Source organism: Papaver somniferum, chromosome 3 (assembly GCF_003573695.1).
Source record: "Papaver somniferum cultivar HN1 chromosome 3, ASM357369v1, whole genome shotgun sequence".
NCBI lineage: Eukaryota > Viridiplantae > Streptophyta > Magnoliopsida > Ranunculales > Papaveraceae > Papaver > Papaver somniferum.
In genome coordinates, this window is record NC_039360.1 from 145,951,053 (window position 1) to 146,023,141 (window position 72,089).

Genomic DNA, 72,089 nt, shown 5'->3' on the forward strand with positions numbered 1-72,089 from the left:
TAAACCAAGTATGCGACATCAGACAAAATAACAAGTAATTAATAGAAATCATAAAACAATTAAATCTATGCAAAAAGTCAATAAAAGAATTAATTCATTTACCACAATCATGAAAAGTTTCTTCCTCCGTCGTCCCAGTGATGGGTTCTAGCTCTGCATGGTGAAAACACACTCAAATGAATTTTTCATTGCTCAAAAAGGTGTTTGCAAGGAGAAAAGGTATAAATAAGTGTGTTTGTAACAGTTATAATTGTTAGAGAACCCATTGTTACAGAGAAACACTAACAGACTGTTGCGATTTCGAAATAATTGTTACAGAAACTGCTACAAAGATATTGAATTTGAAACTATAGGCAACGGTTTCTGCGACTGTTCTTGATTGTTGTTCTGTGTTCTTTTTCTTTAATGGCAGCAGCAGAGACCAGCTCTGCAACTCCCGATTCTCACCTCTATTCCGTCCCCTAACTCTCCATTCTTAAATGTGCTCTCTAGCTCTCTATTTATACACACAAATACACAAATATATTCTTCCATAACTCCAAAATCTTCTTCTTTTTAATTAAAAATATCTTCAGGAATTTTTCCTTCTCTTTATTCTCCATATTTCTTTACTAAACTCATATCTTCTTTAATTCGCAAAATAAAATCCAAGATAAAATCTTCCAAGGATATCTCTCTTGTTTAATACAAGATAACTTCCTTTTTCTTCAAATTCTTCCTGTTTATAAGGAAAGGAGATATTCTTATCTTAAAGATAATAAATCCTTTACCGGTGGAACCAAATTTCCTGCAAATATTCTTTTTGAATGTTGAAGATGAAGGGTGCCTCTTATCCTTCTGTTGGGGTGCCGATAGTAATTTGGGTGCTGAGAACAAATTTGGGCTGCACATAACCGCGGGTTCCCCTTAGCCAAATCTGAGGTCCGCTTAGCAAATGTCCTCTGGGGGTGCCTTTAGCAGTTTTTCGAGCCGATTCTTCCAAAAACGTTTATTTTCCAAAAATACCTACAAACACACAAAATACCAAAATAAGTACAAAATCGAGTACCAACATAGAGAAAATTGAGGACAATTTAGACACAAAAATGTGTCTATCAAGCATTCAATCACTTGAAAATTGCTTATCAGCTAATGGTTTGTGTGAGACATCCATTGTCGTCTTCTAAGAATGTTTCAATGATTGGAATGGGAGTTTAGAACTAAAACCCTTGTCTGGGAAACATCATAGTATGCGTACTTAGTATACAAACTGTGTTGGTATGATTCAGGTTTGGAAACCAAGTTTGCATACCAGTATGCGAAAGGTTTTAACTGAGAAGTCCGGGAACCAAGTTCGCATACCATTATGCGAACGGTTCTACCTGAGTTAGGTCTGGGACGACAGTTTGGTACTCGTTTGCAAACTGTTGGACAAGACCAAAGTTTGATTATCTTTTGCTTCAATGGGATCATATAGATTTCTATGTGATTTTCAACAATTGAACAACTCAATGAAACACAATTAGATTCATTTAATTATCTTTTATGATTGATTGATCATCATAGTTTATCTAGATGTGTTAGATGAATGTGGTTAAGACAAAAGTGTTCATATGGCTAACTTTGGTTAACTATTATTGACCCAACTCAATATACACGTTTAGGTACGGTTACCTGTATCTAAATGAAAGTATATTTCATTTCTGTGTGACCATCTAACGGTGGAGATATATTGCTTTGGTGTCAGGCAAACTTAGCTTGTATCTTAAATTGGATTTTCATCTAATGGTGAATATAAAATGCTTTGTTTCTAAGCTAACTTAGCAAACCCTAATTTGAAAGGCTATAAAGGAGAACTCTAGCAACTGGGAAACCTAATAACCACACCTCATGTGTGATATTAGTTGCGACTAGAGTCGATTCTCCTTTAACCTAGGTTTTTCCTAAAACCATTATAGGTTAAAAACTTGAAGACTTCATTGGGATTCTGAAGCCAGATCCAACTATTTTCTCTATAATTTTGTATTCTGATCTTACTTGTTCTATCGTGTTGAGTACTATATTTTCTAAGATTTGCTCGAGATTTATCTCCGATAGGGAAGATATAAAAAGTAATCACAAAGCTCTTCGTCTCATTCTTTGTGATTCCACGATAACTTGTTTAACTACCATATAGTTAAGTTATTGTGAGGTGATTGATATTTTTAGGTTGTTCTTCGGGAATATAAGACTGGATTATGAATTGGTTCCTGTGCACCTTGATTTATCATAAGACGGAACAAAACTTCATAGGTATTTCTGTGGGAGACAGATTTATCTATCAGAATAGACATTTCTGTGGGAGACAGATTTGCTTATAAGTCTCCGACTTTGGGTCGTAGAAACTCTTAGTTGTGGGTGAGATCATCTAAGGGAATCAAGTGCGCAGAGTCATACTGGGATTCATAGGCATAAGGAACGCGACTGTACCTTGATCAGTGTGAGATTGGTTAGGGCTCAACTACATTCCAGTCTGAAGTTAATTTGTAGTAAGCTAGTGTCTGTAGCGGCTTAATACAGTGTGGTGTTCAAATATGGACTAGGTCCCATGGTTTTTCTGCATTTAAGGTTTCCTCATTAACAAAATTTCTGGTGTCTATGTTATTTCTTTTCCGCACTATATTTGTTTATATAATTGAAATATCACAGGTTGTGCGTAGTTCAATCAATTGGGAAATCTGACCTTGTTTGTTGGGTAGTAATTGATTGACACTTGAACATTGATTTTTGATACCGTTCAAGTTATTTCTCATAATCAATCGGACTCACAAATTCCTATTCGTTCAATTGCAGATTGTATTGAGAAATAGAGATACATCTCTTGGATATATTTCCTTGATTGAGTCTAACTGTCTGGTTGATTCTCACAGAATTATATTGGATTTAGTCCATACGGATTGCCGAACGAAATATTGGGTGTGGTTGTTAGACCCTCGCTTTTTCACTATCTCTTCTCTATCAGTATGTATATACCAAGGAATCCTTGAACCTAATTGTTAAGAAGAGTACTTGGAAGATCTCAAAAATCAACATCCAAGATCAATCTAGTCGTATCCAAATAATCAAATCGGAATTCTTCCAAGTAATAAACTTGTTATCTATCTTTCAAGATATGAATTCTACAAGAAACAAGCCTCGTAATCGATCACAATTATATGGATGTATCTCTAAGATTGAATATGTACTACTTGTGTAAATCCTATTATAAAGATAAACAATATTATGCGGAAAGAGAAAAACACAAGACACCATATTTTTGTTAACGAGGAAACCGCAACTGCAGAAAAACCATGGGACCTCGTCCAGATTTGAACACAAAAGTGTATTAAGCCGTTATAGATGGGGAAAAACGATTTGCTGGTTTTTAAGGAATTGAGGAGACGACCCTACGGAGGAGACTCCTCGAACTGAGCGAAATTTTAAACCTCACACAGATGCACCGCTGCAAAGAGGGTGCTTTAGATTCGAGAGATCAATCTGTGGTACTCTGGCCTAAATCAAGACAATGACCGTTCCAGAGTAAATTCGGTCACAAGAGAGGATGGGTTGATGTGTAGGAGGGAAGCTGAAAATGTGTGGAATCAATGGTAATCAAAGATTGTGGGTGTGTGAATTCCGAATACGATAAGCTCTGAGTGATTGAAATTGCTCAATTGAGAGTAGTTGCTCAATTGATGAGTTGATGATCTCGTGTTGTCGATGAGACGTGTGATTGATGATACTGATGATGCTGATAATTCAATCATGATTCAAATACTTATTTATATTGCTGGAATTTTAGACACCATGATCCCATGAAGTGTGACAGTTGATGGAATCAAGGAGTGGGGAAGTGGAGATCGTGTTTGAAACCAGTTGCTCAACGTGTGGAGACTTGGTCGATTTTCCACCCACTACCTCGTGAATTCCTTCAACTGACTGCACGACTTTCTCACATTCCATCGTGTGTTTGAACACACGTGCCGTAGACCGCCAGACCAAAACCCTAAGTGATATCCCCCCAAGTGACACGATTGACGTCTCGTGGTTTGTTAGTCAATTGATGACTTCGTGTTTTGATGGGACGATGAGTCCATGTAGTCGTTGAGTTGAACATGATTTTCTGAAACTCATGAATTGGACATGTCATGAGACAGAGGTATAGTTCTTACGATGAAGTGAGCAAGTATTGCTCATTCGATGGATCGTTGAATATCGATTGTTGAACCAATATTCCTTGGTTTGAGCAAATATTCCTCATCTGAGCAAATGCTGCTCATGAGATGAATTGTTGAATATTTGATCGTCTGAGCATGTGTTGCTCATTTGATGGATTATTGCCAGCGTACCAAAAATATTAATTAAAGTACTAGCATAATTAATAAGATTAATGACCATGAGGTCGTCGTAAAATTATTAAGGTTGGAATCTGGAATGATGATCCTTGGATTCAGAAACTCTAATTTGATCAATTCATGGTTCCTCAGAATTTTAAGCATGGGACGAAGGAGGGAGCGACTACGAAGAACTACTGAAGAGTTGACGATTTGTTGGTGGAAGAATGATTAAATGCTGGCTTAATCATTTATTCAAAAATGCTCGTCTGAGCCTTAGGTGAGAAAACCTAATTAATTATGACGAGGCGAGGGACCAACCATGGAGTCACGAAACCGGCCCTGGGTTGTCCCGTGACCGCCTGGCGATCACTTCATGAAAATCCAAAGTGTTTGGGAGAGTTTTGGACCTAATACGAGCAATTGTGCAAATTAGGTCAAAACTTGGGAAAATTGATGGGACCGGCTTCCATGAGCCAAAGAGACAATCTTGGTCGATCAAGATAGCGTAATCGTGTCCCCAAGGCGTCCGCGTCTCAATCCTGAGAATTTTGATATTTTCTGGCGTGCAATTGAGCATCCATTCGAGAAAATATGTCAAAATTAGGGTTTCGACGAAACTGAGGAAAACACCATGAGATGATGAAAAATAATTATAAAATAAGGAATGAGGAGGCGTGGGACCGTCGTGGTCAAGGCATGGTCAGCCGGTCGTGACCACGGTCCTGTGGTGCCTTTTCCTTAATTTTATAATATTTTGATGATTTTATGAAAAATTCATGAATTTTGAGAAGTTTAATGAATTTAGGGAGTTTCCATGAATTGAAGGAGTTTTCATGAGTTCAAGGAAGTAAAAAATATTAAAATAATAAAAACAAAGGCATGTAGGACCGTGGAAGGCATGGCCGGCCGGCTAAGGCCCGGTCCCACGAGTTTCCCTTTTTTTTTTAATATTTTTAAGTATTTTAATGATTTGAGGAAATTTTTCCTAATTTGAGAGAAATACCATGAAATCAAGGAATTTGATGAATTCAAGGAAAACTAATAATAATAAAATAATAAAACAAAGGGGCATGTGGGACCGGCTAGGGCGTGGCCGGCCGTCTAAGGCCCGGTCCCACAAGTTTTCATAAATTTTTTTATTATTAATTGATGATTTGCGCAAAAATACCATGAAATCAAGGAGTTTTTTCATGAAATTAGAGAAATAATAATAATAAAATAATAAGGAACCGTGGAGTGTGGGGCCGGTCAGGACCAAAGCATGGCCGTTTGGCCAATGGTCACGCCCCACACTCTTTTCCTTAATTTTATATTATTTTTTATGGATTTATGGAAGTACCATGAAACCGAGGAGTTTCCTTGAGACGAAGGAAATTTGATAAAATGAGAGAATTTTCATCAAATCATGAAAAATAATAAAAATGCATTAAAAATATAAAACTGGCGTGGGATTGACCATGACACGGTCGGTCGGTCGTGTGTCCGTGCTCCCAGCACCCTGTCAATATTTTTGATTACTTATTATTTTCTTCTCTATTTTGCATAGGTTCATCGTTTCGTTGTATTTTTGAAATACTCGTTCGTGCGGTGACTGTTAGTGTATCATCGTTGAATACACCTTCACCATTTGAATCGGGGCTTACTTTGAGGTAGCTCAGACGCCCGGTTGTTGATTATTTATTACTAATTATGGAATCCAGTGGAGAATAATTCACAAAACTGAGTAATAAAATGTTTATTATTAATTCATAGGATCAGTTGAGGATTCGACTACGAATTCAGAATAATAAAGTGAGCATTACCATTCCATGGGATCGTGGATTCGACCATAGAATCAGAGTAATTAAGATTTATCTATTACCATTTATGAGACCAGTTGTGGATTCGATCATGAAATCGGAGTAATGAGATAATATAATTATTGTCATTCCAGGGGACCAGTCGTGGATTCGACCATGGAATAAGAGCAAATGTAATTAGGAATAATTAACTTTGTGGATCTATACTAGCAGAGCAAGTTGTCTACGAGCATTAATTATCCCGATATGAGCTTGTCGGTAAGTCATATCCTTTATATAGTCAGGGCAAACTCGTTGTTTGTTCCTGAAGACGTTATCACTCTATACTAGCAGAGCAAGCTGTCTAGGAGCCGTCCATCACGTGATGCTATATAGAAATAATCACTGAAAGTATTTAGTATTCATGATATATGTCGTTGTCCAGTCGTGAGACTACATATCCACATGTACTCTGAGAGAAGGTACTCTCCGTTGAGAATTCGATGAGAGACCCGTGTCTCGATACTCTCGTCTGATTGCCGAATCAGAGCTTCGTATAATTACGAGTTTACGATTTTAGCCTTTGTAGAAAATCCACCATCTACATTAAGTCCCTGCTTACTGAGGAAAGATGTGTTCCTTAGTCAGCATTAAATGGTGATTTTCCGACCATAAATAATAATACCAGTAATTGAACTTAGTCTTAAGTTAGACGTTACCGGATTTAGAGAGCATGAGAAAACCACGATTTGATGAAGGCTTCAATGTCATGATTGGAGCATCGTTTGATGAGCATAAATTAGTGTTGAACCGCTGGTTTGGACGACGAGTCCGTGGTCGGTTTGGATTCGCGGGTCGGGCCCAATAAGGAAATCCTTAGAAAATTAGGTTTTGGAAATAAAAATTGATATAAAAGGGATTAATCCTTTTTTTATTCCTACCTCACACTACCATAACCTTGATCAACTCTTCATCTTCATCACGCCAGCAGCAGGAAGTCGCCGAGTTCCAGCGCCGCCGCCGTCGCCTGTCGCCGTTGCCGGCGACCAATTTCCGACCGAACTTTCCAGGTGCGTTTTTTTTTTTTTGATGTTTGCTGATTATGACCTCATGAGTTGTTCATGCTTTGATCATGATGAAGTTATATACATGTGTGTATATTAGTGTGAGTTTTATGAAAAAACCCTCGTTTTTGAAAACGTATGTTCGTTCGATCGTTAGTTTTGAAAACTAACTATAATCCCTGATTTAGGAGAGATTTTTTTTTTTATATGAACCTAGGTCAGTGATAAAACTTAGTGTATGAGCTTTCATGTACCAAGGTTTATCATAAAAGAAGTGAATTTTCATGAAATCGGAATAATCCTTCGTTTTAAAGACAAATAACGATGACACGAAGGAAAATATGTATGATGAACTTGTGTCCAGTGATAAAATTTTGCTTATGAGCTTTCATGTAAATAAAAAACTTTATCATATGTATGAGATGTGAGCTTTCACAATATTTTTTGAAATAAACCTTCGTTTTAAAGACAAATAATGACCATACGAAGGAAAAATAGTTTTTTTATGTATACATGCAGCCGTGACATATATTGTGTAAAATATGATGGTATATTTTATTTGCATTAATTAGATAAAATTCTTGAGAATTTATGTAAGCAATGTTGCATTAATTGCTGTTTTTTCGAAAAATCAGAAACGTGGGTTTTGAGGAACCTTCGAAGATAGACAATATATTTATGATGAAATATTTTATTGTTGTAAACTTCATAGGTCAGTTGTGTGAATGTTCACATTATGAAAATTGTGTCCGTGATTTCATGAAAAATCAGTTTCGGAAATTAAATAAAGTTTCGTTCGTTTTTGCAGTTTTCGAAGAGACGAACGATTTTGGGGTGTTAACTCTAGCATTACTATCACTATTGTTAGTGGAAGTATAAAAGGTAAGAGTTAAGAGTTACCATTTTTGCTTGTATTTCCTTGATTTATATCTGGACGGCATACTGAAGTAGAATGTAGTGTGAACCTTTTCAGCTACTTAGCAAAGATGTCCAATTCCCAAGCTGACGACGCCTCGAGGGAAGAGATGTGCGTTGATGATGGTATCTCCAGAGATGAGACATGCATGGATGAAACTTCCGTTGGGGGAGACGAAGACGAAATCCCTGGGATTAAGAATGTCCCGAACATAGATGATGCATTCTTTGAAAAAGATATTCCAGGAGCTGAGCAACATTTGAAATCCCCAGTGTATCGTCTTTTGATAAATCCCAGAACTGTTACTCAGAAGAAATTGGTGACTCCTAAGACAGTGATTCGATTTTGTCTTGAACGAGGGGTCTTCGCCTCATCAATCATAGAGTTTAAGCTTTCTCGACGACCTTTGGAGAAATTTGCCGGCTGGGCGAGGCATATGTTGGGTTTTCCTCATGTGAGGACTATGCTCGACCAGGCGCAGGTGACGAGAGCTATTCAAGCTTCTGGAGAGTTGTTCATTTATCATGACGCAAGTGGTATTGTGGCTCTGTTTGCTCGCTGGTGCATTCCCACTCACACTTTCATATGTAGATGGGGAGAGTTTACCATTACCTTGGAAGACGTGGCGGCTCTGATGCATCTCCCGATCACGGGCAATCTTCCTGGGGATCTTTCAGATGAGGAGACCGCCGTTTCTCATGTCTTGACAGCTGCAATGGAGAAAGCGAATAAGGCTGGTAGTAAAGGATGCTATGCTTCCTGGTTGACACACTGGTGGCCCAAAGACGAGGTTTCTGATAAACCCATCGACGGTATGTTACCCATTGCTGCTTTCTTATGTTTATGGTTGTCCAGAGACGTTTTTGAAGACAGTGGAAACTTGTTGAAGCCTTTTGTGATTCCCTTTGCTATTAAGATGGCTCAAGGTGAGCAACTTCCGATAGGTAGTTTATTCTTAGGCTCCTTGTATTACAACCTGGACTCCTTGATTATAGACTCCAGTGTGTCGAACGGCTCTATGAAGATTGAGTGTTATGCCAACACGATGTTTCTTCAAGCTTTGATGTGGGAGCATTTTAAGAATTATGCACCTACTCCACGTAATGTTCTGCAAGGACCGAATACTGATGCCGCCATACTTTCCCTGAGAAAGATAATGCTAGGATCATGCGTTGGTCCACCAAGCAGCCTCGTTCTAAAATACGTTTTATTGATGTGTTAGATGAAGAATCTGAGTTCAATTTTCGCCCGTGGGTGTCAGTCCCTGATTATGTTTCTCAGCCGATGACTTTCAATACTGGAGAAGGCACGAGTTTGACGTCTGGTGCGCATCTGAGTGATGGCGAAAGATCTTTCATGTTGAGTTGCACTCCTGGTCATTTGCTATCAGTCACGTTTGGAGAGCTTTCAGTGGAGGAGTATAACATTGATAGAGCAGCTCGACAAATGGGTATGGATCAGTGTGTTCCAACCATACGGAGAGGAAGCCATCAGTTGAGCAACTCAGGACTCATTTGGATCATACTCACGTGGAGGGAGTAGCTACTGGTTTCCTGGTTCTGATAGATTCGCCTATGTAACCCCAGGTTATGTAGAATTCTGGGATCACAACTTGGGCGTTTGCGTGGCTTTGTAAGATTTCCCAGACCTCCATTCAAGGATCTTCCTTCGGCTGAGATGATTTCCAGTCGACCAAGATTGAAGTATCTTTCTGGTGATAAACGAAAGTCGTCTCCAGGATGCTCTCAGGTATTTTTTCATATAATCTTCACGAAATTATAAGAACTGTATTCTGATTATATTACTGGATTTCACCACAGGACGGTCGTAATATACGACCTCGAATCGGTGTAGATTTCTCAGAGACTGAGGCGGTTATTCATGGCGGAGAAGGCAGGCATAAAGGTTATAAGCTGTTACCAATACCGTAAAGTCCCCAGTTGGTGCTTTGGTGAGTTCCCAATATTTCTCCCTGACTTTCATTGCTATTAACATTAGAATCATGAAGCCAATGTTGTTAATTTTGTTGCAGAATTTTACTCCATCAGTCTTGAAGGTCTTCAATTTTCTGCTACTGAACAAGCAATCGCTGATTTGAGTGACGAAGAAACTGTAAGTATTTCTTCACATGTTCAAATGTGGTGCTTCATGATGAAAATATTGATTGTAAAGGACGTGTACAGGAGGATGTCGTCATGGAGATGGAGAATTCTGGAACTCAATCATCCTCTGGGAAGGGAATGGAGGTAATTCCCAAGATTCGGAGCCGGATGGAAGTGATGTTCCTCTTGTCGTTGATGTGGACAATTCCAACCCCTTGGACACTTTGGAGACTCCTCAAGTAAGTATATATCCTGTATATTCTTCATAGAAGTATAAAAGTGCTGACTTGTGAATGAATGAATGAGAACCCATGTGATATATGAAAACTTAGTCGAATTCGTCGTCAGAAAATTCAGAACCCAGCTTTTTAGTAAAAACGCTGTAGAATCTTCGTCCGGAGTCGGATTTTGATGATCTGCATGTGCAAATTCAAGCCCGGAAAATTTCCAAGCTTTAAAAAAGCTTTTTAAGTTTTGAGCACGTTCAGAGCCTGAAAAAGGCGAAATAGTAAACTTCCAGGAGACTTCCAGAACTTTTTCAGATTGCGCATCACTTGATATTTTGGCCACATACTCCTCGTTCATCGGATTGTCATGAAATTTTGACATGTCATAGAGGACATCCTACATACGAAGAAATGGATATGACCCATCCTCAGATTCCTTGTATATTGCTCCCAGTTCGTCTCAGTACAGGGAAGTTCAGTTTCTTCAGACGGACTCATCGTAAAATGTGTTTTCATGACTTTCATGTTATTTGCTCGTGCCTTGAATGTAGTATGATGAACTTGATGATGTTGCCTTGCTGGTATACTGTGTTTCATAATCTCCTTTGGCTTCGTGACTCTAACCTCATGTAATCTTCGTATTAGGTGCTAAATACCGAAGTTGAGGATACTGGAGCCAGATGATAACTCTAACCTTCCGAAGTTATTGATGAAGAGACAACCATCCCTGCACTTCGAGGCCATGAGAAGGTCGCTGCTGATGTTATGGAAAACCAGATGGTTGTTGCCTCAGTGATAGAAGAAACCGAGATAAGCGGAGAATACCGAAGGAACTGTTGCTTTGGTCGTGGAAGCCGCTCCAGTGACTGAGAACCGTATAATATGTATGAATATCCAACTGCAGGGTTGCTTTCGATCCTCCCTTTAACACTTCACTCCCATATCATGAACGGTCGGTGGATTCAGCGTTCCCATTGGATATGCACGCTTGTACGAGACAATATGGAAGAAGTTGGCCACATGATCGTTGACAGGAACCCTGGGCGTGCTTATGCTTTAACCATGCAAGTAGGCGTTATCTTGCGTGTCGTGAGTGATATGCATACGATACCCAGGAATACCGTGACTCCAGATATACTCTTTGATTGGGAGTTTAACTTGGAGAATTCAGAAAGACTTGGCCTCAACGTGAAATGGCTTCGTAAGCAAATAAACGTTATCAAGGATTCATGTGAGAAGAACATACCCTTTCCAATGATGTTGTGAAGGAGAAGGAGGACAAGATTCCAAGCTGACCGAGGAGTTGAACAAGGAGAGGGCGGCTTTGCAAATCTTGAAGGATGCTGATGAGCGAAAGCCTTTTCTTGCTGATCTCTTGAACTTCTGAACTTCTGAGAGATGTGAGGTTTATACTTGGGTTTTGATATTTAGATGGTTTTGGATTGACTGATGGTTAAGGATTTTCTTGTAGATTTGATAGAGATTTTCTTTTACGAAATATGAACTGAATTTTGATAAATTTGAATTCAAATACTGATTGCAAGTATTGCAAATGTTTTGGAGGAATTGAAATACAAATGAAAGAAAATCCTAAATGTTAAATCCCAACGCCATGAGTGCTTCAAACGCCCAATACCTTAAATGTCCAATAATTTCAGATAAACGCCTTGAGCCAATTTTCGTGAATTACTGGTAGGGTTCTGCCATCTGTGTTGGTCAATTTGTAGTATCCTCCGGCCACGGACTCAGCGACCATGAATGGTCCTTCCCAATTGGAGTTCCTTGTAGAATGAAGACCGCGCTGAACTGCTTTGAGAACCAGGTCCCCTTCATGAAACTTGTTAGGCTTGGTCGATCGTGCCTTGAATATCTTCCGCTGATTCGGAATTCCCTGTTTGATGGAATTCCCACGATTGTGGTATGGACACTCGCGCGGAAGAGAGTATCCAGCATAGTGTTGATCATGCTTAGCCAAGTCTTCAGCAATAAACCTCTCGATGGAGTGACCGATTTGAAGAAGTTCTGAACCCAACCATTGAGTGTAATATTGCTGAGGTGAAGTTACCCACTCGTAGCTTTTGATGACTGCTAAATTATTCATGGGGAGAAGTCCCTGGACCATAGTAGCGTATTTGAACATTGGTAATATTGGAGCAAGAGGAGGAATAAGACTTTCCTGAGCTCGAAACCTTCTGACAAAGGTGTGCGGATTTCTCCAAGTTCCTGCGTAAGTCCCATCAGAGTTTTTACTTCTTCCAGATGCTCAAACGGTGGTGCGTCCTCTGCTTCGTCTTCCGACTCGGAATCCTTGTCGATGACAGGATGTGTTGAAGGCATCGTTATCCTTCCAGCATGAATCCAAGTTCCCAAGGACCATGTCGTATCCAGGGTCTTCCCGGATTATGAAAAACTTGGCCTCAGTGCAGATCAATCTTTCCGTAACTTTGAGAGTGATGAAGCCGTATGCGTCTCTGGAGATTCCTTCGTGGTCCCTGATTGCTATGGGAGCGTGGGTGGCTTCCCGTCGAGTAATAGCAGCTCTGAGAGTTTTCAAAGGGATGATGTTGACAGCGGTACCAACATCGACGAACGCCCTCTTGAACTCATTTCCTTTAATGTGCACTGTGGTGAGCAGTCCCCAGTCATACATTTCTGTCGGTGGCTGAAGGTCGGTGGTGGTCTCTTGGATCAGCGGACGTCTTCCGGACACGATGTGGTTCAGTGCAGCAAACATGTCTTTCCTTTGAGCTTTCGAAAGATACAACACTCGCAGACATGTTCGATCAGAGATTGGACCGTTTCCTTGACAGGAGGTTCAGAGATGGTAAAAGTTCTGACTGGGAGGGGGTTTTTTGTGCACCCCTCAGTCCCCAGGTTGAGCTCTCCTGATTCGACCTTTTCTTTGAATATGCGCTTCAAAATTTTGCAATCACTTGTGGGATGGCTGACGTATCTATGGAAGCGACAATACCGAGGATTTTCCATGGCCTCTTCAGTTGGTTCCTTCTTGACATAAGGCAATTTGATTGCGCCGTCTTGAATCCAGGCATCGAGTAGTTCATTAACTTCTTCCATTGAACAGGGAAAATCAGGTGCTTCTGGATCTTCCGTATGCTGAGGAGGGATTTTCGAATTCTCCTTCTTGTGTGTCTTTGAAGGGGTGGAGGAAGTCTGCTGCTTGTGTTGTGGTTCTGCTTTTCGCTTACTCTTCTCCGACAACATTTGTTGAAGGTTGCAGGTTATACTGCTTGTTGATCAAACGCCTGCTTCCTCGAGTGTCTTTTGAATCTTCAGTCTTTGTAGACTTTGCTCTTTCCAAAAGAGCGGGTGCAGTGGTTGCCGACCTCTTCGCAGCTTCGTGAAGCTCTGAGAAAGTCTGGAATCGAAGGTTTTCTAGCAAGGCCCTGTAGACCGGGAGCATGCCATTGATGCACAAGTCCACCAGTTGTTGCTCCGTGACGTTTGGGTCATGACAATCCAGGGCTTGGACTCTGAACCTTTTCACATAATCATTGGGATTTTCACTGACCCTCTGAAACATCCTTCCAAGGTCGGAGAGGGTGACTTGTTCTGACACGAAGAAGTATTTCCTGTAGAATGTGTTAACCATTTCTCCCCAATTGTTGATAGTCCCTGGTGCGATGTTGTTATACCAGGTGTATGCTCTGCCTTCCAGAGATTTTGAGAATTCCTTGAGACGGACGACATGGTTCTGTTCATGTTCTCCCAGGGATTCGAGAAAACGAGATACATGTTCCCTAGCATTTCCAGTTCCAGCATATAAGGTGAAGGTTGGAGAAACGTAACCTTTGGGGAGTGGAGTCCTCTGTGTAGCGGCAGGATAAGGAGGTTGATGACGATGGACATGCGATGTTTTGTCTTTTCCACGGTTCTCCAAATGGTGCTCCAGATCCTCGCGAGTGATGAAATTTGATGATCCCTTCGCTGATGAGTTGTCTGCAGTAGTTTTGTGGACTTCGTCGTCTTCTACTGTGTGGATTGGAATTACTTCAGGACCATCGTATGAGTCTTTTTCCTTCTCCTTTCCCTTCTCTTGAGTCTTCTCTGACATCCTGTCAGTAAGAGTTTTGAGATAATTACACAGCTCCTTATGTGTAGCATCCATGTCAGTCTGGTTCTTTGCAAGAGTCTCCTGCGCTTTGATAAGATCAGCAATGGTAGGCGGTGGATCTCCTCTGACTTCTTCAGGGTATCGTCCGGATAGTGGATGACCTTCGGCGTGAGGAGGAGTAGTGTCACCACCATCAGTGTTGGAGGTCGGAATTGTCTCCGGGATATTCTGATTTTTGTTGTTGCTAGTGCTAGCACGGTTTGTGTTAGGATTCGTAACTGAACTTGACCTGAGATCAACCATCTTGTGAAATTGTGAGATTGCAACCGAGAGAATGATCTCCCACTGTGGTCGCCAATCTGTAGATGGGGAAAAACGATTTGCTGGTTTTTAAGGAATTGAGGAGACGACCATACGTAGGAGACTCCTCGAACCGAGCGAAATATTAAACCTCACACAGATGCACCGCTGCGAAGGGGGTGCTTTAGATTCGAGAGATCAGTCTGTAGTACTTTGGACTAAATCAAGACAATGACCGTTCCAGAGTAAATTCGGTCACAAGAGAGGATGGGTTGATCTGTAGGAGGGAAGCTGAGAAATGTGTGGAATCAATGGTAATCAAAGATTGTGGGTGTGTGAATTCCGAATACGATAATCTCTGAGTGATTGAAATTGCTCAATTGAGAGTAGTTGCTCAATTGATGAGTTGATGATCTCGTGTTGTCAATGAGACGTGTGATTGATGATACTGATGATGCTGATAATTCAATCATGATTCAGATACTTATTTATATTGCTGGAATTTTAGACACCATGATCCCATGAAGTGTGACAGTTGATGGAATCAAGGAGTGGGGAAGTGGAGATCGTGTTTGAAACCAATTGCTCAACGTGTGGAGACTTGGTCGATTTTCCACCCACTACCTCGTGAATTCCTTCAACTGACTGCACGACTTTCTCACATTCCATCGTGTGTTTGAACACACGTGCCGTAGACCGCCAGACCAAAACCCTAAGTGATATCCCCCCAAGTGACACGATTGACGTCTCGTGGTTTGTTAGTCAATTGATGACTTCGTGGTTTGATGGGACGATGAGTCCATGTAGTCGTTGAGTTGAACATGATGTTCTGAAACTCATGAATTGGACATGTCATGAGACAGAGGTATAGTTCTTACGATGAAGTGAGCAAGTATTGCTCATTCGATGGATCGTTGAATATCGATTGTTGAACCAATATTCCTTGGTTTGAGCAAATATTCCTCATCTGAGCAAATGCTGCTCATGCGATGAATTGTTGAATATTTGATCGTCTGAGCATGTGTTGCTCATTTGATGGATTATTGGCAGCGTACCAAAAATATTAATTAAAGTACTAGCATAATTAATAAGATTAATGACCATGAGGTCGTCGTAAAATTATTAAGGTTGGAATCTGGAATGATGATCCTTGGATTCAGAAACCCTAATTTGATCAATTCACGGTTCGTCAGAATTTTAAGCATGGGACGAAGGAGGGAGCGACTACGAAAAACTCCTGAAGAGTTGACGATTTGTTGGTGGAAGAATGATTAAATGCTGGCTTAATCATTTATTCAAAAATGCTCGTCTGAGCCTTAGGTGATAAAACCTAATTAATTATGACGAGGCGAGGGACCAACCATGGAGTCACGAAACCGGCCCTGGGTTGTCCCGTGACCGCCTGGCGATCACTTCATGAAAATCCAAAGTGTTTGGGAGAGTTTTGGACCTAATACGAGCAATTGTGCAAATTAGGTCAAAACTTGGGAAAATTGATGGGACCGGCTTCCATGAGCCAAAGAGCCAATCTTGGTCGGTCAAGATAGCGTGATCGTGTCCCCAAGGCGTCCGCGTCTCAATCCTGAGAATTTTGATATTTTCTGGCGTGCAATTGAGCATCCATTCGAGAAAATATGTCAAAATTAGGGTTTCGACGAAACTGAGGAAAACACCATGAGATGATGAAAAATAATTATAAAATAAGGAATGAGGAGGCGTGGGACCGTCGTGGTCAAGGCATGGTCGGCCGGTCGTGACCACGGTCCCGTGGTGCCTTTTCCTTAATTTTATAATATTTTGATGATTTTATGAAAAATTCATGAATTTTGAGAAGTTTAATGAATTTAGGGAGTTTCCATGAATTGAAGGAGTTTTCATGAGTTCAAGGAAGTAAAAAATATTAAAATAATAAAAACAAAGGCATGTAGGACCGTGGAAGGCATGGCCGGCCGGCTAGGGCCCGGTCCCACGAGTTTCCCTATTTTTTTTTAATATTTTTAAGTATTTTGATGATTTGAGGAAATTTTTCCTAATTTGAGAGAAATACCATGAAATCAAGGAATTTGATGAATTCAAGGAAAACTAATAATAATAAAATAATAAAACAAAGGGGCGTGTGGGACTGGCTAGGGCATGGCCGGCCGTCTAAGGCCCGGTCCCACAAGTTTTCATAATTTATTTTATTATTAATTGATGATTTGCGCAAAAATACCATGAAATCAAGGAGTTTTTTCATGAAATTAGAGAAATAATAATAATAAAATAATAAGGAACCGTGGGTTGTGGGTCCGGTCGGGACCAAGGCATGGCCGGTTGGCCAATGGTCACGCCCCACACTCTTTTCCTTAATTTTATATTATTTTTTTATGGATTTATGGAAGTACCATGAAACCGAGGAGTTTCCTTGAGACGAAGGAAATTTGATAAAATGAGAGAATTTTCATCAAATCATGAAAAATAATAAAAATGCATTAAAATATAAAACTGGTGTGGGATTGACCACGACACGGTCGGTCGGTCGTGTGTCCGTGCTCCCAGCACCCTGTCAATATTTTTGATTATTTATTATTTTCTTCTCTATTTTGCATAGGTTCATCGTTTCATTGTATTTTTGAAATACTCGTTCGTGCGGTGACTGTTAGTGTATCATCGTTGAATACACCTTCACCATTTGAATCGGGGCTTACTTAGAGGTAGCTCAGACGCCCGGTTGTTGATTATTTATTACTAATTGTGGAATCCAGTGGAGAATAATTCACAAAACTGAGTAATAAAATGTTTATTATTAATTCATAGGATCAGTTGAGGATTCGACTACGAATTCAGAATAATAAAGTGAGCATTACCATTCCATGGGATCGTGGATTCGACCATAGAATCGGAGTAATTAAGATTTATCTATTACCATTTATGAGACCAGTTGTGGATTCGATCATGAAATCGTTGTAATGAGATAATATAATTATTGTCATTCCAGGGGACCAGTCGTGGATTCGACCATGGAATAAGAGCAATTGTAATTAGGAATAATTAACTTTATGGCTCTATACTAGCAGAGAAAGATGTCTAGGAGCATTAATTATCCCGATATGAGCTTGTCGGTAAGTCATATCCTTTATATAGTCAGGGTAAACTCGTTGTTTGTTCTTGAAGACGTTATCACTCTATACTAGCAGAGCAAGCTGTCTAGGATCCGTCCATCACGTGATGCTATATAGAAATAATCACTGAAAGTATTCAGTATTCATGAGATATGTCGTTTTCCAGTCGTGAGACTACATATCCACATGTACTCTGAGGGAAGGTACTCTCCGTTGAGAATTCGATGAGAGACCCGTGTCTCGATACTCTCGTTTGATTGCCGAATCAGAGCTTCATATAATTATGAGTTTACGATTTTAGACTTTGTCGAAAATCCACCATCTACAGCCGCTACAGACACTATCCTACTATCAGACTCCAGACTGGAATGTAGTTGAGACTGAATCCACCCTCCAAGCGATTCAGTTACAGTCGCGCTCCTTACGTCTCTTGAACCTCGCATGGCTCTACGCAATTGATTCCCTTGTCTGACGTCCTTTACAGCCTAAGAGTTGCTTCAACCTTAGTGAAGAATTTTGATACCAATCTACCTCTAACAGATAAACCTATTTGATTTCCTTTTAGGTCAAAGATCAAGGCTTGGAAATCTATTTGTAATAGACAAAGCCAGCAAACCCCACAAATATGGAACACTTACACTCACTTAGACTCAAGAACAATATTCAACTTATTAATTAAGAATAATTTTCATATATCTATCTTGAGGAATCACAAAGTCTGAGATGAAGAGAACTTTGCGATTACTATCTATCTAGCCTGAAAGAGATTACGAGAACCTCGATAACAAAAAATCAAGATCATGATACACGAACTATCAAGGTAAAAGATAGTCGGAATTGGATTCACGAATCCCCAAAGAGAAGCTTTTTAGTCGTAAACCTAATAAATTTTCACAGAGGAAACCTAGGTCAATAGAGGACGACTCTAGATATCAACTATGAACAAAGTGTCAGGAATTGAATTTCCCAGTTGAAAGAACATCTCTATTTATAATTTTTCAAGACTGAGGGTTTCCAAAAATTCAAGCTAAGATAACTTGAGAATCAAGCAAACACTTTCTCAATTTAGATGAAATTGTTATTAGGGTCTCAAGTAAGCATGTGAGAAACTGTCTTGAAAACTACATAAAAGAATATACACAGTGGTTCGGTTATGGAACCGTGTATAAAAACTGTTCTTTTAGGTAAATACTTTATTTAATCAAAATACAATTAGAGCCATCACTGATACAAGATTACCTATTTTTAGTGAAGATAAACTTCGATAGAAGCATCCTACTAACGACACTTTTTATGTCAAGATAGCGTATCGAGTTATCTTAGGTGATTATCTTGTTTGAAAACTAACTAAGAATAACCTAACTATAGCTTGGAATACTTTTTGGAAATGAAATCTTCCGCCTTGAATTCATCACTTCATGTGGAAGTGTCTGCATAGTTGTTTGCCTACTAAAGACAGATTGGTTAGACATTCTCATTGTAGTGATACTAATTGGTGTTTTTGTGGCAATAGTATTGAAAATGTGCATAATTTTTTTGTGGAGTGTGAAGTACGAGAAGGATATATGCTGGTAGTAGTTCTCAGATCTTATATGCGCTAAACAATAATGATTTTCATACTTGGCTTTGTGATATGTTTAGTTCTACTAACTCGCATTTGCATGTTGACAAAACGGCATTTTAAATAGTAAGTTTTGCATGGTACATCTAAAAATCTAGGTGTGCTAAACTATTTGACAATGTTATGGTGAAGAGTCTGGAATCATTACAACCATCTTGTCTGAAATGAATGAATGAAAACTGAGTAATATATTTGTGGCAAATAATTTTAATGATATTGTTTTTAGAATTTCTAAATGGTCTCAATCTGAATATTTTCTTGATCAAATCAATTTTTATGCCTCATATATTAAGAATTCTGGAGTATATGGATATGGATTGATATGTAGATTTGTTTCAGGAGACTCTAATGGACTGTGTGGAGGAGCATAAAGAACATTAAACCCACAACAAGCTGAGGCCAGAGCTCTTCCAGAAGCAGTATTGTGGGCTAAAAGAAAGGGGAAAACAAAAACTCACCTAGAAGGAGATTGCAACGATGTGATCAATGCTCTAAAAGGAAACTCAACAACCATGAATTGAACTTCCTATAATTTTTATATTTGATGCTTTAATAATTTTGAATAATTTTGAATTCTGGAAATGCTCTCATGTTAAATGAGAGGCAAACCATTTATTAGATGAACTTGCAAAACGTGCAAGGTCTTGAAATAGTTATATTGAGTTTTTGGAGAATATGCCTGATTGGATTAATGATATGGTCCAATTAAACCAAAACAATTTTTATGTTATTATTCTCAAAAATAAAATTCCTTTCCTATTAAAAGAAATCTCTTTTGAAATTTTGTATCTATAATGAGGTTAAATCTCTTAGGAGTGTCAAAAAAAATTATTTGACCCAGCATTGAGTTACACTAGCTTTATCCATGTTTTGATGGACACCGTCTGAGATTTGAGCAAGTTCATGACCAGTAGGTATAAAATCTCACGATTACTAAAGGCAGGTAATTGTTATTAGAGGGCGTATCAATTCATATAAAAACTAAATAATCCTAGCCGCTAGTTATCTGGATTGGTATACATCTAGCAAAAATAGAACCCATCTTTAGCAATCATGTAAAATCTAGTCGTCTTTCCTGTGAGCGTGGAAAAAAGAATGATTAAGATTATGCGCAACTTTTTGTGGGTTGCGGTGGAAGGTAGAAAGAAATTGGTGTGGGTTTCTTGGAAGAAGCTTTGTGTTCCTAAGGTGAATGGGGGTTTAGGTGTGGAAAAATTGAGGAGGATTAATCAATCTTTGCTAGTTAAGTGGATTTGGAGATTTTCGAAGTCCAAAACTAGTCTATGGAGAAAGTTAGTAAATGAAAATTTTGCTCATAATAGTGAATTGTTGATTCCTGATGTGGACAATAAGACTCGGGGCATGAGTTTGTGGAAGAACGTTATTAACATGGTGACAACTGTTCAAAATATGTCGACTTTCACGGTAAAAAATGGTAAAGGCTTCCGCTTTTGGAAGGATCGTTGGCTAGATAGGGGGAAATTGCAAGATTTGTTTCTTGTTGTTTACAAGGTGGTGAAGGCTAAGGAAGCAACAATTTATGACATGATAGCAAATGGAGTTTGGGTATGTGATTTTAAGAGACCACTAAATTCTAATGAGCAATTAGAATGGGATCTTTTGAGGCGTGACTTAAATCGTGTTCCTGAGCTTGTTGAAGCGGATGATGAGTTGAAGATTATGGAGAATTTTAATACCTCGAGATGTTACGAAAGACTTTCAGGAAACCTAGAAGAGTGCAGTTTTGATAAGTTTCTTTGGAAAGGTAACATTCCAAACAAGGTGAGCTTTATTATTTGGGCTACTTTTCATGATTCGTTACCAACCAGGGATATGTTGCGACATCGAGGTGTGAACATTGATAGTGAGTTGTGTGTTTTATGCAACGACGTCAGGGAGTCAGCAAATCACATGTTCATTCATTGTAAGTACTCTTTTGAGATTTGGAATTATTTCATCAAATCCTTTAGGATAGCCTGACCATTACCAAGTACTTTGATTCAGTTGTTCGAAGCATGGTCTAACAATGTGTTGCAAGGGAGAGGTAAGGACGTATGGCAAATCTTTCATTATGCGATTTGTTGGATTTTGTGGAAGGAGAGAAATGGAAGAGTTTTTGGAGAACGCCACAAGAGTGTGCAAGAAAATATTGATTTGGTTAAGCAATTGGTAGTTTTATGGTCCTGTGACAACGATACTTTTAAGTATGTTGATCCTAGCTTAATTTGGAGTAATTGGGATACTCTAATGTGTATGCAATCTTGGTTGTATTAACCTTGGCTTGATCCTTGGTTCTCTTTTTTCTTTTTAATATAACCTTCTTTTCGGGAAAAAAAAAAAAAAGCAGGGTCTTCTGGCTCAACCAAGAGGTGTTAAACAAGCGCCAAAGGTAAATATGGGTCTCACGCGACGCAGCACGCATATGGCGGGAAGCATATTCTCTTCAAATTCACGCGCACCTTTTATTAAAACGATCCAAAATTAGTAAATTAAAAAAAATAAATAAACTGAATCCGATAACAACCTTCTTCTTTTTTTTTGTCTAGAAAATGAAATCCTAGAAACAAGATGGAACATACAAATTTGTGGTGTTTGTAAACAATCTGTGTTATCCATCTAAATTAAGCATATAAGAAACCTTCTCCATCATCATCAATAACGGTAATTAAAAGGAAATGTATTTTAGGAAAACACCTAGAATTAGAAGAGAAATTCTCTCAAAAATTTCAAACCCCATAACAATACATATTTTCACGTATAAAAACTCATTTCTTGATTCAATTTTACATCCCCACTTCTTGAAGCCTTGGGGCGGCTAATTGTTCCAAGGTTTTATATCGTGGGTTTTTTTTAGAAAAAAAACTAGCACTTTCCGAAAATGAAGGCATTTATAAGTTGTTGTTTTCTTTTTCTATCTCTAATAACTTTATCTTTCTCAGTACAATCTTGTTTTTCTCTAACAAATGATGAAGTTTCATTCATCGTTAATAGGCAGCTTTTAACTTTCGAAGAGAATGGTGGAAATCTACCGGACGATATTGAATACGAAGTAGATATCAAAGAAGTGTTTGCCAATTCAAGACTTCGCCGAGCTTATATTGGTCTTCAAGCATGGAAAAAAGCTATCTATTCAGACCCATTTAACACAACTGGTAACTGGGTTGGTCCTAATGTGTGTGCTTATAATGGTGTTTTCTGTTCGCCTGCTCTTGATGATCCAAATATGAGCGTCGTCGCTGGTGTTGATATTAATGGAGCTGATATTGCTGGTCACCTTGTTGTTGAATTGGGCTTGTTGACTGATATGGCATTGTTTCACATCAATACCAACAGGTTTTGTGGGATTATTCCTGAAAGCTTTTCCAAGTTGACACTTCTACATGAATTTGATGTTAGTAATAACCGATTCGTTGGTCCGTTTCCAAAGGTTGTTCTTTCGCTTCCTGCACTTAAATATCTTGACCTTAGGTTCAATGAGTTTGAAGGGAAGTTACCTAAAGAGCTCTTCGACAAGGAGCTAGATGCATTGTTCTTGAACGATAACCGTTTCGAGTCTAACTTGCCAGAGAACTTTGGAAATTCACCTGTTTCGGTTGTTGTTTTGGCTAACAACAAATTCACAGGTTGTATTCCTAAAAGTATTGGAAACATGGGTAACACATTAGAGGAGATTAACTTGCTCAACAATGAATTCTCTGGTTGTTTCCCCAATGAGATTGAGAATTTGGGTAATGTCACGGTATTTGCTTCTGGATCCAATGACTTTACAGGAATTGTTCAGAAGACTTTTTGCAGATTAAAGAATCTTGAAATTTTGGATTTCTCAGACAACAAGTTGACAGGCTTTATTCCTGAGAATTTGTGCACTTTACCACAACTCAAGAATTTTACATTCTCACACAATTTCTTTAATGGTGAAGCACCAAAATGTGTTCCATCCAAGAACGTCGACATTTACTTTGATGATGTAGACAATTGTTTGCCTGGAAGACCAAAACAGAAGGACGCAAAGGAATGTGCAGCAGTTGTCAACAAACCAGTCGATTGCGGTAAATCCCAATGTGGTGGTGGTTCATCCTCTTCTTCACCAACAGTTGCTCCTTCAACCCCGTCAGCACCAAAACCAACACCAGCTACATCAAAACCAACACCATCTACACCAAAACCAACTCCATCACCAAAACCACAACCAGCTGTTCCGGTTCACCCTCCAACAACTAAGCAAAGCCCAGTCACACAAAAGAGAAACTCACCACCCGCTAACTCTCCTAAACCACCAGTAAAGACACCCCCATCGCCTGTGAGCTCGACACCATCACCCACGAAATCATCCCCGGTGAACAGGCCTCGGCCTCCAACAGTGAACTCTCCCCCACCACCTGTGCACTCTCCTCCCCCACCACCAGTCCACTCTCCCCCACCACCGATCCACTCTCCACCTCCACCCGTCCACTCTCCACCACCACCAGTCCACTCTCCACCACCCCCGGTATACTCTCCCCCACCACCACCTGTGCACTCTCCCCCACCACCACCTGTCCACTCTCCCCCACCACCAGTGCACTCTCCCCCACCACCAGTGCACTCTCCTCCACCACCAGTCCACTCTCCACCACCACCACCACCAGTGCACTCTCTCCTCCACCAGTCCACTCTCCCCACCACCACCAGTGCACTCTCCCCACCACCTGTTCACTCTCCACCACCACCTCCAGTTTTTTCACCCCCGCCTCCAGTACACTCACCCCCACCCCCGCCTGTTTTCTCACCGCCACCTCCAGCTCCAGTACACTCCCCACCACCACCTGTATTCCCAGACTTCATCCTTCCACCCAACATAGGTTTCCAATACTCGTCACCTCCTCCACCAATGTTTCCAGGCTACTAACTAGTTTCTGTTTGATCTCTTTCCCCCATTTTCTTCAATCCCACCTTTGTCAGTTGAGGAGAAGAAGACTCTGATCGTCATCATGTGAAATCAACAGAAGAGCAAGATCGAATTACGAGAAAAAGATGACTATACTTTGTATTTTTTGTATGAAGATATAATGTATACAAAACCATAAGCCTTCTAATGGAGAGTAATTTTTTTTTTTTTATTTCACCATGTAATTACATTTTAGGGAAGCTTTACTTCCACCCGATCTTACTACAAAACAAGGAAAACCATTTGCTTTCAACTCTATCTTATTGTATTAATTCAACTACGTATCGGTATCACCCCCTACCTTACTTATATACAAGAAAGAGCATGTAGATAACTCATCTTATAATATGAATTTATGAATAAGGATAATTATCTATATGTCGTTCTGCTAATACAAGCTAAAATGCGGCTGAGTAACAAGATGTTCTCTGCAACTACTCATTCTGCATACCATGTACACGGCTGAGGCCTTTAGTACCTTTGCTAAACATCTATGTACGCCATACTTGTGTACAAGTTGGGTATAACTTCGGATACTGGAGTAACAACCACTGTGATCCTCAATGAGTCAATGTCACCACCTTGAGTTAGCAAGGGTACGTGTGCAACTTGTCCATGTGGGATGCCTTATAATGAGAAAAAGGAATGGCTTAATATTTGGACTTTGGAGCCCAAATCAACAATCAATAGCAATTTTGCAGGATGCAATCTTCCAAGCTCTTTAGTCCCAAGTCCTAACCACCATATACCAAGTTTTCACCAACCAACCAATCCTCGGGATATAGAGCCTAAAACAAAGAATCCCATATGTACTGAATCTAGTAAAAATCCCAAAGTCCATAACATTAACCAAATATACATAGATCGACCATTTTAATGAGTCAAACCAACTTGTAAAGCAGCACCAATTTTACAAGTTTCCTTGATAACTTTCAGGTCAGGTCCACTTTTTCTTCTCCTCTTCACTAGCTAAAGTGAAAATATGCAGGTTATAAAAACCCATTTGGAGTAGGAAAGATTCAGCCAAGCTTATCTGATACGATCAAACACTTGTGACCTCAAAGCCATGACTATGAATTTTATGAATTCTACCAACGTGGCAGTTATTCCAGTAATTTATTTGCTGGTTTTCTTAGCTTTCACATGCGTTTGTAAAGGTGATGAAATTTCAGGATCTTCATTTATCTTTTGGGGATTCACTAGTCGATGCTGGAAATAACAACTATCTGTCAAGTTTGTCCAAGGCAGATATCAAGCCAAACGGCATTGATTTTAAGCTAAGCAATGGAAACCCTACAGGCCGGTACACCAATGGACGAACAATTGCAGATATTGTTGGTATGTAACACGATCAATCTCATCCACCGTTGTGGATTTTAAAGAGTTAACTATCCACAAATAGCTTCATTCTTATTGTATGTGCTTGCATGGCAGGGGAAGAACTAGGACAACCAACTTATGCCATTCCATTTTTGTCTCCAAATGCCACGGGCAAAGCGATATTAAACGGAGTGAATTATGCTTCAGGAGGAGGAGGCATATTGAACGAAACAGGACGAATTTTTGTAAAATCTCTAACTACGATTATTATAAAAAGGAGGGAAAAATAATAATTTATTACATAATAAATTGTTAATTTAGAACTTATATATATAAGAGATTGTACTAAGTATAAAAGTCTGATTTTGCAGGTTAATAGGCTTTCAATGGATATTCAGGTCGATTACTTCAATATAACTAGGAAACAGTTTGATGGATTGATAGGTTCATCGAAAGCGAGAGAATTCTTAATGAAAAAGGCCATCTTTTCAGTCACAGTTGGATCTAACGATTTCCTAAACAACTATCTTCTTCCACTTCTGTCCATTGGAGAAAGACTTTCGGAAAGTCCCGAAGCTTTAATTAACCATCTCATTAGCAATCTAAGAAACCAACTAACAGTGAGTCTGCTAATAAGCTAAATCCGTTTGCCTTATTGCACTGCTTCTTTTCTCACCTCACTAATGCATGATTAATTGTAACGGAAAATGGGTCATTTGTTCAAATATTTTTAAATCACGGTTCAAATGGACGAGTAAAAAATAGTTAAGGTGAAATGGTCAAAAAAAAAAATAGTAAGGATGAAACCAGTTTCATCCTGTGTAAATTTAAAAAAATAGCAAGGATGAAACTGGATACATCCTGTGTAAATTAAAAATAAGAAAAAAATATTTGAAAATGGACACGATGAAACTGGTTACATCCTGCCTATTTTTACATTTTTGTCCATTTAAACAATATCAAAATTTAACTGTCCATTTCATTCAGGAATTGTTGATTTTGGTTTTTTTAACCAATTTTGTGTAATTGTAATGTGTGTATATTATAGAGACTTTACAAACTCGATGCTCGAAAGTTCGTCGTGGCAAATGTCGGTCCACTTGGTTGCATTCCTTACCAAAAAACTATCAACCAACTTAATGCGGATCAATGCGTGGAATTACCAAATAAATTAGCACTTCAGTACAACGGAAGATTAAAGGATTTACTTACTGAACTTAATGAGAATCTCCCTGGATCCCGTTTCTTACTAGCTAACGTTTATGATCTTGTTTCGGACCTCATCGTGAATTACGCCAAATACGGTAAAGTTTATCAGATTCCAGTTCATGTGAATCGCTTCTGCTTTATCTGTATATCATCAACTCACGCCTAATATCTGCATAGTTCTTTTTTCTGCAGGATTCAAAACAGCAAGCGCAGCTTGTTGTGGAAATGGTGGGCAATTTAGTGGGATAATACCGTGTGGACCACAATCTACTATGTGCAGGGAGAGGTCGAAGCATGTCTTCTGGGATCCATATCATCCAAGCGAAGCCGCTAATCTGATTGTCGCCAAACAACTCATCGATGGAAACACCAAAATTATATCTCCCATGAATCTTAGACAGCTTAGAGATCTTTAATAGCATGTACTTTTGCAATTGTGTGCGTATTTTCCATTAACAACTTTATTATAAAAAAGTAATAGTGAGATTAATGAGATACCTATTTAAACACAATATGGGCACTGCTATCCACTGTGGTTACTGAATCGGGTAGTTGAATTATTTTCGGGTCAAGGTGATGTAGCAATTTTACATCTCCATATCCTAGTTTAATTGGGGCCCAAAAAACAATTAGGGGCCTCCCATTAGAGGACAAAAAAGGTCATTAAAACTCAAATTGAGTCACCCCTTAACCAAAATATTTTTAAATGGTTAAACTGCCCCTGAATGATTAATATTAAAATTTAATTAAGTTAAGTTAATTAGTGTGGTTAGATTATGTTAGATTAAATTCAGATTTTAGAATCAATTTTATTATTTTTTTTGTTGTTGTTTGAGTTGAGAAGAAGAAGAGGAGGTTTTAGAGGAAAATTTAGGATTTTTAGAAGTGAGTAATTCAAGTAGGGAAAATGATGTTGGGGAAGGTTCAAGCAACAAAGATGATTGTGTTGATGGTAAGATTATCTTAAATTCTCCCATAGATTGGATGTATGTCACAACACAGAAAAAGAGTCGTCAATGTCGAGGGACGTATACACCAACGACTCTAGAAAGTCGTCAATGTATTGACACCAAAAATGACGACTCAAACCTGCAACTTTTCCAGGTTATGAAAAATTGTCAGGGTATTAAAAAATTTCATTGACGACCCTCAACAGTCGTTAATGTTTAGACTGTTTAAGTGACGACTCTAAACTGTCGAAGATTCATTAATGGCGGAAATTTACGACAGTTTTGGGTCGTCATAAAAATGATCAATTCCCTGACGACCCTTTGGAAGGGTCGTTACTGTTTTGGTTACGCATTTGACGACTTAAACAGTCGTTAATGTTTTAGAAATGTCGTTAATCTCTAAAAAGAGTCGTTAGTGTATGACAATTTAGAGTCGTTATTGTTTTGATCATGATGTATATGACGACCCTAAATTGTCGTTAATGTCAGTGAAGGGTCGTTAATGAGGATCGTTACTTGAAAAAAAAAATATTAATCAAGGATAAAATAGTATATTCATCTTCCGATTTTTACACCCCTGAAAAATTTGGGGGGCAAACAAAATTTCATGGCCCCTAATTAGAAGTTATGCCCCCAATTAAACTAGGCTCCATATCCGATTTCCAATTTCAGCTTTTGTTATAACTCGGTTCCTAGATGGCAAACTATAAATACACATAAAAACCCGTCAACTAGCTAGGAAGAAAAGTTTCCACGAGAATAACTCGTGTAAAACCTTTATCTCACTTTCTCTCAACTTGATAACGTACTATGCATGGCTGAATTATCAAATCATAGCAGACCTAAGGTCACCTACAGTCTAAATCTAAGAGAGTACGATAACAACTCAGCATCGGAGAATTCCAAACTTGGAGTGATCGAAATTTTTGTTGAAAGAGAAAACCGAGACAATATTTAGATACCCTTTGGATGATGATGGGTTGCCAAGATTCGGTATAGATAAATACCACTGAATTGATTCTAGAGTACATGTGAACAATGTAGAGAATTTGTGTTGGTTTCTATTGGACGTGTACACATTGTGTGCCACGGCAGTGGCAACACAACCACCAGAATGGGTCTTCTTATCACAGTCCGAGTCTTGTGTAGTTGTTCACAACTTCCCTGTATTCTAGTTAGAATCTGTTTTAGCTTAGGAAACATATCTTTGAGAATATCTGTATTCATATATATATATCTCATGTAAAGAAACAAATATTATTAATGCAGAATATACATATCTTCACCAGAGATCTTTGAAATCTAAGATGGTATCCTTGTAGATCCTAGGTTCTTCCCTTCCGCTTCATCTCTGCAGTCTCCAGTGCATCAATATTTTTTTTCATCATGTCTGCATCTACTCCATCTTCTCCCAACTCTCCAGTGCATGACAACATTTCTTCCCAAAACACTGAACCTCTGCCCAATCCTTCAGCTCTTCCTAGAACTCTAGACCCTTATATCATTCATCCTAGTGATAATCCCGCAACTGTGCTATCCTCTCCTCTTTTACAAGGAGATAACTACGGTTCATGGGTTAGAGGAATCACCAAGTCTCTGAATGCCAAAGGCAAGCTTGGTTTCGTTGATGGCTCCCTTCCTCCTCCAACAGATCCATTGCAGTTTCAATGCTGGAAGAGATGTGATGATCTCGTGGGAAGTTGGCTTCTAAACTCTTATCAACCAGATATCAGGGCTAGCTGCCTGTATGCTGCCAACTCTCATGCTATCTGGAAAGATCTGCAAATCAGGTTTTGTGTCTCCAATGCCCCTATTCTGTTTCGTTTAAAATCTTCCATTGCTTCAATCAAACAGGAATCAATGCCTGTATCTCTTTACTATACCAAAATAAAAACTCTTTGGGATCAATATGACTCCCTGGTTGCTTCTACGGAAGCATGTGTCTGTGGTGCTGGCAAGCATATGCTTGAAAGACTCGAAAGAGAACGTGCCATGGAGTTTCTGCAGGGATTACACGACAAGTTTTCCAACCTTCGTAGTCAGATCCTCACTATGGATCCCTTCCCAAGTGCACTTCGTATCTTCAATCTTGTTCAGCAGGAGGAGGAACAGCAGCATATCACTCATTCTCCTCTGCCAACTGTTGATGCCGCTGCTCTTGCTTCGGCTCGAAATTTTCAGTCCAGCTCTCGTCCGCCATCCAATCAGAACAAGCGTCAGCGTCCCTTTTGCGACTATTGCAACAGGCTAGGCCATGTTCGAGACAAGTGCTACAGGCTCCATGGTTTTCCCCCTACCAACAGTTCTTCATAGCAACCTTTGGCTAATGCAAGTATGCATCTGACTGCTGCTGCTGCAGCTCTGTCACCTGACACATCTGCTGCACCACACGATCTTCCCTCTCTGTCTGCTGATCAGTATGCTCGCCTTTTGGCCTTAATCAACCCTGCACCAGACTCTGCACAACCTGATGTCCGTGCCAATTTCGCAGGTAACATTCTATCCACCTCTATTGTTGACCCCTGGTTTGTAGACAGTGGTGCAACGCACCACATCTGCAACTCCCTCCATTATTTTACATCTTATGTACCTGTTCAGTCTTCCATTCTCATGCAACTCCCGGATGGCTCATTCTCCGTGGTTAAGCATATTGGCGAGGTTGTTTTTTCGCCTACGCTAAAACTGTCGAATGTACATCACATTCCTAATTTCAAGTTCAATCTCATCTCTGTGAGTCAATTAACTCGCCAAACTAATTGCATTGCTTATTTTTTCGAACATGTTTGTTTCTTTCAGGACCGTGTAACGAAAGCAGTGATTGGTCGGGCTGATTTTATCTCTGGCTTATATCATCTCCAAGCCCATCCGCCCAAGTCATTTAATAGAGTCCTATGTAATAAAACAACTGCCGATGTTTGGCACTGCAGACTAGGTCATCCTAGTTTTGATCGTTTTAAATTACTTTGTCGTACTTTTGATTACATTAAATCTAGTTCTACTTCCTTTTGTGATGTCTGTCCATTGGCTAAACAAAGCCGTTTGTCTTTTTATAAAAATTCAGTGTCTTCAAAACGCTGTTTTGAACTCATTCATTGTGATATCTGGGGTCCTTTTATGACACCTTCACTCACTGGTGCAAAGTATTTCTTAACCATAGTCGATGACTATTCCCGTTGTACGTGGGTTTATCTCATGCACCTCAAGAGTGAAACTTTTAAATTTCTCAAATATTTTCTTAATTTTGTTATCACCCAATATTCTCACAAAATAGATACAATATCAACTGGTAAATCCATTCCTTTTCTTTCCATATTGCAAAGAGTACAATCTGATAATAGTTCTGAGTTTTTATCTCAAGACATGCAATCCTGGTTCAAAGCCCATGGCATCCATCACCAACGAATTTGTGTTTCCACCCCTCAACAAAATGGTGTTGTGGAACGCAAACATCGTCATCTTCTCAGCGTAGCTCGTGCTCTTCGTTTTCAATCTCATTTACCACTTACTTATTGAGGCGAATGTTTACTCACGGCATGTTACCTTATTAATAAAATGCCAACTCCTATTTTGAAACATAAAACTCCACATGAAGTTCTTCTTGGTACTATTCCTAATTATCGTCATTTACGTGTTTTTGGTTGTCTCTGTTATGCTAGAAACACAAAGATTCATTCTAAATTTGACCCGAGGGCTAAGCCTGGTGTTTTTTTAGGATATCCTCATAACCACAAGGGTTACATCATTTTGGACATTTCCACAAAAACAACTTTTGTATCTAGAGATGTTGTCTTTCATGAGCATTTGTTCCCCTTCAAAGATGCTAAATTCACTTCTGACACTGCGCTTCCACTCTCTACAGATACTGATTTTTTCTATGAAGACTCCACGTCTGTTTCTCCTTCAAATTCTGTCATCGATATTCATTACTCTAATTTACCTTCCTTGCAAGTGGCTGACTCGACTCCTCCCACGCACATTCTGGATAATCATACTCCTCATACGACTGGACCTCCTCTTGAATCTACCTCTCCGGCCGTCTCTTCTCCTGAAGTGATTTCTACTATCGATACTACTTTACGCAGGTCAACTAGAACACATACTCGTCCATCTCACCTGAAAGATTATGTTTGTTCTGTTTCTCAAGGTATGTCTAATTCTCTGTATCCTCTCACAAATTACATTTCTTTTGATAAATTTACTCCGCCACATCGTGCCTTTCTATCTTCGGTTATTTCTAATAATGAACCACGCTCTTTTACGGAAGCCATTAAACATCCAGAATGGCGTGATGCCATCGTCAAAGAGCACACTGCTTTACTTAATAATGATACTTTTACTATGACCGCTCTTCCACCTGGAAAATCTGCTATTGGTTGTAAATGGGTATTCAAAATTAAATATAAGTCGAATGGTGATATTGATCGTCGTAAGGCACGTCTCGTTGCCAAAGGATACACACAACAGGAAGGTATTGACTATCATGACACTTTTGCTCATGTTGCTAAATTAGTTATTGTTCGTGTTTTATTATCCATTGCTGCCATTTTCAATTGGCCTCTCCATCAACTCGATGTCAATAATGCTTTTTTTACAAGGGGATCTCCATGAGGAAATATATATGAAACTTCCCCCTGGTTTTCAAACCAAGGGTGAAACTCGTGTTTATAAACTCAATAAATCTCTATACGGTCTTAAGCAAGCGTCTCGTCAATGGTTTGCTAAATTTTCTAATGCTTTACTGGAGGAAGGTTTTATCCAGTCTCGTGCTGATTATTCACTTTTTCTTTTTCATTCTGATGCCATCTCTATTTATCTTTTGGTTTATGTCGACGATATCATTATTACAGGAAATAATCATTTGGCTATCCAGCAGCTCATACAAAAACTCGAAGCCAAATTTTCACTCAAAAATCTAGGGCGTTTACAATATTTTCTGGGCATTGAAGTTTCTCGTTCTCCAAATGGCATTTTTCTTGGACAACGTAAATATATTCTAGACATTATTCAGGACTCCGTTCTTTTAGGTGCTAAACCTGCGGCCTCTCCCATGGAGCAACATCTAAAATTATTACCAACCTCAGGTAATCCTCTCTCTGATCCAAGTATTTATCGACGCTTAATTGGTCGACTTCTATATCTTCAGGTAACTCGTCCTGATATCACTTATTCTGTGAATTATTTAAGTCAATTCTTGCAACATCCTTGTTCTGGTCACCTGGATGTTGCTTATCGTGTTGTTCGTTACCTAAAAGGCACGGTTGCTCACGGCATTTTTCTTTCTGCTACTAGTTCACTTTCTCTTGCTGGTTACACTGATTCAGATTGGGCAGGTTGTCCAATCACTCGTCGCTCTACTACAGGTTATTTCATTATGTTGGGTACTAGTCCTCTTTCTTGGAAATCCAAGAAGCAACCCACTATTTCGCTTTCTTCTGCTGAGGAAGAATATAGAGCTCTAGCTAGGGTCACTTCTGAGCTACAATGGTTACATTATTTATTTTCTGATCTTCATGTCAGTATTCCGCAACCCATTCCAGTCTATTGTGACAATCAGGCTGCTATTCACATCTCTGAAAATCCGGTATTTCATGAACGGACTAAACATATTGAAATCGATTGTTATTTTGTTCGCGAAAAAGTCATCTCTGGACTTATCAAACCAACTCACATTCCTTCTGCAGCCCAGTTAGCCGATCTCTTTACTAAACCGCTTGGTGTGGATCATTTTAAACATCTTGTCAGCAAGTTGGGCGTTCGGCCTCATGATCCTCCCGCTCCAACTTGAGGGGGGGTATTGGACGTGTACACATTGTGTGCCACGGCAGTGGCAACACAACCACCAGAATGGGTCTTCTCATCACAGTCCGAGTCTTGTGTAGTTGTTCACAACTTCCCTGTATTCTAGCTAGAATCTGTTTTAGCTTAGGAAACATATCTTTGAGAATATCTGTATTCATATATATATATATATATCTCATGTAAAGAAACAAATATAATTAATGCAGAATATACATATCTTCACCAGAGATCTTTGAAATCTAAGAGTTTCACAATGCAACAAACTACGTGACACGCATGCTTAACCAGTTGAATATCCATAATCATATGGAGTGTTTTAGAGATGTGCAAAACAAAGTTACGACCTCCGTGGTTGAGACTGCGAAAGCAGCAGCAAGAAATCCAATAGGTGTTAAGTCGTTTAAAGTTGTAGCGGATTTGAACGTCAATATTGATCAAGGCACACTTGTGAGTGAGAGATATAATGGTGTCGACAATGTTGATTATGAAATGAGCAATGCTGATTCATATGACTCTGATGTTGTGAGTTCTGAGGATTTAGATGACCAAAGCAGTGATATTATTGATGAATATGGAATGAGTGAGACTGACGTTGAACTAGACTTGGCCGTGGAACAATCGATCGAACATATGAAAGTTCGTGCATCAAAATCAGCCATTGGTGGATTAAAACGACGAAAATACCCCTACGAGGATGGCGATGATTCTTTGGGGGGAGAACAGTACCGGTTCCGCTGCAGATTGTGTGGTTTGCATGGACAGTTTTGAGGTTGGAACAGAGATAGCTTACATGCCCTGCTCACATTTTTTTCACGAAAGTTGTCTTGTTCAATGGTTGCATGAAAGCAATTCTTGTCCGCTTTGTCGGTTCGAGATTTCAAGCAGCGATAAATAAAGATGGTATTTTACAATATGTATGTGCGTGCAGAATATCAGATACAGACATAAGAAAAAAAATGTTTGAGGGAAAAGCACCGGGAATAGATCAAAAAGCTGATTGCACCTGGACCAAGGTATTTACCGCTTCAACTCTGAGAAGACTCGTAAAAAATAGTTAAAGCATCCGATAGTCAATTTTGAATAAAACGAGTTAGAAAGATCTTAATGACACGTTATTTTCATTGCTTAGATGGCCGGGCTCATTAGCGGGCTGAGCCCCTCACATGTAGAACATATGAGTCTCTTCGCCCATAATTTCCTGCCAGACCCAACGCTCCAAGGGACGGGCACGGTGTTAGAGTCTCGTATAGCTTCCGGATCGGACTGTTAAAAACGGAAGAAGCCCATACAAGATGTGTCGAATGAACCATAAAAGAAGGCATGTCCGAGCAATAGAGAGAAATAGTGAAGCATAATAGTCTGAGAAACACCATAACCTATCATGTCTACTCATTTGTTCATAAATACCTAGTTTGTGTAGAGAAGCAGGATAACCAGTCTTGGAGCAAACTATTGTGAAAAGAGTGAAGTGAGAAAAGAGATATTATTGGGGGAAAGCATAAGATCTCGTAACTTCGTGAACACAATAAACCAGCATTCTCGTGGATGTATGTCTCTTCAATAACCGAACTGGTTTAAACCATAATGTTTATCTTTAATTTCATGCATTCTTATGTTCTACTTGGTCTTATGTTTATAATTGTAACTTTTTAGTGTAATTGTCAAATTTTGTGAAATTACAGTATATAAATGTTATTTTTACTGGTAATAACTCCTTAATTTGTAATTTTTGAGTGATTAATAATGATGTAGTGTTGTTGATGGGTAAAAACGATTTGCTGGGTTTTGAGGAAAAATGGAGACTTGTGCAGCAGGCGGTCCTCAATTAAGCAAATTGCCTAAACCTTTAACAAATGCACTGCACAGGGTACTTTGAGTTCGAGAGATTAATCTGTATGACTCCGGCCTAAACCAATACAATGGTCGTTCCAGAGTCAATTCGATCACAAAGAGGGATGAGAGTCGATCTGTAGGAGGGAAGCTGGGAATTGTGTGAGATTAATGGTGGTTGATAGATTGTGGATATGTTGAGTTCTCCGTGTTGAAGAGTTCTGCAAGTTTGATGATGATATACTGTCGTAAATTGGATTACGGTGAGTTATGATATGTTCAGTTCAGTCGGGGTAAGTTAAGTTGAGTTATCAAATCATAGGTTGATGAACCTGTACATATTGCAAAAGTAGTTAACACATTGATCTCCTATAAGGTGACGGTTGAGGAAGAGTGGACGAGTGGGAAGTGGGAAATCGTGATTGAACCAGTTCCATATTTCGTGTGAGACTTGGTCGATTTTCCATTCACTACTTCACTTACTCCTTGAACTGCTAACACGACTTACTCATATTTCTCAACGTGGATGTACTATTACATCGCACGTCTTGTAGGCCTCCAGACCAAAATCCTAGTGAATATTCCCATGTGACATGATTGATGTCTCATGTATGTGAGGTGTACGACATGTGTGAGAAATACCCCAACTATTTCTCACCACATAAGAGAGTAAAGGCGGTGGAATAAAGAGATAAACTTAGCCTAGTTTATCTCTATCTATTCCTAAAGAGACGGGAAAAGTGCTCCGCACGGCAAGTAATCCCTATCTTCACCGACCTGAGATTAGAGAATTCAGCTATAAATAGGTCACCTATTTCTCCAAGCTAACGGAACTTTCTCATAAACTCTCGGGGTAATTCTTCTTCAAACTCTAGAATTCTCTGATCTCCTTCTTCATCTCTGCTTCCTTCCCGAAGACCATCCCTAACCTCTCATGTGACTGAAGCATCCTTTGAACGTCCATTTTGCGTGGTTTAAGCGAAGATTGTTCGTTCTCAACCTCCATAACTCACTTTCGGGAACCCCTAGAATCCCACTTTTAGCCTCTCACTAATTCTAGGTAACTACAATTAGATTACACAATGTAAATCGTGCATATGTTAATTTATAAGAGATTGTGGTGTACTTGATATTCTTATCATTTCAAAGGCACTTATAAGTTTGCCTCTTTTCTTTGATCAAGCTTACGCCCATAATTACTATGAGGGTGACTATGTAACATATACTGCGACTAAGTTTATTGTTTGTGTTTTTTTCGAAAGGAAAGGTTATATTAAGAAAAGCAGTTGTACTTGCCAACATAAAACAGGAAAAAAATAAAAAAAATATCAAGTCTCAATAAGAGGAGACTGCCAAAGAAAGAAATAACAACCACACGGGGTAGAATACATGTCGAACAGACTACCAGGCTGGAAAAGGATGCACTGCTGAGTATGCAGTAAACAAAAGCAACGAAAGAAACAATAGGGAGTGACCTGATGCTATACCCCCTCGCTGTCAGATTGTCAAAGTCTGCATAAATTGAAACCACTGCATCAAGTATACATATCATCAAGGTCCGCACATAAGAACATCCCAGCTGCTCCAAATCAGGTTGGAAGGAACGAATTTGAATGTGTCAGCTTCACAAGACCAAAGGACAACGAGGTTTTTTGTAAGGTCAATGGGTTCAGTTGTGCATTTCGGTCGACCTCCGAACACCCTTGTGTTCCGCTCCTTCTACAACACCTAGCAAATTGCATAAGGGATTATTTTCCAGACTTCTTTTCCCCTCCCATTCAGAACATTAACATCCCAAGCATCAAACAACTGTAATAAAGTTCTTGGCATCAGACATGAGATCTTGAAGGCTTTAATAAAGTAATCCCAAACCTCTAAAGAAAACGAACAGTGCATAAACATATGGTCGGAGGATTATCTTTCGACATTACACAAAACGCGCAAATCGCTGTCAATGTTAATGCCCATATAGCTCAGCATATCCCTCGTTGGTAGAGAGTCGTGAAAACTGGCCCAGATAATGAAACTTACTTTGTTAGGGATATCTGCCTTCCGAAAGTTTTTTTCGAAGTTGCAAGAACCGTGGTCACCTTCTAAAATTTCATAACATCTTCGTGTGCTGAAATGATCCATAATATCCAGTTCATCTTCCCCCTCTACTAAATCAGGTACGTGAGGAATGTCGCGCCTAATCAAATCCAATTCATGTTTAAATCTCTTTTAAAATCACATTTCCAACCATTGGTTCCAACCATGTCTGCAATAGTAGCGTCCTTCGCCCTAACAACTTTGAACACTTCAGGGAAAATATCTTGCAATCTCCCTCCGTCAAGCCACCTATCCTTCCAGAATCGTATTCCTTTACCATTTCTAATTGTGAATTGCGCCATATTTTAAACAATATGAACCATCTTCACAACATTGTTTCAAAAACTTCTGCATTGAGGTTGAGAATCAACGTCAGGAACTAACACATCGTTATTTCTTTTGAATTTTTGATTCACTATCCTCCTCCAAAGACAATTTCTGTTTCTTTCAAATCTCCAAATCCACTTGATAGGCATCGAACGATTTTTATTCCTTAAGTTTTTCACCCCCAATCCTCTACTCTCCTCAGGTTTACATATCTTCAACCATCCTACCCAAACCATCTTTCGTCTTCCTTCCACATAGCCCCAAAAAAAGTTTCGCATGATTCTAACCATTTTCTTTTCCACACTTACTGGAAGATGAAAAAGGGATAAGTAATAAATTGGTAAGCTCGCAAGACCACTCTTAATAAATACCAATCTACCAGCTTTGTTCAATTTTATTTTCTTCCAAGTCGCCAGCCTCTGTTCTATTCTAACCAATACATGCTCCCAAACAGAAACATTGCGCCAGTGTGAACCAATTGGCATTCTGAGGTAAGTGAACGACAATTTTTCAGTTTTACATCCAAGCTCCCTTGCTAATATATCAGTTACCTCATCAGCACCCACGCTTATCATCGTACTTTTATCAAAATTGAGCTTCAGACCTGTTAAGGTTTCAAAAACTTCCAAAATGATAAGTAATCTCCTTACTTCTTCAGCACTGGCATCGATGAATACCAATGTATCATATGTTAATTGAAGGTGAGAAATAATAGATCCGTTTTCCACCACTTGAAAACCTGAGAGCTGTCCCCTTTCAACTGCATCATTTAACAACTTAGAGAGAATCTCCACCACTAGTAAGAATAAGTATGGTGATAAAGAATCACCTTCTCGCAAACCTTTAGTTGGCTTGAATTTTTCCGTGGAGCTACCATTCACTAAGATAGACAGATGAGAAGAAGTAACACACCACCTGATCCACGAAATCCATTTTTCACCAAAATCATGCCTTTGTAAAATAATAAACAGAAAATTCCAATTAACAATATCGAAAGCTTTCTCCATATCAATCTTGCAAAGAATTCCTGGTTTCTTAGACTTTAACCTACTGTCCACACATTTATTTGCGATGAGTACACCATCAAGGATTTGTTTATCATGAATAAATGCACCTTGGAAGTCTAAGGAAAGAGCCGGCATTACCTTCTTCAACCTTACTGCAAGTAATTTTGATAATATCTTGTACACAATTCCTATGAGACTTAATGGTCGGAAGTTTTTAGGTGTACATGAGTCCTCCTTTTTTGGAATTAAAGTAAGGAACGGGTAGTTAAATCTCCAATCTATTGAACCAAACCGATGAAAATATTTAACAAGGTCCATGAAATTCTCTTTTAGTATGCCCTAACAACTTTTGAGGAATTCTGCATTAAACTCATCTGGTTCCGGTGCCTTATTACAACCCAACTTCTTTATAACATCCCAAACCTCCTCTTCCGAAAATTCGCGCTCTAGCCAAATCTTGTCCATCACATTAATCTTAGGAAATGAAAGATATTCCATCAAAGAATTAACTTCATCCTGCTGTGTGAAAAGATTAATGTAGAAGCTTCGTATTTCTTCTTTTATAATGTTCTGATCAAAACAATCACTTCCTCCAACCTGGAGCTTAGCTATTGTGTTACCTTCTTCCTTGCACTTGCAATACAGTGGAAATACCTAGTGTTAGAATCTCCCCATCGGAAATTATTTTGTTTTGCCCTCAAATGCCATTTTCTTGCTTCCATTGCTTCAATCATCTTAAGTTTCATTTTACAATTCATTGCAATCATCTTAAGTTTATTGTTGCTTATAGTATTAATCAGTTATGGGAGACTAACTCTAACCCTTCATCTTTTTTGTGTAATGCTTTTGCAAAATGATGTAACGAGGAGGGTACTCCCCGTTGTAAGGCCCGTGAAATTAAAAAAGAAAAAAACATTAGGCGAGCTTCGGGTTATAAACATGGAAAGTTCCTTTATATATCTCAGGAAATACTAATGGTACCCCCATTAAGTAGTTATGTTAGTTATAATTTGATTAACATGAAAATTGTTGAATTACTAGAAACTTTTGATACTCATACCCCCTTCAAAAGTTCGTCACCAGTTTCAATATATACTATAACAATAGTTCTAAACAATAATACAACCGGAAGACAAAAAAATCTATAATAAAAATGCTCTCTCCCAAAATGTTCAGTTCTAAGGAAAACAAAAAAAAAATACTCCATAGCTTCTCTAGGGCTAAAGATCCAAAGAAAGACAAAGCTTAGCACTCTTTTCAATTGCCCTAGTGTCTACCTCACCAAAGACTGTGAAGAGGGACTTTGGCCTCCACTCGTGCTGGATAAGAGTGCTTGTCTTACCATGGTTCTTGATCTCTGGGTACCGACGGTCATGGTGTTCTCATTTGTACTGAAACTACGGGCAAGCTCAGCACCAACAAGGCAACAACTGTATTGGTAACATGATTATGTCTCTGATAGATTTCTTCAACATGCAATCAATTTAAACACAAATTTATGTCAAACACAAATCAAACTGAGATCAAATTCACAAGCTTTTTATGAAATAAAAGATCATATTATAGGCTCAAATTAAATCAAGATTCAACAGTTCTTCATGCATATGCTTTATGATTAAGTTGCAAACAAAATTAAGTCAAACCCACTTTCAATTAATCTAAAATAATAAGTTAGGAAGAAATTGACCAGATCTAAGCACAAATCTTAAGTGTGAAGGGTATTAATATGAAGCATAAAGAACAATATGGGATGATAGATTACTTTTAAGTAACAAAAGAATGGTGAAATTCCCACTAATCTTGGAGTCAGAGTAAATAACAAATGAAATAACCTCCCTCCACTTGGTTTCAACTTCTCGTAATCCACGACCACTAATAAAGCAACAAGAAAATAACCAGATGATAACTTAAATTCCCAAATAAAAGAACTTAAACCCAAAATTAGGGTTCTTACGAGCTAGACTTTCTCTGATACCCTTACCATGAAGAGGTGAAATCTAAATCAAAGACCAGGTTGGAATCTTTTACGATTAGAAGGAAGAAGAACAAGATCTGAAGTTTTCGTCGATTTCTTACGAAGGAGAAGAGATAATTTTATTTGTATTGTATTTTGTTATTCGGGGTATAAAAGATTTGTATATCTTATAGGGTAGGTAGATAAATGTTGGGGGTACGTAGTGTTGGGATCTTGCAACAATGAACAACACGTTAGATGTATCAAAAATAATATATAAATAACTAATCCAAAATAACTCTACCAAAACACCTTGATGAGGGCGGAATCACAGATTCAACAAGTTGCCCTTAACACATTAGTTCGCGAGTATACTCGAGTTGAGTAATGCTAAACCCCTCACAGCGAAGCTGTGACCAGGATAAGACTGCCCGGTATAACTTGAGTTAGCACAACGCAAGTTACCTACTCTTGAACTCAGCAACGGGGATGAAAGTAAGACGACGCACAAACAAAGGTAGAAGATGATAAAAAAGAATTGTTTCTTGTGTGTTTTTAAAACAGAATTTCGAGTTGTATTTATAGGATGAAATACTTGCAAATCAAGTTAGGTTTTGGTTTTCTTCAAAAACAAGTAAAACACGTAAAAGGAATTTACCCATAAATAAAACTCTTAAGAATTAATTTGGGAATTAATTTCCTAAAGAAAACTCGCCAAAAAATAAATCCGTGTAGAAAAGGGACTTGGTGCATGGCATACGCGCATATCGCATGGGTTAAAATATGTATTTTTTGCATGGGTTAAAACATGTATTTTTTAGAACGCCTCACAAACAAAGGTAGAAGATAATAAAAAGAATTGCTTCTTGTGTGTTTTTAAAACAGAATTTCGAGTTGTATTTATAGGATGAAATACTTGCAAATCAAGTTAGGTTTTGGTTTTCTTCAAAAACAAGTAAAACACGTAAAAGGAATTTACTCATAAATAAAACTCTTAAGAATTAATTTAGGAATTAATTTCCTAAAGAAAACTCTCCAAAAAATAAATCCGTGTAGAAAAGGGACTTGGTGCATGGCATACGCGCATATCGCATGGGTTAAAACATGTATTTTTTGCATGGGTTAAAACATGTATTTTTTAGAACGCCGCACAAACAAAGGTATAAGATGATAAAAAGAATTGCTTCTTGTGTGTTTTTAAAACAGAATTTCGAGTTGTATTTATAGGATGAAATACTTGCAAATCAAGTTAGGTTTTGGTTTTCTTCACAAACAAGTAAAACATTTAAAAGGAATTTACCCATAAATAAAACTCTTAAGAATTAATTTGGGAATTAATTTCCTAAAGAAAACTCGCCAAAAAATAAATTCGTGTAGAAAAGGGACTTAGTGCATGGCATACGCGCATATCGCATGGGTTAAAACACGTATTTTTTGCATGGGTTAAAACATGTACTTTTTAGAACGCCGCACAAACAAAGGTATAAGATGATAAAAAGAATTGCTTCTTGTGTGTTTTTAAAACAGAATTTTGAGTTGTATTTATAGGATGAAATACTTGAAAATCAAGTTAGGTTTTGGTTTTCTTCAAAAACAAGTAAAAGGAATTTACCCATAAATAAAACTCTTAAGAATTAATTTGGGAATTAATTTCCTAAAGAAAACTCGCCAAAAAATAAATCCGTGTAGAAAAGGTACTTGGTGCATGGCATACGCGCATATCGCATGGGTTAAAACATGTATTTTTTGCATGGCTTAAAACATGTATTTTTTATAACGCCACACAAACAAAGGTAGAAGATGATAAAAAGAATTGCTTCTTGTGTGTTTTTAAAACAGAATTTCGAGTTGTATTTATAGGATGAAATACTTCCAAATCAAGTTAGGTTTTCGTTTTCTTCAAAAACAAGTAAAACACGTAAAAGAAATTTACCCATAAATAACACTCTTAAAAATTAATTCGGGAATTAATTTCCTAAAGAAAACTCGCCAAAAAATAAATCCGTGTAGAAAAAGAACTTGGTGCATGGCATACGCGCATATCACATGGGTTAAAACATGTATTTTTTGCATCGGTTTTAACATGTATTTTTTAGAACGCCGCACAAACAAAGGTATAAGATGATAAAAAGAATTGCTTCTTGTGTGTTTTTAAAACAGAATTTCGAGTTGTATTTATAGGATGAAATACTTCCAAATCAAGTTAGGTTTTGGTTTTCTTCAAAAACAAGTAAAACACGTAAAAGGAATTTACCCATAAATAAAACTCTTAAGAATTAATTTGACAATTAATTCCCTAAAGAAAACTCGCCAAAAAATAAATCCGTGTAGAAAAGGGACTTGGTGGATGGCAGACGCGCATATCACATGGGTTAAAACATGTATTTTTTGACATGTATTTTTTAGAACGCCTTGCAAATAAAGGTAGAAGATGATAAAAAGAATTGCTTCTTGTGTGTTTTTAAAACAGAATTTCGAGTTGTATTTATAGGATGAAATACTTGCAAATCAAGTTAGGTTTTGGTTTTCTTCAAAAACAACTAAAACACGTAAAAAAAATTTATCCATAAATAAAACTCTTAAGAATTAATTTGGGAATTAATTTCCTAAAGAAAACTGGCCAAAAAATAAATCCGTGTAGAAAAAGGACTTGGTGCATGGCATACGCTCATATCGCATGGGTTAAAATATGTATTTTTTGCATGGGTTAAAACATGTATTTTTTATAACGCCGCACAAACAGAAGTGGAAGATGATAAAAAGAATTTCTTCTTGTGTGTTTTTAGCACAGAATTTCGAGTTGTATTTATAGGATGAAATACTTGCAAATCAAGTTAGGTTTTGGTTTTCTTCAAAAACAAGTAAAACACGTAAAAGAAATTTACCCATAAATAACACTCTTAAAAATTAATTTGGGAATTAATTTCCTAATGAAAACTCGCCAAAAAATAAATCCGTGTAGAAAAAGAACTTGGTGCATGGCATACGCGCATATCACATGGGTTAAAACATGTATTTTTTATAACGCCACACAAACAAAGGTAGAAGATGATAAAAAGAATTTCTTCTTGTGTGTTTTTAAAACAGAATTTCGAATGTATTTATAGGATGAAATACTTCCAAATCAAGTTAGGTTTTGGTTTTTTCTTCAAAAACAAGTAAAAGAAATTTACCCATAAATAAAACTCTTAAGAATTAATTTCCTAAAGAAAACTCGCCAAAAAATAAATTCGTGTAGAAAAAAGACTTGGTGCATGGCATACGCGCATATCGCATGGGTTAAAAATGTATTTTTTGCATAGGTTAAAACATATATTTTTTAGAACGTCGCACAAACAAAGGTAGAAGATGATAAAAAAGAATTGCTTCTTGTGTGTTTTTAAAACGGAATTTCGAGTTGTATTTATAGGATGAAATACTTGCAAATCAAGTTAGGTTTTGGTTTTCTACAATAACAAGCAAAACACGTAAAAGGAATTTACCCATAAATAAAACTCTTAAGAATTAATTTGGGAATTAATTTCCTAAAGAAAAGTCGCCAAAAAATAAATTCGTGTAGAAAAAGGACTTGGTGCATGGCATACGCGTATATCGCATGGGTTAAAACATGTATTTTTTGCATGGGTTAAAAAATGTATTTTTTTAACGCCGCACAAACAAAAGTAGAACATGATTAAAAGAATTGCTTCTTGTGTGTTTTTAAAACAGAATTTCGAGTTGTATTTATAGGATGAAATACTTGCAAATCAAGTTAGGTTTTGGTTTTCTTCAAAAACAAGTAAAACACGTAAAAGGAATTTACCCATAAATAAAACTCTTAAGAATTAATTTGGGAATTAATTTCCTAAAGAAAACTCGTCGAAAAATAAATCCGTGTAGAAAAGGGACTTGGTGCATGGCATACGTGCATATCACATGGGTTAAAACATGTATTTTTTAGTACGCCGCAAAAACAAAGGTAGAAGATGATAAAAAAGAATTGCTTCTTGTGTGTTTTAAAAACAGAATTTCGAGTTGTATTTATAGGATTAAATACTTGCAAATCAAGTTAGGTTTTTGTTTTCTTCAAAAACAAGTAAAACACGTAAAAGGAATTTACCCATAAATAAAACTCTTAAGAATTAATTTGGGTATTAATTTCCTACAGAAAACTCGCCAAAAAATAAATTCGTGTACAAAAGGGACTTGGTGCAAGGCATACGCGCATATCGCATGGGGTAAAACATGTTTTTTTTTGCATGGGTTAAAACATGTATTTTTTTCATGGGTTAAAAACATGTATTTTTTAGAACGCCGCACAAACAAAGGTAGAAGATGATAAAAAGAATTGCTTCTTGTGTGTTTTAAAAATAGAATTTCGAGTTGTATTTATTGGATGAAATACTTGCAAATCAAGTTAGGTTTTGGTTTTCTTCAAAAACAAGTAAAACACGTAAAAGAAATTTACCCATAAATTAAACTCTTAAGAATTAATTAGGGATTTTATTTTCTAAAGAAAACTCGCCAAAAAATAAATCTGTGTAGAAAAGGGACTTGGTGCATGGCATATGCGCATATCGTATGGGGTAAAACATGTATTTTTTGCATGGGTTAAAACATGTATTTTTTAGAACGCTGCACAAAAAAAGGTAAAAGATGATAAAAAGAATTGTTTCTTCTGTGTTTTTAAAACAAAATTTCGAGTTGTATTTATAGCATGAAATACTTGCAAATTAAGTTAGGTTTTGGTTTTCTTCAAAAACAAGTAAAACACGTCAAAGGAATTTACCCATAAATAAAACTCTTAAGAATTAATTTGGGAATTAATTTCCTAAAGAAAACTCGGGACTTGGTGCATGGCATACGCGCATATCGCATGGGTTAAACACATGTATTTTTTGCATGGGTTAAAACATGTATTTTTTAGAACGCCGCACAAACAAAGGTAGAAGATGATAAAAAGAATTACTTCTTGTGTGTTTTTAAAACAGAATTTCGAGTTGTATTTATAGGATGAAATACTTGCAAATCAATTTAGGTTTTGGTTTTTTCTTCAAAAACAAGTAAAACACGTAAAAGAAATTTACCCATAAATAAAACTCTTAAGAATTAATTTGGGAATTAATTTCCTAAAGAAAACTCGCCAAAAAATAAATCCGTGTAGAAAAGGGACTTGGTACATGGCATACGCGCATATCGCATGGGTTAAAACATGTATTTTTTGCATGGGTTAAAACATGTATTTTTTAGTTAGCCGCACAAACAAAGGTAGAAGAGGATAAAAAGAATTGCTTATTGTGTGTTTTTAAAACAGAATTTCGAGTTGTATTTATAGGATGAAATACTTGCAAATCAAGTTAGGTTTTGGTTTTCTTCAAAAACAAGTAAACGTAAAAGGAATTTACCCATAAATAAAACTCTTAAGAATTAATTTGGGAATTAATTTCCTAAAGAAAACTCGCCAAAAAATAAATCCGTGTAGAAAAGGGACTTGGTACATGGCATACGCGCATATCGCATGGGTTAAAACATGTATTTTTTGCATGGGTTAAAACATGTATTTTTTAGAACGCCGCACAAACAAAGGTAGAAGAGGATAAAAAGAATTGCTTCTTGTGTGTTTTTAAAACAGAATTTCGAGTTGTATTTATAGGATGAAATACTTGCAAATCAAGTTAGGTTTTGGTTTTCTTCAAAAACAAGTAAACCACGTAAAAGGAATTTACCCATAAATAAAACTCTTAAGAATTAATTTGGGAATTAATTTCCTAAACAAAACTCGCCAAAAAATAAATCCGTGTAAAAAAGGGACTTGGTGCATGGCATACGCGCATATCGCATGGGTTAAAACATGTATATTTTGCATGGGTTAAAACATGTATTTTTTAGAACGCCGCACAAACAAAGGTAGAAGAGGATAAAAAGAATTGCTTCTTGTGTGTTTTCAAAACAAAATTTCGAGTTGTATTTATAGGATGAAATACTTGCAAATCAAGTTAGGTTTTGGTTTTCTTCAAAAACAACTAAAACACTTAAAAGGAATTTACCCATAAATAAAACTCTTAAGAATTAATTTGGGAATTAATTTCCAAAAGAAAACTAGCAGAAAAATATATCAGTGTAGAAAAGGGACTTGGTGCATGGCATACGCGCATATCGCACGGGTTAAAACATGTATTTTTTGCATGGGTTAAAACATGTATTTTTTAGAACGCCGCACAAACATAGGTAGAAGATGATAAAAAGAATTGCTTCTTGTGTATTTTAAAACAGAATTTCGAGTTGTATTTATAGATGAAATACTTGCAAATCAAGTTAGGTTTTGGTTTTTCTTCAAAAACAAGTAAAACACGTAAAAGAAATTTACCCATAAATAAAACTCTTAAGAATTAATTTGGGAATTAATTTCCTAAAGAAAACTCGCCAAAAAATAAATCCGTGTAGAAAAGGGACTTGGTACATGGCATACGCGCATATCGCATGGGTTAAAACATGTATTTTTTGCATGGGTTAAAACATGTATTTTTTAGAGCCGCACAAACAAAGGTAGAAGAGATAAAAAGAATTGCTTCTTGTGTGTTTTTAAAACAGAATTTCGAGTTGTATTTATAGGATGAAATACTTGCAAATCAAGTTAGGTTTTGGTTTTCTTCAAAAACAAGTAAACCACGTAAAAGGAATTTACCCATAAATAAAACTCTTAAGAATTAATTTGGGAATTAATTTCCTAAAGAAAACTCGCCAAAAATAAATCCGTGTAAAAAGGGACTTGGTGCATGGCATACGCGCATATCGCACGGGTTAAAACATGTATTTTTTGCATGGGTTAAAACATGTATTTTTTAGAACCGCACAAACAAAGGTAGAAGATGATAAAAAGAATTGCTTCTTGTGTGTTTTTAAAACAGAATTTCGAGTTGTATTTATAGGATGAAATACTTGCAAATCAAGTTAGGTTTTGGTTTTCTTCAAAAACAAGTAAAACACGTAAAAGGAATTTACCCATAAATAAAACTCTTAAGAATTAATTTGGGAATTAATTTCCTAAAGAAAACTCGCCAAAAAAAATCCGTAGAAAAGGGACTTGGTGCATGGCATGCGCATATCGCATGGGTAAAACATGTATTTTTTGCATGGGTTAAAACATGTATTTTTTAGAACGCCGCACAAACAAAGGTAGAAGATGATAAAAAGAATTGCTTGTGTGTTTTTAAAACAGAATTTCGAGTTGTATTTATAGGATGAAATACTTGCAAATCAAGTTAGGTTTTGGTTTCTTCAAAAACAAGTAAAACACGTAAAAGGAATTTACCCATAAATAAAACTCTTAAGAATTAATTTGGGAATTAATTTCCTAAAGAAAACTCGCCAAAAATAAATCCGTGTAGAAAAGGGACTTGGTGCATGGCATACGCGCATATCGCATGGGTTAAAACATGTTTTTTGCATGGGTTAAAACATGTATTTTTTAGACGCCCACAAACAAAGGTAGAAGAGATAAAAAGAATTGCTTCTTGTGTGTTTTTAAAACAGAATTTCGAGTTGTATTTATAGATGAAATACTTGCAAATCAAGTTAGGTTTTGGTTTTCTTCAAAACAAGTAAAACACGTAAAAGGAATTTACCCATAAATAAAACTCTTAAGAATTAATTTGGGAATTAATTTCCTAAAGAAAACTCGCCAAAAATAAATCGTGTAAAAGGGACTTGGTGCATGGCATACGCGCATATCGCATGGGTTAAAACATGTATTTTTGCATGGGTTAAAACATGTATTTTTAGAACGCCGCACAAACAAAGGTAGAAGATGATAAAAAGAATTGCTTCTTGTGTTTTTAAAACAGAATTTCGAGTTGTATTTATAGGATGAAATACTTGCAAATCAAGTTAGGTTTTGGTTTTCTTCAAAAACAAGTAAAACACGTAAAAGGAATTTACCCATAAATAAAACTCTTAAGAATTAATTTGGGAATTAATTTCCTAAAGAAAACTCGCCAAAAAATAAATCCGTGTAGAAAAGGGACTTGGTGCATGGCATACGCGCATATCGCATGGGTTAAAACATGTATTTTTTGCATGGGTTAAAACATGTATTTTTTAGAACGCCGCACAAACAAAGGTAGAAGATGATAAAAAGAATTGCTTCTTGTGTGTTTTTAAAACAGAATTTCGAGTTGTATTTATAGGATGAAATACTTGCAAATCAAGTTAGGTTTTGGTTTTCTTCAAAAACAAGTAAAACACGTAAAAGAATTTACCCATAAATAAAACTCTTAAGAATTAATTTCCTAAAGAAAACTCGCCAAAAATAAATCCGTGTAGAAAAGGGACTTGGTGCATGGCATACGCGCATATCGCAGGGTTAAAACATATTTTTTGCATGGGTTAAAACATGTATTTTTTAGAACGCCGCACAAACAAGGTAGAAGATGATAAAAAGAATTCTTCTTGTGTGTTTTTAAAACAGAATTTCGAGTTGTATTTATAGGATGAAATACTTGCAAATCAAGTTAGGTTTTGGTTTTCTTCAAAAACAAGTAAAACACGTAAAAGGAATTTACCCATAAATAAAACTCTTAAGAATTAATTTGGGAATTAATTTCCTAAAGAAACTCGCCAAAAAATAAATCCGTGTAGAAAGGGACTTGGTGCATGGCATACGCGCATATCGCATGGGGTAAAACATGTATTTTTTGGTTATGTTTTTCATGGGTTAAAACATGTATTTTTTAGAACGCCGCACAAACAAAGGTAGAAATGATAAAAAGAATTACTTCTTGTGTGTTTTAAAACAAATTTCGAGTTGTATTTATAGGATGAAATACTTGCAAATCAAGTTAGGTTTTGGTTTTCTTCAAAAACAAGTAAACACGTAAAAGGAATTTACCCATAAATAAAACTCTTAAGAATTAATTTGGGAATTAATTCCTAAAGAAAACTCGCCAAAATAAATCCGTGTAGAAAAGGGACTTGGTGCATGGCATACGCGCATATCGCATGTGTTAAAACATGTATTTTTTAGAACGCCGCACAAACAAGGTAAAGATGATAAAAAGAATTGCTTCTTCTGTGTTTTTAAAACAGAATTTCGAGTTGTATTTATAGATGAAATACTTGCAAATCAAGTTAGGTTTTGGTTTTCTTCAAAAACAAGTAAAACACGTAAAAGGAATTTACCCATAAATAAAACTCTTAAGAATTAATTTGGGAATTAATTTCCTAAAGAAAACTCGCCAAAAATAAATCCGTGTAGAAAAGGGACTTGGTGCATGGCATACGCGCATATCGCATGGGTTAAAACATGTATTTTTAACTATTTTTTGCATGGGTTAAAACATGTATTTTTTAGAACGCCGCACAAACAAAGGTAGAAGATGATAAAAAGAATTGCTTCTTGTGTGTTTTTAAAACAGAATTTCGAGTTGTATTATAGGATGAAATACTTGCAAATCAAGTTAGGTTTTGGTTTTCTTCAAAAACAAGTAAAACACGTAAAAGGAATTTACCCATAAATAAAACTCTTAAGAATTAATTTGGGAATTAATTTCCTAAAGAAAACTCGCCAAAAATAAATCCGTGTAGAAAAGGGACTTGGTGCATGGCATACGCGCATATCGCATGGGTAAAACATGTATTTTTTGCATGGTTAAAACATGTATTTTTTAGAACGTCGCACAAACAAAGGTAGAAGATGATAAAAAGAATTGTTCTTGTGTGTTTTTAAAACAGAATTTCGAGTTGTATTTATAGGATGAAATACTTGCAAATCAAGTTAGGTTTTGGTTTTCTTCAAAAACAAGTAAAACACGTAAAAGGAATTTACCCATAAATAAAACTCTTAAGAATTAATTTGGGAATTAATTTCCTAAAGAAAACTCGCCAAAAAATAAATCCGTGTAGAAAAGGGACTTGGTCATGGCATACGCGCATATCGCATGGGTTAAAACATGTTTTTTTGCATGGGTTAAAACATGTATTTTTTAGAACGCCGCACAAACAAAGGTAGAAGATGATAAAAAGAATTGCTTCTTGTGTGTTTTAAAACAGAATTTCGAGTTGTATTTATAGGATGAAATACTTGCAAATCAAGTTAGGTTTTGGTTTTCTTCAAAAACAAGTAAACACGTAAAAGGAATTTACCCATAAATAAAACTCTTAAGAATTAATTTGGGAATTAATTTCCTAAAGAAAACTCGCCAAAAATAAATCCGTGTAAAAAGGGACTTGGTGCATGGCATACGCGCATATCGCATGGGTTAAAACATGTATTTTTGCATGGGTTAAAACATGTATTTTTTAGAACGCCGCACAAACAAAGGTAGAAGATGATAAAAAGAATTGCTTCTTGTGTGTTTTCAAAACAAAATTTCGAGTTGTATTTATAGGATGAAATACTTGCAAATCAAGTTAGGTTTTGGTTTTCTTCAAAAACAACTAAAACAATTAAAAGGAATTTACCCATAAATAAAACTCTTAAGAATTAATTTGGGAATTAATTTCCAAAAGAAAACTAGCAGAAAAATATATCAGTGTAGAAAAGGACTTGGTGCATGGCATACGCGCATATCGCACGGGTTAAAACATGTATTTTTTGCATGGGTTAAAACATGTATTTTTTAGAACGCCGCACAAACATAGGTAGAAGATGATAAAAAGAATTGCTTCTTGTGTGTTTTTAAAACAGAATTTCGAGTTGTATTTATATGATGAAATACTTGCAAATCAATTTAGGTTTTGGTTTTTTCTTCAAAAACAAGTAAAACACGTAAAAGAAATTTACCCATAAATAAAACTCTTAAGAATTAATTTGGGAATTAATTTCCTAAAGAAAACTCGCCAAAAAATAAATCCGTGTAGAAAAGGGACTTGGTACATGGCATACGCGCATATCGCATGGGTTAAAACATGTATTTTTTGCATGGGTTAAAACATGTATTTTTTAGAACGCCGCACAAACAAAGGTAGAAGATGATAAAAAGAATTGCTTCTTGTGTGTTTTTAAAACAGAATTTCGAGTTGTATTTATAGGATGAAATACTTGCAAATCAAGTTAGGTTTTGGTTTTCTTCAAAAACAAGTAAAACACGTAAAAGGAATTTACCCATAAATAAAACTCTTAAGAATTAATTTGGGAATTAATTTCCTAAAGAAAACTCGCCAAAAAATAAATCCGTGTAAAAAAGGGACTTGGTGCATGGCATACGCGCATATCGCACGGGTTAAAACATGTATTTTTTGCATGGGTTAAAACATGTATTTTTTAGAACGCCGCACAAACATAGGTAGAAGATGATAAAAAGAATTGCTTCTTGTGTGTTTTTAAAACAGAATTTCGAGTTGTATTTATAGGATGAAATACTTGCAAATCAATTTAGGTTTTGGTTTTTTCTTCAAAAACAAGTAAAACACGTAAAAGAAATTTACCCATAAATAAAACTCTTAAGAATTAATTTGGGAATTAATTTCCTAAAGAAAACTAGCAGAAAAATATATCAGTGTAGAAAAGTGACTTGGTGCATGGCATACGCGCATATCGCACGGGTTAAAACATGTATTTTTTGCATGGGTTAAAACATGTATTTTTTAGAACGCCGCACAAACATAGGTAGAAGATGATAAAAAGAATTGCTTCTTGTGTGTTTTTAAAACAGAATTTCGAGTTGTATTTATAGGATGAAATACTTGCAAATCAAGTTAGGTTTTGGTTTTCTTCAAAAACAAGTAAAACACGTAAAAGGAATTTACCCATAAATAAAACTCTTAAGAATTAATTTGGGAATTAATTTCCTAAAGAAAACTCGCCAAAAAATAAATCCGTGTAGAAAAGGGACTTGGTACATGGCATACGCGCATATCGCATGGGTTAAAACATGTATTTTTTGCATGGGTTAAAACATGTATTTTTTAGAAGCCGCCACAAACAAAGGTAGAAGATGATAAAAAGAATTGCTTCTTGTGTGTTTTTAAAACAGAATTTCGAGTTGTATTTATAGGATGAAATACTTGCAAATCAAGTTAGGTTTTGGTTTTCTTCAAAAACAAGTAAACACGTAAAAGGAATTTACCCATAAATAAAACTCTTAAGAATTAATTTGGGAATTAATTTCCTAAAGAAAACTCGCCAAAAAATAAATCCGTGTAAAAAGGGACTTGGTGCATGGCATACGCGCATATCGCATGGGTTAAAACATGTATTTTTGCATGGGTTAAAACATGTATTTTTTAGAACGCCGCACAAACAAAGGTAGAAGATGATAAAAGAATTGCTTCTTGTGTGTTTTTAAAACAGAATTTCGAGTTGTATTTATAGGATGAAATACTTGCAAATCAAGTTAGGTTTTGGTTTTCTTCAAAAACAAGTAAACCACGTAAAAGGAATTTACCCATAAATAAAACTCTTAATAATTAATTTGGGAATTAATTTCCTAAAGAAAACTCGCCAAAAAATAAATCCGTGTAGAAAAGGGACTTGGTGCATGGCATACGCGCATATCGCATGGGTTAAAACATGTATTTTTTAGAACGCCGCACAAACAAAGGTAGAAGATGATAAAAAGAATTGCTTCTTGTGTGTTTTTAAAACAGAATTTCGAGTTGTATTTATAGGATGAAATACTTGCAAATCAAGTTAGGTTTTGGTTTTCTTCAAAAACAAGTAAAACACGTAAAAGGAATTTACCCATAAATAAAACTCTTAAGAATTAATTTCCTAAAGAAAACTCGCCAAAAATAAATCCGTGTAGAAAAGGGACTTGGTGCATGGCATACGCATATCGCAGGGTTAAAACATGTATTTTTTGCATGGGTTAAAACATGTATTTTTTAGAACGCCGCACAAACATAGGTAGAAGATGATAAAAAGAATTGCTTCTTGTGTTTTTTAAAACAGAATTTCGAGTTGTATTTATAGGATGAAATACTTGCAAATCAAGTTAGGTTTTGGTTTTCTTCAAAAACAAGTAAAACACGTAAAAGGAATTTGCCCATAAATAAAACTCTTCAGAATTAATTTGGGAATTAATTTCCTAAAGAATACTCGCCAAAAAATAAATCCGTGTAGAAGAGGGACTTGGTTCATGGCATACGCGCATATCGCATGGGGTAAAACATGTATTTTTTGCATGGGTTAAAACATGTATTTTTTGCATGGGGTTAAAACATGTATTTTTTGAACGCCGCACAAACAAAGGTAGAATATGATAAAAAGAATTACTTCTTGTGTGTTTTTAAAACAAAATTTCGAGTTGTATTTATAGGATGAAATACTTGCAAATCAAGTTAGGTTTAGGTTTTCTTCAAAAATAATTAAACCACGTAAAAGGAATTTACCATAAATAAAACTCTTAAGAATTAATTTGGGAATTAATATCTAAAGAAAACTCGCCAAAAAATAAATCCGTGTAGAAAAGGGACTTGGTTCATGGCATATACGCGCATATCGCATGGTGTAACATGTAAAACATGTATTTTTTAGAACGCCGCACAACAAAGGTAAAAGATGATAAAAAGAATTGCTTCTTCTGTGTTTTTAAACAGAATTTCGGTTTATAGAATGATATACTTGCAAATCAAGTTAGGTTTTGGTTTTCTTCAAAACAAGTAAAACACGTAAAAGGAATTTGCCCATAAATAAAACTCTTAAGAATTAATTTGGGAATTAATTTCCTAAAGAAAACTCGCCAAAAAATAAATCCGTGTAGAAAAGGGATTTGGTGCATGGCATACGCGCATATCGCATGGGTTAAAACATGTATTTTTTGCATGGGTTAAAACATGTATTTTTTGCATGGGTTAAAACATGTATTTTTAGAACGCCGCACAAACAAAGGTTATGTATTTTTTGCATGGGTTAAAACATGTATTTTTTAGAACGCCGCACAAACATAGGTAGAAGATGATAAAAAGAATTGCTTCTTGTGTGTTTTTAAAACAAAATTTCGAATTGTAATTATAGGATGAAATACTTGCAAATCAAGTTAGGTTTTGGTTTTCTTCAAAAACAAGTAAAACACCTAAAAGGAATTTACCCATAAATAAAACTCTTAAGAATTAATTTGGGAATTAATTTTCTAAAGAAACTCGCCAAAAATAAATCCGTGTAGAAAAGGGACTTTCATGACATACGCGCATATCGCATGGGGTAAAACATGTATTTTTTGCATGGGTTAAAACATGTATTTTTTAGAACGCCGCACAAACAAGGTAGAAGATGATAAAAAGAATTGCTTCTTGTGTGTTTTTACAACGAATTTCGAGTTGTATTTATAGGATGAAATACTTGCAAATCAAGTTAGGTTTTGGTTTTCTTCAAATACAGTAGTTAAAACACGTAAAAGAATTTTACCCATAAATAAAACTCTTAAGAATTAATTTCCTAAAGAAAACTCGCCCAAAAAATAAATCCGTGTAGAAAAAGGACTTGATGCATGGTATACGCGCATATCCAGGGTTATAAAATGTATTTTTTGCATGGATTAAAAATGTATTTTTTAGAACGCGCACAACAAAGGTAGAAGATGATAAAAGAAATGCTTCTTGTGTCTTTCAAAACAAAATTTCGAGTTGTATTTATAGGATAAATACTTGCAAATCAAGTTAGGTTATGGTTTTCTTCAAAAACAAGTAAAACACTTAAAAGGAATTTACCCATACATAAAACTCTTAAGAATTAATTTGGGAATTAATATCTTAAAGAAAACTCGCCAAAAAATATATCCGTTTAGAAAAAGGACTTGGTGCATGGCATACGCGCATATCGCATAGGGTTAAAACATGTATTTTTTGCATGGGTTAAACAGTATTTTTTGCATGGGGTTTAAAACATGTATTTTTTAGAACGCCGCACAAACAAAGGTAGAAGATGATAAAAAGATTACTTCTTGTGTGTTTTTAAAACAGAATTTCGAGTTGTATTTATAGGATGAAATACTTGCAAATCAGTTAGGTTTTGGTTTTCTTCAAAAACAAGTAAACCACGTAAAAGGAATTTACCCATAAATAAAACTCTTAAGAATTAATTTGGGAATTAATTCCTAAAGAAAACTCGCCAAAAAATAAATCCGTGTAGAAAAGGGACTTGGTGCATGGCATACGCGCATATCGCATGGGTTAAAACATGTATTTTTGCATGGTTAAAACATGTATTTTTTAGAACGCCGCACAAACAAAGGTTATGTATTTTTTGCATGGGTTAAAACATGTATTTTTAGAACGCCGCACAAACCTAGGTAGAAGATGATAGAAGAATTGCTTCTTGTGTGTTTTTAAAACAAAATTTCGAATTGTAATTATAAGATGAAATACTTGCAATCAAGTTAGGTTTGGTTTTCTTCAAAAACAAGTAAACCACGTAAAAGGAATTTACCCATAAATAAAACTCTTAAGAATTAATTTGGGAATAATTTCCTAAAGAAAACTCGCCAAAAAATAAATCCGTGTAGAAAAGGGACTTGGTGCATGGCATACGTGCATATCGCACGGGTTAAAACATGTATTTTTGCATGGGTTACAACATGTATTTTTTAGAACGCCGCACAAACAAAGGTAGAATATGATAAAAGAATTACTTCTTGTGTGTTTTTAAAACAAAATTTCGAGTTGTATTTATAGGATGAAATACTTGCAAATCAAGTTAGGTTTAGGTTTTCTTCAAAAATAATTAAACCACGTAAAAGGAATTTACCTATATAAAAAACTCTTAAGAATTAATTTGGGAATTAATATCTAAAGAAAAACTCGCCAAAAAATAAATCCGTGTAGAAAAGGGACTTGGTTCATGGCATACGCGCATATCGCATGTGTATTTAAACATGTATTTTTAGAACGCCGCACAAACAAAGGTAAAAGATGATAAAAGAATTGCTTCTTTGTGTTTTTAAACAGAATTTCGAGTTGTATTTATAGATGAATACTTGCAAATCAAGTTAGGTTTTGGTTTTCTTCAAAACAAAGTAAAACACGTAAAAGAATTTGCCCATAAATAAAACTCTTAAGAATTAATTTGGGAATTAATTTCCTAAAGAAAACTCGCCAAAAATAAATCCGTGTAGAAAAGGGACTTGGTGCATGGCATACGCGATATCGCATGGGTTTAAAACATGATTTTTTGGATGGGTTAAAACATGTATTTTTTAGAACGCCGCACAAACAAAGGTTATGTATTTTTGCATGGGTTAAAACATGTATTTTTTAGAACGCCGCACAAACATAGGTAAGAAGATGATAAAAAGAATTGCTTTTGTGTCTTTCAAAACAAAATTTGAGTTGTATTTATAGGATGAAATACTTGCAAATAAGTTAGGTTATGGTTTTCTTCAAAAACAAGTAAAACACTTAAAAGGAATTTACCCATACATAAAACTCTTAAGAATTAATTTGGGAAAATATCTTAAAGAAAAACTCGCCAAAAATATATCCGTTTAGAAAAAGGACTTGGTGCATGGCATACGCGCATATCGCATAGGGTAAAACATGTATTTTTTGCATGGGTTAAACATGTTTTTTGCATGGGTTTAAAACATGTATTTTTAGAACGCCGCACAAACAAAGGTAGAAGATGATAAAAAGAATTACTTCTTGTGTGTTTTTAAAACAGAATTTCGAGTTGTATTTATAGGATGATGAAATACTTGCAAATCAAGTTAGGTTTTGGTTTTCTTCAAAAACAAGTAAAACACGTAAAAGGAATTTACTCATAAATAAAACTCTTAAGAATTAATTTAGGAATTAATTTCCAAAGAAAACTCTCCAAAAAATAAATCCGTTGTAGAAAAGGTGACTTGGTGCATGGCATACGCGCATATCGCATGGGTTAAAACATGTATTTTTTGCATGGGTTAAAAATGTATTTTTAGAACGCCGCACAAAACAAAGGTTAGTTTTTTTGCATGGGTTAAAACATGTTTTTTTGAACGCCGCACAAACATAGGTAGAAGATGATAAGAAGAATTGCTTCTGTGTGTTTTTAAAACAAAATTTCGATTGTAATTATAGATGAAATACTTGCAAATCAAGTTAGGTTTGGTTCTTTCAAAAACAAGTAAACCACGTAAAAGGAATTACCCATAAATAAAACTCTTAAGAATTAATTTGGGAATTAATTTCCTAAAGAAAACTCGCCAAAAAATAAATCCGTGTAGAAAAGGGACTTGGTGCATGGCATACGCGCATATCGCATGGGTTAAAACATGTATTTTTTGCATGGGTTAAAACATGTATTTTTTAGAACGCCGCACAAACAAAGGTTATGTATTTTTTGCATGGGTTAAAACATGTATTTTTTAGAACGCCGCACAAACATAGGTAGAAGATGATAAAAAGAATTGCTTCTTGTGTGTTTTTAAAACAAAATTTCGAATTGTAATTATAGGATGAAATACTTGCAAATCAAGTTAGGTTTTGGTTTTCTTCAAAAACAAGTAAAACACCTAAAAGGAATTTACCCATAAATAAAACTCTTAAGAATTAATTTGGGAATTAATTTTCTAAAGAAAACTCGCCAAAAAATAAATCCGTGTAGAAAAAGGACTTGATGCATGGTATACGCGCATATCGCAGGGTTAAAACATGTATTTTTTGCATGGATTAAAACATGTATTTTTTAGAACGCTGCACAAACAAAGGTAGAAGATGATAAAAAGAATTGCTTCTTGTGTCTTTAAAAACAAAATTTCGAGTTGTATTTATAGGATGAAATACTTGCAAATCAAGTTAGGTTATGGTTTTCTTCAAAAACAAGTAAAACACTTAAAAGGAATTTACCCATACATAAAACTCTTAAGAATTAATTTGGGAATTAATATCTTAAAGAAAACTCGCCAAAAAATATATCCGTTTAGAAAAAGGACTTGGTGCATGGCATACGCGCATATCGCATAGGGTAAAACATGTATTTTTGGAAGGGGTTAAAACATGTATTTTTTGCATGGGGTTAAAACATGTATTTTTTAGAACGCCGCACAAACAAAGGTAGAAGATGATAAAAAGAATTACTTCTTGTGTGTTTTTAAAACAGAATTTCGAGTTGTATTTATAGGATGAAATACTTGCAAATCAAGTTAGGTTTTGGTTTTCTTCAAAAACAAGTAAACCACGTAAAAGGAATTTACCCATAAATAAAACTCTTAAGAATTAATTTGGGAATTAATTTCCTATAGAAAACTCGCCAAAAAATAAATCCGTGTAGAAAAGGGACTTGGTGCATGGCATACGCGCATATCGCATGGGTTAAAACATGTATTTTTTGCATGGGTTAAAACATGTATTTTTTAGAACGCCGCACAAACAAAGGTTATGTATTTTTTGCATGGGTTAAAACATGTATTTTTTAGAACGCCGCACAAACATAGGTAGAAGATGATAAGAAGAATTGCTTCTTGTGTGTTTTTAAAACAAAATTTCGAATTGTAATTATAAGATGAAATACTTGCAAATCAAGTTAGGTTTTGGTTTTCTTCAAAAACGAGTAAACCACGTAAAAGGAATTTACCCATAAATAAAACTCTTAAGAATTAATTTGGGAATTAATTTCCTAAAGAAAACTCGCCAAAAAATAAATCCGTGTAGAAAAGGGACTTGGTGCATGGCATACGTGCATATCGCACGGGTTAAAACATGTATTTTTGCATGGGTTACAACATGTATTTTTTAGACGCCGCACAAACAAAGGTAGAATATGATAAAAAGAATTACTTCTTGTGTGTTTTTAAAACAAAATTTCGAGTTGTATTTATAGGATGAAATACTTGCAAATCAAGTTAGGTTTAGGTTTTCTTCAAAAATAATTAAACCACGTAAAAGGAATTTACCTATAAATAAAACTCTTAAGAATTAATTTGGGAATTAATATCTAAAGAAAACTCGCCAAAAAATAAATCCGTGTAGAAAAGGGACTTGGTTCATGGCATACGTGCATATCGCATGGTGTAAAACATGTATTTTTTAGAACGCCGCACAAACAAAGGTAAAAGATGATAAAAAGAATTGCTTCTTCTGTGTTTTTAAAACAGAATTTCGAGTTGTATTTATAGAATGATATACTTGCAAATCAAGTTAGGTTTTGGTTTTCTTCAAAACAAGTAAAACACGTAAAAGGAATTTGCCCATAAATAAAACTCTTAAGAATTAATTTGGGAATTAATTTCCTAAAGAAAACTCGCCAAAAAATAAATCCGTGTAGAAAAGGGACTTGGTGCATGGCATACGCGCATATCGCATGGGTTAAAACATGTATTTTTTGCATGGGTTAAAACATGTATTTTTTAGAACGCCGCACAAACAAAGGTTATGTATTTTTTGCATGGGTTAAAACATGTATTTTTTAGAACGCCGCACAAACATAGGTAGAAGATGATAAGAAGAATTGCTTCTTGTGTGTTTTTAAAACAAAATTTCGAATTGTAATTATAAGATGAAATACTTGCAAATCAAGTTAGGTTTTGGTTTTCTTCAAAAACAAGTAAACCACGTAAAAGGAATTTACCCATAAATAAAACTCTTAAGAATTAATTTGGGAATTAATTTCCTAAAGAAAACTCGCCAAAAAATAAATCCGTGTAGAAAAGGGACTTGGTGCATGGCATACGTGCATATCGCACGGGTTAAAACATGTATTTTTGCATGGGTTACAACATGTATTTTTTAGAACGCCGCACAAACAAAGGTAGAATATGATAAAAAGAATTACTTCTTGTGTGTTTTTAAAACAAAATTTCGAGTTGTATTTATAGGATGAAATACTTGCAAATCAAGTTAGGTTTAGGTTTTCTTCAAAAATAATTAAACCACGTAAAAGGAATTTACCTATAAATAAAACTCTTAAGAATTAATTTGGGAATTAATATCTAAAGAAAACTCGCCAAAAAATAAATCCGTGTAGAAAAGGGACTTGGTTCATGGCATACGCGCATATCGCATGGTGTAAAACATGTATTTTTTAGAACGCCGCACAAACAAAGGTAAAAGATGATAAAAAGAATTGCTTCTTCTGTGTTTTTAAAACAGAATTTCGAGTTGTATTTATAGAATGATATACTTGCAAATCAAGTTAGGTTTTGGTTTTCTTCAAAACAAGTAAAACACGTAAAAGGAATTTGCCCATAAATAAAACTCTTAAGAATTAATTTGGGAATTAATTTCCTAAAGAAAACTCGCCAAAAAATAAATCCGTGTAGAAAAGGGACTTGGTGCATGGCATACGCGCATATCGCATGGGTTAAAACATGTATTTTTTGCATGGGTTAAAACATGTATTTTTTAGAACGCCGCACAAACAAAGGTTATGTATTTTTTGCATGGGTTAAAACATGTATTTTTTAGAACGCCGCACAAACATAGGTAGAAGATGATAAGAAGAATTGCTTCTTGTGTGTTTTTAAAACAAAATTTCGAATTGTAATTATAAGATGAAATACTTGCAAATCAAGTTAGGTTTTGGTTTTCTTCAAAAACAAGTAAACCACGTAAAAGGAATTTACCCATAAATAAAACTCTTAAGAATTAATTTGGGAATTAATTTCCTAAAGAAAACTCGCCAAAAAATAAATCCGTGTAGAAAAGGGACTTGGTGCATGGCATACGTGCATATCGCACGGGTTAAAACATGTATTTTTGCATGGGTTACAACATGTATTTTTTAGACGCCGCACAAACAAAGGTAGAATATGATAAAAAGAATTACTTCTTGTGTGTTTTTAAAACAAAATTTCGAGTTGTATTTATAGGATGAAATACTTGCAAATCAAGTTAGGTTTAGGTTTTCTTCAAAAATAATTAAACCACGTAAAAGGAATTTACCTATAAATAAAACTCTTAAGAATTAATTTGGGAATTAATATCTAAAGAAAACTCGCCAAAAAATAAATCCGTGTAGAAAAGGGACTTGGTTCATGGCATACGTGCATATCGCATGGTGTAAAACATGTATTTTTTAGAACGCCGCACAAACAAAGGTAAAAGATGATAAAAAGAATTGCTTCTTCTGTGTTTTTAAAACAGAATTTCGAGTTGTATTTATAGAATGATATACTTGCAAATCAAGTTAGGTTTTGGTTTTCTTCAAAACAAGTAAAACACGTAAAAGGAATTTGCCCATAAATAAAACTCTTAAGAATTAATTTGGGAATTAATTTCCTAAAGAAAACTCGCCAAAAAATAAATCCGTGTAGAAAAGGGACTTGGTGCATGGCATACGCGCATATCGCATGGGTTAAAACATGTATTTTTTGCATGGGTTAAAACATGTATTTTTTAGAACGCCGCACAAACAAAGGTTATGTATTTTTTGCATGGGTTAAAACATGTATTTTTTAGAACGCCGCACAAACATAGGTAGAAGATGATAAAAAGAATTGCTTCTTGTGTGTTTTTAAAACAAAATTTCGAATTGTAATTATAGGATGAAATACTTGCAAATCAAGTTAGGTTTTGGTTTTCTTCAAAAACAAGTAAAACACCTAAAAGGAATTTACCCATAAATAAAACTCTTAAGAATTAATTTGGGAATTAATTTTCTTAAGAAAACTCGCCAAAAAATAAATCCGTGTAGAAAAGGGACTTGGTTCATGACATACGCGCATATCGCATGGGGTAAAACATGTATTTTTTGCATGGGTTAAAACATGTATTTTTTAGAACGCCGCACAAACAAAGGTAGAAGATGATAAAAAGAATTGCTTCTTGTGTGTTTTTAAAACAGAATTTCGAGTTGTATTTATAGGATGAAATACTTGCAAATCAAGTTAGGTTTTGGTTTTCTTCAAATACAAGTAAAACACGTAAAAGGAATTTTCCCATAAATAAAACTCTTAAGAATTAATTTCCTAAAGAAAACTCGCCAAAAAATAAATCCGTGTAGAAAAAGGACTTGATGCATGGTATACGCGCATATCGCAGGGTTAAAACATGTATTTTTTGCATGGATTAAAACATGTATTTTTTAGAACGCTGCACAAACAAAGGTAGAAGATGATAAAAAGAATTGCTTCTTGTGTCTTTCAAAACAAAATTTTGAGTTGTATTTATAGGATGAAATACTTGCAAATCAAGTTAGGTTATGGTTTTCTTCAAAAACAAGTAAAACACTAATACTTGCAAATCAAGTTAGGTTATGGTTTTCTTCAAAAACAAGTAAAACACTTAAAAGGAATTTACCCATACATAAAACTCTTAAGAATTAATTTGGGAATTAATATCTTAAAGAAAACTCGCCAAAAAATATATCCGTTTAGAAAAAGGACTTGGTGCATGGCATACGCGCATATCGCATAGGGTAAAACATGTATTTTTTGCATGGGTTAAAACATGTATTTTTTGCATGGGGTTAAAACATGTATTTTTTAGAACGCCGCACAAACAAAGGTAGAAGATGATAAAAAGAATTACTTCTTGTGTGTTTTTAAAACAGAATTTCGAGTTGTATTTATAGGATGAAATACTTGCAAATCAAGTTAGGTTTTGGTTTTCTTCAAAAACAAGTAAACCACGTAAAAGGAATTTACCCATAAATAAAACTCTTAAGAATTAATTTGGGAATTAATTTCCTAAAGAAAACTCGCCAAAAAATAAATCCGTGTAGAAAAAGGAACTTGGTGCATGGCATACGCGCATATCGCATGGGTTAAAACATGTATTTTTTGCATGGGTTAAAACATGTATTTTTTAGAACGCCGCACAAACAAAGGTTATGTATTTTTTGCATGGGTTAAAACATGTATTTTTTAGAACGCCGCACAAACATAGGTAGAAGATGATAAGAAGAATTGCTTCTTGTGTGTTTTTAAAACAAAATTTCGAATTGTAATTATAAGATGAAATACTTGCAAATCAAGTTAGGTTTTGGTTTTCTTCAAAAACAAGTAAACCACGTAAAAGGAATTTACCCATAAATAAAACTCTTAAGAATTAATTTGGGAATTAATTTCCTAAAGAAAACTCGCCAAAAAATAAATCCGTGTAGAAAAGGGACTTGGTGCATGGCATACGTGCATATCGCACGGGTTAAAACATGTATTTTTGCATGGGTTACAACATGTATTTTTTAGACGCCGCACAAACAAAGGTAGAATATGATAAAAAGAATTACTTCTTGTGTGTTTTTAAAACAAAATTTCGAGTTGTATTTATAGGATGAAATACTTGCAAATCAAGTTAGGTTTAGGTTTTCTTCAAAAATAATTAAACCACGTAAAAGGAATTTACCTATAAATAAAACTCTTAAGAATTAATTTGGGAATTAATATCTAAAGAAAACTCGCCAAAAAATAAATCCGTGTAGAAAAGGGACTTGGTTCATGGCATACGTGCATATCGCATGGTGTAAAACATGTATTTTTTAGAACGCCGCACAAACAAAGGTAAAAGATGATAAAAAGAATTGCTTCTTCTGTGTTTTTAAAACAGAATTTCGAGTTGTATTTATAGAATGATATACTTGCAAATCAAGTTAGGTTTTGGTTTTCTTCAAAACAAGTAAAACACGTAAAAGGAATTTGCCCATAAATAAAACTCTTAAGAATTAATTTGGGAATTAATTTCCTAAAGAAAACTCGCCAAAAAATAAATCCGTGTAGAAAAGGGACTTGGTGCATGGCATACGCGCATATCGCATGGGTTAAAACATGTATTTTTTGCATGGGTTAAAACATGTATTTTTTAGAACGCCGCACAAACAAAGGTTATGTATTTTTTGCATGGGTTAAAACATGTATTTTTAGAACGCCGCACAAACATAGGTAGAAGATGATAAAAAGAATTGCTTCTTGTGTGTTTTTAAAACAAAATTTCGAATTGTAATTATAGGATGAAATACTTGCAAATCAAGTTAGGTTTTGGTTTTCTTCAAAAACAAGTAAAACACCTAAAAGGAATTTACCCATAAATAAAACTCTTAAGAATTAATTTGGGAATCAATTTTCTAAAGAAAACTCGCCAAAAAATAAATCCGTGTAGAAAAAGGACTTGATGCATGGTATACGCGCATATCGCAGGGTTAAAACATGTATTTTTTGCATGGATTAAAACATGTATTTTTTAGAACGCTGCACAAACAAAGGTAGAAGATGATAAAAAGAATTGCTTCTTGTGTCTTTCAAAACAAAATTTCGAGTTGTATTTATAGGATGAAATACTTGCAAATCAAGTTAGGTTATGGTTTTCTTCAAAAACAAGTAAAACACTTAAAAGGAATTTACCCATACATAAAACTCTTAAGAATTAATTTGGGAATTAATATCTTAAAGAAAACTCGCCAAAAAATATATCCGTTTAGAAAAAGGACTTGGTGCATGGCATACGCGCATATCGCATAGGGTAAAACATGTATTTTTTGCATGGGTTAAAACATGTATTTTTTGCATGGGGTTAAAACATGTATTTTTTAGAACGCCGCACAAACAAAGGTAGAAGATGATAAAAAGAATTACTTCTTGTGTGTTTTTAAAACAGAATTTCGAGTTGTATTTATAGGATGAAATACTTGCAAATCAAGTTAGGTTTTGGTTTTCTTCAAAAACAAGTAAACCACGTAAAAGGAATTTACCCATAAATAAAACTCTTAAGAATTAATTTGGGAATTAATTTCCTAAAGAAAACTCGCCAAAAAATAAATCCGTGTAGAAAAAGGAACTTGGTGCATGGCATACGCGCATATCGCATGGGTTAAAACATGTATTTTTTGCATGGGTTAAAACATGTATTTTTTAGAACGCCGCACAAACAAAGGTTATGTATTTTTTGCATGGGTTAAAACATGTATTTTTTAGAACGCCGCACAAACATAGGTAGAAGATGATAAGAAGAATTGCTTCTTGTGTGTTTTTAAAACAAAATTTCGAATTGTAATTATAAGATGAAATACTTGCAAATCAAGTTAGGTTTTGGTTTTCTTCAAAAACAAGTAAACCACGTAAAAGGAATTTACCCATAAATAAAACTCTTAAGAATTAATTTGGGAATTAATTTCCTAAAGAAAACTCGCCAAAAAATAAATCCGTGTAGAAAAGGGACTTGGTGCATGGCATACGTGCATATCGCACGGGTTAAAACATGTATTTTTGCATGGGTTACAACATGTATTTTTTAGAACGCCGCACAAACATAGGTAGAAGATGATAAAAAGAATTGCTTCTTGTGTGTTTTTAAAACAGAATTTCGAGTTGTATTTATAGGATGAAATACTTGCAAATCAAGTTAGGTTTTGGTTTTCTTCAAAAACAAGTAAACCACGTAAAAGGAATTTACCCATAAATAAAACTCTTAAGAATTAATTTGGGAATTAATTTCCTATAGAAAACTCGCCAAAAAATAAATCCGTGTAGAAAAGGGACTTGGTTCATGGCATACGCGCATATCGCATCGGGTAAAACATGTATTTTTTGCATGGGTTAAAACATGTATTTTTTGCATGGGGTTAAAACATGTATTTTTTAGAACGCCGCACAAACAAAGGTAGAAGATGATAAAAAGAATTACTTCTTGTATGTTTTTAAAACAGAATTTCGAGTTGTATTTATAGGATGAAATACTTGCAAATCAAGTTAGGTTTAGGTTTTCTTAAAAAACAACTAAAACACATAAAAGGAATTTACCCATAAATAAAACTCTTAAGAATTAATTTGGGAATTAATTTCCTAAAGAAAACTCGCCAAAAAATAAATCCGTGTAGAAAAGGGACTTGGTTCATGGCATACGCGCATATCGAGTGGGGTAAAACATGTATTTTTTGCATGGGTTAAAACATGTATTTTTTAGAACGCCGCACAAACAAAGGTAAAAGATGATAAAAAGAATTGCTTCTTCTGTGTTTTTAAAACAGAATTTCGAGTTGTGTTTATAGAATGATATACTTGCAAATCAAGTTAGGTTTTGGTTTTCTTCAAAAACAAGCAAAACACGTAAAAGGAATTTACCCATAAATAAAACTCTTAAGAATTAATTTGGGAATTAATTTCCTAAAGAAAACTCGCCAAAAAATAAATCCTTGTAAAAAAGGGACTTGGTGCATGGCATACGCGCATATCGCATGGGTTAAAACATGTATTTTTTGCATGGGTTAAAACATGTATTTTTTAGAACGCCGCACAAACAAAGGTAGAATATGATAAAAAGAATTACTTCTTGTGTGTTTTTAAAACAAAATTTCGAGTTGTATTTATAGGATGAAATACTTGCAAATCAAGTTAGGTTTAGGTTTTCTTCAAAAATAATTAAACCACGTAAAAGGAATTTACCTATAAATAAAACTCTTAAGAATTAATTTGGGAATTAATATCTAAAGAAAACTCGCCAAAAAATAAATCCGTGTAGAAAAGGGACTTGGTTCATGGCATACGCGCATATCGCATGGTGTAAAACATGTATTTTTTAGAACGCCGCACAAACAAAGGTAAAAGATGATAAAAAGAATTGCTTCTTCTGTGTTTTTAAAACAGAATTTCGAGTTGTATTTATAGAATGATATACTTGCAAATCAAGTTAGGTTTTGGTTTTCTTCAAAACAAGTAAAACACGTAAAAGGAATTTGCCCATAAATAAAACTCTTAAGAATTAATTTGGGAATTAATTTCCTAAAGAAAACTCGCCAAAAAATAAATCCGTGTAGAAAAGGGACTTGGTGCATGGCATACGCGCATATCGCATGGGTTAAAACATGTATTTTTTGCATGGGTTAAAACATGTATTTTTTAGAACGCCGCACAAACAAAGGTTATGTATTTTTTGCATGGGTTAAAACATGTATTTTTTAGAACGCCGCACAAACATAGGTAGAAGATGATAAGAAGAATTGCTTCTTGTGTGTTTTTAAAACAAAATTTCGAATTGTAATTATAAGATGAAATACTTGCAAATCAAGTTAGGTTTTGGTTTTCTTCAAAAACAAGTAAACCACGTAAAAGGAATTTACCCATAAATAAAACTCTTAAGAATTAATTTGGGAATTAATTTCCTAAAGAAAACTCGCCAAAAAATAAATCCGTGTAGAAAAGGGACTTGGTGCATGGCATACGTGCATATCGCACGGGTTAAAACATGTATTTTTGCATGGGTTACAACATGTATTTTTTAGACGCCGCACAAACAAAGGTAGAATATGATAAAAAGAATTACTTCTTGTGTGTTTTTAAAACAAAATTTCGAGTTGTATTTATAGGATGAAATACTTGCAAATCAAGTTAGGTTTAGGTTTTCTTCAAAAATAATTAAACCACGTAAAAGGAATTTACCTATAAATAAAACTCTTAAGAATTAATTTGGGAATTAATATCTAAAGAAAACTCGCCAAAAAATAAATCCGTGTAGAAAAGGGACTTGGTTCATGGCATACGTGCATATCGCATGGTGTAAAACATGTATTTTTTAGAACGCCGCACAAACAAAGGTAAAAGATGATAAAAAGAATTGCTTCTTCTGTGTTTTTAAAACAGAATTTCGAGTTGTATTTATAGAATGATATACTTGCAAATCAAGTTAGGTTTTGGTTTTCTTCAAAACAAGTAAAACACGTAAAAGGAATTTGCCCATAAATAAAACTCTTAAGAATTAATTTGGGAATTAATTTCCTAAAGAAAACTCGCCAAAAAATAAATCCGTGTAGAAAAGGGACTTGGTGCATGGCATACGCGCATATCGCATGGGTTAAAACATGTATTTTTTGCATGGGTTAAAACATGTATTTTTTAGAACGCCGCACAAACAAAGGTTATGTATTTTTTGCATGGGTTAAAACATGTATTTTTTAGAACGCCGCACAAACATAGGTAGAAGATGATAAAAAGAATTGCTTCTTGTGTGTTTTTAAAACAAAATTTCGAATTGTAATTATAGGATGAAATACTTGCAAATCAAGTTAGGTTTTGGTTTTCTTCAAAAACAAGTAAAACACCTAAAAGGAATTTACCCATAAATAAAACTCTTAAGAATTAATTTGGGAATTAATTTTCTTAAGAAAACTCGCCAAAAAATAAATCCGTGTAGAAAAGGGACTTGGTTCATGACATACGCGCATATCGCATGGGGTAAAACATGTATTTTTTGCATGGGTTAAAACATGTATTTTTTAGAACGCCGCACAAACAAAGGTAGAAGATGATAAAAAGAATTGCTTCTTGTGTGTTTTTAAAACAGAATTTCGAGTTGTATTTATAGGATGAAATACTTGCAAATCAAGTTAGGTTTTGGTTTTCTTCAAATACAAGTAAAACACGTAAAAGGAATTTTCCCATAAATAAAACTCTTAAGAATTAATTTCCTAAAGAAAACTCGCCAAAAAATAAATCCGTGTAGAAAAAGGACTTGATGCATGGTATACGCGCATATCGCAGGGTTAAAACATGTATTTTTTGCATGGATTAAAACATGTATTTTTTAGAACGCTGCACAAACAAAGGTAGAAGATGATAAAAAGAATTGCTTCTTGTGTCTTTCAAAACAAAATTTTGAGTTGTATTTATAGGATGAAATACTTGCAAATCAAGTTAGGTTATGGTTTTCTTCAAAAACAAGTAAAACACTTAAAAGGAATTTACCCATACATAAAACTCTTAAGAATTAATTTGGGAATTAATATCTTAAAGAAAACTCGCCAAAAAATATATCCGTTTAGAAAAAGGACTTGGTGCATGGCATACGCGCATATCGCATAGGGTAAAACATGTATTTTTTGCATGGGTTAAAACATGTATTTTTTGCATGGGTTTAAAACATGTATTTTTTAGAACGCCGCACAAACAAAGGTAGAAGATGATAAAAAGAATTACTTCTTGTGTGTTTTTAAAACAGAATTTCGAGTTGTATTTATAGGATGAAATACTTGCAAATCAAGTTAGGTTTTGGTTTTCTTCAAAAACAAGTAAACCACGTAAAAGGAATTTACCCATAAATAAAACTCTTAAGAATTAATTTGGGAATTAATATCTAAAGAAAACTCGCCAAAAAATAAATCTGTGTAGAAAAGGGACTTGGTTCATGGCATACGCGCATATCGCATGGTGTAAAACATGTATTTTTTAGAACGCCGCACAAACAAAGGTAAAAGATGATAAAAAGAATTGCTTCTTCTGTGTTTTTAAAACAGAATTTCGAGTTGTATTTATAGAATGATATACTTGCAAATCAAGTTAGGTTTTGGTTTTCTTCAAAACAAGTAAAACACGTAAAAGGAATTTGCCCATAAATAAAACTCTTAAGAATTAATTTGGGAATTAATTTCCTAAAGAAAACTCGCCAAAAAATAAATCCGTGTAGAAAAGGGACTTGGTGCATGGCATACGCGCATATCGCATGGGTTAAAACATGTATTTTTTGCATGGGTTAAAACATGTATTTTTTAGAACGCCGCACAAACAAAGGTTATGTATTTTTTTCATGGGTTAAAACATGTATTTTTTAGAACGCCGCACAAACATAGGTAGAAGATGATAAAAAGAATTGCTTCTTGTGTGTTTTTAAAACAAAATTTCGAATTGTAATTATAGGATGAAATACTTGCAAATCAAGTTAGGTTTTGGTTTTCTTCAAAAACAATTAAAACACGTAAAAGGAATTTACCCATAAATAAAACTCCTAAGAATTAATTTAGGAATTAATTTCCAAAAGAAAACTCGCCGAAAAATAAATCCGTGTAGAAAAAGGACTTGGTGCATGACATACGCGCATATCGCACGGGTTAAAACATGTATTTTTTGCATGGGTTAAAACATGTATTTTTTAGAACGCCGCACAAACATAGGTAGAAGATGATAAAAAGAATTGCTTCTTGTGTGTTTTTAAAACAGAATTTCGAGTTGTATTTATAGGATGAAATACTTGCAAATCAAGTTAGGTTTTGGTTTTCTTCAAAAACAAGCAAAACACGTAAAAGGAATTTACCCATAAATAAAACTCTTAAGAATTAATTTGGGAATTAATTTCCTAAAGAAAACTCGCCAAAAAATAAATCCGTGTAAAAAAGGGACTTGGTGCATGGCATACGCGCATATCGCATGGGTTAAAACATGTATTTTTTGCATGGGTTAAAACATGTATTTTTTAGAACGCCGCACAAACAAAGGTAGAAGATGATAAAAAGAATTGCTTCTCGTGTGTTTTCAAAACAAAATTTCGAGTTGTATTTATAGGATGAAATACTTGCAAATCAAGTTATGTTTTGGTTTTCTTCAAAAACAAGTAAAACACTTAAAAGGAATTTACCCATAAATAAAACTCCTAAGAATTAATTTAGGAATTAATTTCCAAAAGAAAACTCGCCGAAAAATAAATCCGTGTAGAAAAGGGACTTGGTGCATGACATACGCGCATATCGCACGAGTTAAAACATGTATTTTTTTGCATGGGTTAAAACATGTATTTTTTAGAACGCCGCACAAACATAGGTAGAAGATGATAAAAAGAATTGCTTCTTGTGTGTTTTTAAAACAGAATTTCGAGTTGTATTTATAGGATGAAATACTTGCAAATCAAGTTAGGTTTTGGTTTTCTTCAAAAACAAGTAAACCACGTAAAAGGAATTTACCCATAAATAAAACTCTTAAGAATTAATTTCCTAAAGAAAACTCGCCAAAAAATAAATTTGTGTAGAGAAGGGACTTGGTTCATGGAATACGCGCATATCGCATGGGGTAAAACATGTATTTTTTGCATGGGTTAAAACATGTATTTTTTAGAACGCCGCACAAACAAAGGTAGAAGATGATAAAAAGAATTTCTTCTTGTGTGTTTTTAAAACAGAATTTCGAGTTGTATTTATAGGATGAAATACTTGCAAATCAAGTTAGGTTTTGGTTTTCTTCAAATACAAGTAAAACACGTAAAAGTAATTTACCCATAAATAAAACTCTTAAGAATTAATTTCCTAAAGAAAACCGGCCAAAAAATAAATCCGTGTAGAAAAAGGACTTGGTGCATGGTATACGCGCATATCGCAGGGTTAAAACATGTATTTTTCGCATGGATTAAAACATGTATTTTTTAGAACGTCGCACAAACAAAGGTAGAAGATGATAAAAAGAATTGCTTCTTGTGTCTTTCAAAACAAAATTTCGAGTTGTATTTATAGGATGAAATACTTGCAAATCAAGTTAGGTTTTGGTTTTCTTCAAAAACAAGTAAAACACTTAAAAGGAATTTACCCATAAATAAAACTCTTAAGAATTAATTTGGGAATTAATTTCCAAAAGAAAACTCGCCGAAAA

At 35.5% G+C, this 72,089-nt stretch overlaps 4 protein-coding genes across 4 annotated transcripts; 3 read left to right on the plus strand and 1 right to left on the minus strand.

Moving 5' to 3' along the window:
• Window positions 1–22,291: 22,291 nt before the first annotated feature.
• On the plus strand, window positions 22,292–24,716 carry LOC113357627 (pollen-specific leucine-rich repeat extensin-like protein 3). Its single transcript, XM_026601066.1, has one exon. It carries the CDS (start codon window positions 22,394–22,396, stop codon window positions 24,401–24,403), a length of 2,010 nt encoding a protein of 669 aa, XP_026456851.1. The 5' UTR covers window positions 22,292–22,393; the 3' UTR covers window positions 24,404–24,716.
• Window positions 24,717–25,488: 772 nt separating this feature from the next.
• LOC113361704 (GDSL esterase/lipase At2g23540-like) lies at window positions 25,489–27,387 on the plus strand. Its single transcript, XM_026604856.1, has 5 exons — window positions 25,489–25,780; window positions 25,877–26,007; window positions 26,134–26,382; window positions 26,811–27,066; window positions 27,164–27,387. The coding sequence occupies exons 1-5, from the start codon at window positions 25,603–25,605 to the stop codon at window positions 27,385–27,387; spliced, it is 1,038 nt and encodes a 345-aa protein (XP_026460641.1). The 5' UTR covers window positions 25,489–25,602.
• A 1,920-nt stretch (window positions 27,388–29,307) lies between these two features.
• LOC113360069 lies at window positions 29,308–30,234 on the plus strand. The gene has a single exon (XM_026603619.1). It carries the CDS (start codon window positions 29,308–29,310, stop codon window positions 30,232–30,234), a length of 927 nt encoding a protein of 308 aa, XP_026459404.1.
• A 7,742-nt stretch (window positions 30,235–37,976) lies between these two features.
• On the minus strand, window positions 37,977–39,107 carry LOC113360071. Its single transcript, XM_026603620.1, has one exon. The coding sequence runs from the start codon at window positions 39,105–39,107 to the stop codon at window positions 37,977–37,979; it is 1,131 nt and encodes a 376-aa protein (XP_026459405.1).
• Window positions 39,108–72,089: the final 32,982 nt, after the last annotated feature.

Bases quoted from the DNA above. Each gene is read 5' to 3' on its own strand.
- LOC113357627 (XM_026601066.1), top strand. From the start codon at position 22,394: ATGAAGGCATTTATAAGTTGTTGTTTTCTTTTTCTATCTCTAATAACT.
- LOC113361704 (XM_026604856.1), top strand. From the start codon at position 25,603: ATGAAATTTCAGGATCTTCATTTATCTTTTGGGGATTCACTAGTCGAT. The intron at 25,781-25,876 runs GTATGTAACACG...CTTGCATGGCAG, and splicing joins AACAATTGCAGATATTGTTG to GGGAAGAACTAGGACAACCA. The intron at 26,383-26,810 runs GTGAGTCTGCTA...TGTATATTATAG, and splicing joins ATCTAAGAAACCAACTAACA to AGACTTTACAAACTCGATGC.
- LOC113360069 (XM_026603619.1), top strand. From the start codon at position 29,308: ATGTCTGCATCTACTCCATCTTCTCCCAACTCTCCAGTGCATGACAAC.
- LOC113360071 (XM_026603620.1), bottom strand. From the start codon at position 39,107: ATGCCGGCTCTTTCCTTAGACTTCCAAGGTGCATTTATTCATGATAAA.